This window comes from Aptenodytes patagonicus, chromosome 2, assembly GCF_965638725.1.
Source record: "Aptenodytes patagonicus chromosome 2, bAptPat1.pri.cur, whole genome shotgun sequence".
In the NCBI taxonomy this organism is placed as follows: domain Eukaryota; kingdom Metazoa; phylum Chordata; class Aves; order Sphenisciformes; family Spheniscidae; genus Aptenodytes; species Aptenodytes patagonicus.
The window spans coordinates 106,629,424-106,698,226 of record NC_134950.1 but is presented as its reverse complement, the minus strand read 5'-3'; the positions used below and the strand labels follow the sequence as shown (position 1 = coordinate 106,698,226).

The window sequence follows — 68,803 nt, the reverse complement described above, 5'->3', positions numbered from 1 at the left end:
TGAAATTGTGGGGCCCAGAACTGCACACAGTACTCAAGGTGAGACCACACCAACTCTGAATGCAGTGGGATAATCACCTCTTTTGACCAGCTGGTTATAGTGTCTTTAATGCACCCCAGGATGCAGTTTGCCCTCTTGGCTGCCAGAGCACACTGCTGACTCCTACTGAGCCTGCTGCCAACCAGCACCCCCAGATCCCTTTCTGCAGGGCTGCTCTCCAGCCACTCCTCTCCCAATTTATACTTGTGTCCAGCGTTGCTCCGTCCCAGGTGCAGAATCCAGCATTTGTTCTTGTTAAATTTCATGCCATTGATGATTGCCCAATGCTCCAGTCTATCTAGATCCCTCTGCAAGGCATCTTGTCCATCGAGAGAGTCAACAGCACCTCCCAGTTTGGTATCATCAGCAAATTTGCTAATGGTGCATTAAACCCCTGCATCCAGATCATTGATAAAAATATTGAACAGAACTGGCCCTTGGATTGAGCCCTGAGGAACACTGCTGGTGTCTGGTCGCCAGCCACATGTAGCCCCATTCACTGCAACACTTTGAGCTCTGCCATTCAGCCAGTTCTTCAGCCAGCGCACCGTCTACCTGCTCATCCCACAGTTGGACAACTTGTCCAGAAGGATTCTGTGAGGGACAGTATCAAAAGCCTTACCAAAATCCAGAAAAAATACATCCACCACCTTCCTTTCATCCACTAGGTGAGCGACCTTATCATAGAAAGATATCAAATTAGTTAAACAGGTCTTTCCCTTTGTGAACCCATGTTGACACTGCCTGATGATTGCACTGTTCTTTAAATGTAGTGATAGGACAAGGCATAATGGTTTTAAATGGAAAGAGGGTAGATTTAGATTAGATATAAGGAAGAAATTCTTTACAATGAGGGTGGTGACATACTGTAACAGGTTGCCCATAGAAGTTGCAGATGCCCCATCACTGGAAGTGTTCAAGTTCAGGTTGGACAGAGCTTTGAGCAACCTGATCTAGTGAAAGATGTCCCTGCCCATGGCAGGGGGGCTGGACTAGATGATCTTTAAAGGTCCCTTCCAACCCAAATCATTCTATGGTTCTGTGTAATAAAAGCCGTATTCTTACCTGACAAGTAATCCTGTAAAGGTCCTGACTGATAGCTTAAAGAAGACACTCCTAAAAAATTTTGTCTCGTGCCACATGACTACGTAGTTCTCTAAACTTCAAGGGAAGCCAGACATTATGGAAGATATGGTATAATAGAGACAGAGGTATTAGAAAAACCTTAAAAAGGTCTACCTTTAAAAAGTTTGATTTAATGTGTTGGTTGACAGGTGTATGCCCCTGTAAAAATTAAACAACTATCTAATGAAGAAATGGCACTTCTTTTCTCACTCTCTCCCCAGTCCTTTCATATGTTTTCAGAATCATATTTGTAAAATTTCATGGTATGTTTACTATATCTAACTCCAGTCTGCAAAGCAGTCACAGCTAAGCCTAACTCCAGTCTGCAAAGCAGTCACAGCTAAGTCAAGCACATCCCACACTGCTTCATTGACCTTGCAGTAGCAGCAGGTCCCACAGGTGCCACAGGGGCCTGAGCACAACCTCGAGGAATAGGGAAGCCTCTCCCTGTGCCAGAGATCTGAAACAGAGCCTCTGTAGATTAAACAGATCTTGAACTTTTTATCAATACCACAGCAATAAGCGTGGACAAGACAACCCATACTAACCCAATGTGAACTCTCTTTGAGCTGCAGTTGCTCAGAGATCTTTTTCAGTTTTTTAAACAGGCTGCATGGCAGGTGAATGAAAGCAGTGGTTTGAAGTGCATTCTTCTTTTTCTCTTCTAGTATACAGCCATATATCATCAACTCTTCCATAATGTCTGGCTTCCCTTGAAGTTTCTGACCTGTCTGAGGAGAGAAAAGAAAAATAAATACTGCCAAAGCCAGTCATCCGTAAATATAAGGTAAGGCGGGAATGTAGCCTCAAAAGGAAAAAAGGGGAAAAAACAGTTATGTGAAATAAGTGTGAAACAACGCTATTTGGGCACTATCAAACAAAACTTTGTTACAGCTAAGAATCATCCAGGAGATGACACATATTCAGATATCAAAAACTCTAGGACCTGGAGATCAGAAATGAACACAACAGCACCAGACACAGTGTTATTTTACAGGCCAGTTCTGTTCTGCCTCTGCTCATCTTGTCTCACTTCACTGGGATTGCAGCATCCCATCCCACTCTTAAACCTACTAGAAATTTTCCCAGAAAGATCAAAAAGCCGAAGTGATGGCATAGTTCATAAAACTGAAAGGCAAAACCTATGGGGAAAAGTAGAAGCAAGTCTGACCGCTTGTGCTTGCAAATTGCGATGTGTATTTACCATGACAAGTGTCTTATGAATCTGCCAGCAGACAGCCTATCAATATAAATAAAAAGTAAGAATTCGATAAGGGATGCATTCAGAATAATGATTTTTAAAGACTTCCATCCCACAGATCTTAACACAAGAGGGAAACAATTACCAGGAGTCATACACCAAAGGGTAAATGGCAGCCTGAGTGTCTGGGACTGACCAAGTGATAGGCATTCATTTCTATTCTAACAGAAGTGTTGACTCCCAATAACTGCTGCTGCTGTGACAGAAATAGAAATGCACAAAATGTCAAGCTCTTAAACAAAGCAGTCAGAGGTACCAATGAGGAAGTTAAAGTTCAGGCATTCAAATCGGAATGACGCACAGAGAGCGTCTTCTGTTAGCCTTTGAACGCTGGTGAGTGCATAGAGCTTGTCCCAGCCTGCTCCCTCACAGGTTTTTCTGCCATTCTTTGTCACAAACTGCCCAAAATACAATTTTTTTTTTTAAAGTCTAATTTCCAGTGGAAACTTTGCAAACAAAGGAGAGTTTGGGAGAGGAAAGACTGAAAGACATTTCCCCTTTTCTTGCAATACATTTCAGCGATAACAAGAAGAAAAGTACTTGAACTGACTTTCCATTGACCAAATATGCACAATTTTGCTGCTTATCAGCTGTTGGAATCACGTTCTTCAACAAAGACTCTTCAAACTAACTAAACTGACAAATTTAGATTTCAGTTTTGCAGCGAGGCCTATGTTAGCAGGATGCAGTAGCTCTGCAGCAGCTCCGCAGCCCGCCCCCCCTTGCCTCCCTTCCCCCAGCAGAGGTGGGGGTCTCCCGCAAGCTGGGAGCTGGACCCCCTTCCCACCTGGGAAAGGGGAGCTTCAGTGTAGTCATAGTTCTCAGGCAGGGGTGAAATCTAAGTACAGATAAGGTGAATAATTGCATCCAGCCTGGAGAACACTCTTGTGCATTTTCTGCAGGACACAGTACTTTCTTGCTTCTACCCCAAAACCTTCCGTAATGAAACTGTGTCCTAGGCAGTGTTTCCTCTCTTCTGTAGCAAACCTCATTACTTTTTGATGTTAGATGAAAAGGGCTCTCATTTGTGCTGTAAGCCTTCATAACATACTACAGGGGCATACAGTGGTGTTGCTCTCAGTTTCAGATGTTTTGGGCCCATACCTGCTTGCTGGGAAGCTGTTGAGTCCTGCTCGACAGCTGCAGTGACTGCTGCCAGGAGGGGAGCAGGGCTGCAGTGGTAAGAAAGCCCACATGGATCTCCTGTTCAGGGCTTGCCCATGTGTGTGGTGGCACGCAGGTGCTTGGTGCAGCACCTTGCAGTCCGGCATAACTGTGTTTGTGCGTCTGCTCTGAGCTCCACCATCCACTTTCACACCCTGGGCTCTTACCAAGTTTCTTTCACCGTGTTTGAGGTCCTGCCCAGTGGCAGAGACCATGTGACATGAGTCGACGGCGGTGATGAACAATTTGACCTTCATGCCTCTTAATGAGGAGATGGTATCTGACCGTATCACTGCTTACTGTTTTGCTTTTGAATATTCATTTAAGTTATTCAATATTTCTTTAAGAAGGCACACACTCTGTAGGTGGTAATAACCATGTGGAGTCTACCAAGCAAAACTGGCACTGCTAGCAACATGAACTGACATGCTACCAGTCTGCATGTCAGTTCTTCAAATCTGTTGTGCTGCCTAGGGAAAGAAAATATGTGAAGTAAGCATTTTGGTGGCTCTTTCATTACATATGAACTGTGAAAAGTTAGATGAAGAAACATAGTGTTTATTTTGAGAGAGTTCAGCTTCCTCCCCAGAAAAATTGGCCATCCATGCAGCTATTTGGAGTCCATTAACTGACAACCTCCATCTTCGTGTTTTGGGGGTAATCATTAAAGCCTGGCTTGATCGTTGCTCAGGAAAAATGACATCGTCTCCAGCCAAGCACTTGAGCAAGGCACATTTACTGTGTGAGCAGCACTTGTTCTGTGAATGAAGCTGCCTCATCTTCAACATACTTTTCTCATTGATTTTTGCCTGTTTAAAAACCTCAGGCTAGGACAAAAATGTCAGGCACTGCCTTTGGTGCTCAGTCCAGCATTTAAGAAAGTACAAGATTTCTCTAGCACAGCTGATCCTTTCTTTCCATTGGCCTGTCAAATGAGAGACACGATTTTCTTTCCATACCATGGGATTTATGCTGGATAGGTATTTTATTGCTTTAGTTCCAGATATTTTCTAGCCATAAGTTTGTAGTGGATGGGGATTTTTGTTACCTGTCCAGGTGTTCCCTGGAGTTCAGGAGTTTGTCAAGGACTGGGTTAGGTGCTTTTGCATTGTAGCATTTTTGTTTTGGATTGTCTGCTTCCTCTTTGGGAACACCACAGGCTAGAAAAGCTGCATGGATTTAGCAAGTCTTGGCTCCTCATTTAGCAAGTACTTAAGCATAGGCTCAATATTAAGATGATCATTTATTTCAGTGTTATTAGTTGTTCACAGTATAGGGCACGGAGCATCGCATACAAGGGGAGACTGAGAGAGCTGGGATTGCTCAGCCTCGAGAAGAGGGGGCTCAGGGGCACCTTAGCAATGTTTATTAATATCTGATAGGAGATGCAGAGCAGAGCCTGGCTCTTCTCAGTGCTGCCAAGTGACAGAAGAGGCAATTTTCTGCAACAGGCAGAAAATTAAATACACAGGAAATTTTGTCTGAACAAAACAAAACACTTTTCTACTGTGGGGGTGGTTGAACACTGCAGCAAGTTGCTGAGAGAGGTTTTGGAGTCTTCATCTTTGGAGATACCTGAAGCCCGACTGGACACAGCCCTGGGCAACCTGCTGTAGCTGACCTTGCTTTGAGCAGGAGGGTTGGACTAGACAGTCCACAGAGGTCCCTTCCCACTTCAACTGTTCTGATTTTGTGGTTGCTATTGTGGCTTGTCATCAGGCCAACAGGAGAAGAACCCAAGCTCCATTCTACTGGGTTTTCTTTTGTCAGGAGCCACCCTGTGTTCCTAGGAGACTTGGTCCGATTGCAGCCAAAGATGTATTAAGTTGGCTAGAGTCCAGCAGCTCCTCTTTCCTCGCTGTTTGTTTGAAGCCTCTCCTCAGAATCAGGTGATGAATTTCAATTACAAGTTAGCAATGTCAATAAAGTTAGTAAGGTCTTGTGAACCACTGTGGACTCCTGCAAAATCCTGAACCAAAGGTTTCCACTGAAGAATTAAACAGTAGAAATAGAGAAGCCTCCTTCTCCCGGGACACACACCAGCGGCGACACTCACAGGCTTCTTGATCTAGCACTGAAGCAAGCACCTAGCACCCTTGAAACCCTCATGTCAAAGACAGTAAATACTGACTTCTGGCTTTAGTGTGGGAGTCAGGAACAGACACATGCATTGCTTTATTTGGAAAGCCACTAACATACCACCAATAACAAGAAGTTTATAAATCTTGCAACTGCAGATGGTTCAGCAAAAGGCTACAAATGTTGCTTGAACCTGCAGAATAAAATAATCAACACTTGAAATGATGCGAGGTTGTCCCAGGTAACTTGCTGAAAACCGTGACAGCCCATGGATCCCAGCCGCAGAACTTGTCTCCTTTACAAGACACCACAGATCTCAACACATCTGCTGTAGCTGCTGTAGCACTGCCATTTTACTATGCCCATTCCCACAGCTTTGTTTTCTCTCTTTTGCTTTCCTTACCTATTCCTTGGAGGCAGACAGAGAGTAATTAACTGAAATTAACTACAAGTGTTCTCCATCAGAATTTGTTTTCCAGTAGGTTTGAGCAAAGCCCACCAGGTAAGATGGACTACCTGAAGAACATACTACCAAAAAAAGTCAGAAGTAATTACCACAATAGACAAACATTTCTGCATTTTTATTCTTACAGTTTGAAGTGTGATGCTTTGTTCGTTGGGTGTTCATGAGAATGACTGGTCTTTCACCATAGCAGGTTTTAAAGTACACATGAGTGCAGTGCAAGCAACATGCTATAAGCAGTGACTAAATGCAAGAAAAACACGCATGCAACTCATTATCCCTAGTTAATGAAGATTTTCTTCTGGTTTGATAGGGCATATTCTATAGAGCTCTGAAATCTTTAAAACTAAACCTTTTTGTCTTCACTTATCCTCTTGCAGAGTTAGATACAGGACGAAATGGCAAAGCATTGCGCAATATACTAATTTCTTTCTCTTTGCTGAGCTTTTATTCTACATTTCTTGGCTTTACATATGCAAGCAAGGCTTAAGGGTAGATTGGCTTTCATGACAAGTAAGTAATTCCTTGGACAGAAGATTTCAGTGAGATGTGCATCTTGATTTTCTAATTTCCCCGGCATGATGCCATTTTTCTCAGTGGCTTTTCTGACTCACATGAGTAAGGAGACTGTTGCCCTCCTCCAGTTACATGTTTTGGAGAGGGTTAGTAAATTTCTCGCCGTCAGCCTGTCTGCAGCACAGCAGCGTTACCCAGCAATTCTGCTGGAGAGACACTTCTGTTTTGGAAAGACACAAAATGCATAAACACTTTCACGGCAAGGTCTTAGAGGGGTCAGAGAAATCAAACTGATTGGCTAAAAGGAAGTAGAGGAACTATGGCCCTCATTTCCCCTTCAGAATCAGCACCTTATAGGACCAGGTCTTCAGGAAAATAACCAGATTGGAGGGATAACTGAGGTATTTCTTTACTTTCAGTCTGAAACTTAGATCTGAACAACACACTTGTAGGGTCCCAGAGTGTTTGGGAAGGCTTGGATTGACAGTCATAGGAAGCAATGAAAGCTCTTGTTTTTTGAAACTGTCATTGACTAATCACATTGATTCAAACATGAGTGGTGTAGCACAAGCTCACATGGGCACCAATTGCTTAAATTCAGCTGCACGTCTGATTCTGCCAATGTTAAATGACAATTACTGCCAGCTGCGTATTTCTAACCAGGATTAACAGCTGAATACAGGACTGCAGCAAGCGGCTGCCATTAAAGGTAGGGGACCAGGTCTGAAGGCCCCAGAAGTTGCTTCCCCATCTGTGGTTTTGTAATACATAAAAACTAAATCAAGGGATTCTGCAAGTGATTATAGTTCATATTGCTCAGATAGAGCGCACCATTCATTTATTGTCTTTTACAGCTATAACAGTCTTGAGGTTACTATTACACTAGTAGCATAGCAGAGAAAACTTCCCACCCTGCTTCCCCAGGAAGCCAGCAGATGCTGAGGCAGAGCACTAGCGAGGGGGAGGCTGGAGACAGGGCCACAGCTGCATCCCACAGTGGCTCTTGTGCCATTCTCCAGATATCCCCCGGGCCGATTCCTCCTTCCAGTCCATCCCACCTGGTCATTTTTAAGATTTCCATCTCTTCTAAATCTGGTTGCTTTTGCTTCGTTTTCCTCATCACCAGGTTCAGAATGGCTGTCCCATCCCTGGACACCCTGAGTAAGTACTAGGCCATCTCTCTTCTTGAACGAAGCCTGGTTTCTGTGACATTAGCTGTGGCAAGCAGAAGAGGTCAACTGCCCTCACTTGCTTAACAAGGAGTAAAGGTATTAGGGCTGACAGTGAGAATGGTTTTGGTTGTTATTTTGAAGCTTCAGCCCTTCTGACTTTATACACCCATGCTATTATTTTTTACTTGCTTTGAGCCAGAAAGCTTTATTCTCACTTTTTATATGATTCCCCATCCATTTCCATATCTCAAACAGTTACTGAGGCATTCTTCCCTGCTGCTTTTTCTCCGCCTTTGAGTTTTTAATACATTTTTTCAGTTATGGTCAATGCTTTGCCCAATTTTACCCAACAGATGAACAGTTCTCCATTCTTTTCTGGTTGCAGTTCCCCTTGCACAACTGTAATTTTCTGAATATTAAAATAAATAAATTTATTTTCTTCCAGGGTTGTAACTTTATTGGCCATAATTTCAATGAGTTTCACCTTCTTGTGGAAAGAGTTCCCCCATTAGACTAGGTCCTCTAGAGAATATCCTGTCTTTGTGCGCTGAAGGCTGCTCTCTGAACACCACTGCCATTAATTTGCTTCCCCCTTCCTTCCTGACCTTAGAATAACAGACACCATCACTCTGTGATTATTTTTATCCAGATCACTCAAAAAAAAAAGACGACATTTTATTTCAACACAGAAACCATAATTATTGGAAATAACCAACAGAACTGCAAGAAGTTTTAACTCGGTGCTGCACTATGTATATTCTGTTATTACAAAACTGCTCTCTGGTTGAAAGTCCTACAACTGCAGCAGCTTGAAAGCCGCTTAACAGAATGTCACAAATAGCATTTTTGTTTTTCTTACATACCTTGTGCTAGCAAACCTCCACACGTGTGGCAAACCTATTAGTTTGAAAGAGGAAGTGGTAAACAGGCTGTACAAAACTAATCTTTCAGTATCTATGGCAGCCTTTTTTTTGCTATTGGTAGCCTTCATTTTAAAGGGAGTGGCCTTTTTCACTTCATTTCAGTTTATCAGTAGGCTGACTTAGAGTTTTGCCATCATCCGCCTCCAATTTGTTTACCTCTTCCAGTAATTCATCCTCCAGCTCATAGTCTGAGACTGATTCAGTGTTACCATCCCAGTAATCAGCTTCGTATCTGTCCAGTAAGTACTTCTGTGGTGTAATGTCATCATCAGGAAGATTCCTTGTTTTTTTCTTTCTCATTTTCTTTTGAACCTTAGAAAGCTGCTGCTCCTGCTCTTCTGTCCAGGCAATGCTTTCTATATCTCTTGACACTTTCAGTCTTTTGTAGTCCATTATCTGCTTATTCAGCAGTTCATGATCAATACCAAAAAGATTAGACCGCATGGGTGAATCTGAAGATTGAGTTGCTGAAGAGAACAATTTACTGTGGAAAGGAAGACAAATGTGTTTTTTTTCCCCTGTGTATATTTTAAGGGGCAATGCTAATTGTGACAACTTGAGTAACATGGAAATAAACTGGAGTTTTCAGTTTGACTTTATTAATGCACTGTGTTCAGCATTGCGCTCCCTATGTTAAGAAGGAAGGGATACCACCGTACTATGTGTCCAAGGACAGGCTGTGCATAGGCGTGTCAACAGATTTAATGGGAGGAAGCCAATAAAGCAACTATATTCCAGATGAAAATGCTTGCTTCTGGGAAAAGGTGTGCATAGGTAACAGAGTGAGCACTGGACCTGGGAGCCCCAAGGAAGTTAGACTTCTCCCAGCTTTTTCAAGAAGCGAGAAGCAGCAGCCTCTGCCCAGAACACATCAGACAGGTGTATGAATGACAGCATATGGCACCTTAATCTGCACTTAGGTATTTCCACAAGACACAAACAGAGGAAGATGTTAGGTGCCCTGTGGGAGAGTCTGTCACAACAGTGATTTCCCCCCAAGAAGCCATTTCTGATTTGCACCTGACGAACCGTCCTGTGAGATGTTAAGGCACAAAAGGCATTTCCACCAACACACTGCAGCACACAAGTGCACGGCTGTTGGCTTTGAGAGCATCCAGTCCCGCAGAATCATTACTCCAATACATTGTTCAGCCCTATCCCTCAATAGCCGAAAATCCCTGACAGAAGAATGCTAAATTAACTTACTTTTTGTTAACTTAGGGAGATTTATCAGTAAACTTGTACTCATGTATAACAATCCAAACTTATACCAGAAAAAAAGTGGCCAAGTAGAGGAGTACTGGTAAATGTAGAGCTTTTATCCTCATGAGAAAGTTTCCAGCAAGAAACAAGTATTACTGTTGCAAAGCATTTTTTTAAATTTAATTATCACAAACACATTGAGTCTTGAATTCTTAGAAATTCTAAAAATATTTCCCTCATAAAAGTAAAAATAATAATACCAGAACAAATATTGGGTCTGCAAGTAACAAGCCTGATGACTATGTCACTCAGAGTATAGACATCAAACACAGCTGATTTCTAAGGCTGTGTTCTGATATCACCTTATGGGTTGGTTGCCTCTGAAAGCATATACACTATGCTGTTACAAGTGACAACTTAGTCATTCTCCACAGCTTAACAGAGGTCCACTTACATATAAAAAATACTTTCCCTTTCCATATTTGCAAACCTGTGGTCTGCAGCAAGGTACCTGTGCACAAGAACCAACAACAAAATAGCCTATGAAAATGTGTCTGCACTAAAATATGAAAGTAAACCAGAGCATATATAGTAAGAAATATTTTCCCTTAATTTTAATAAATGGGTGTAACATTGGTAAAGAAAGCTTAAGCCACAAAATAAAATGCCATCCTCTACATTTAATTTCTGGGATGAATACGTGTAAGTTTTGTCTGAGGCTACTCTGTAGCCTCTTCTGTTAATAAAAGGGCCCAACTGATCTCTTTAAAAGCTGAGATGCCTTTTCGGTAAGGTCTTCCAAAAAGTCTCTCTCCTATTTTCTCATAACACCATTTGCTGAACTCTGAGATAACAACTATGTACACATCTAATTAAAATATACTTTCTGTCAGGTCAAGTAATACCCAATTTAAGTTGGCCAACAGAGATGAAAACAGACACTTGAACAATTGATTCAAAAAACCCACCTAGAATCATTCTGAGATAATGTTTCTACTTCTTCTGGAGGTCCAAAATCAGCAATTGACAATAACTCCTCAATCTGTAAACGCATGAAGACAATACATATTAAAGGCCCTGTATTAAATTTACTTTGTTCACACCTACACAAGAAACAGACAAGTATCAAACAGCAAATATTTTATTTTCTACATGTTTGGAATATTTAGCAAAACCATTTCAAAATAGCCTTTTCCTCCATTTATATGGAAGTGCTTGTACTTCTTGCCTGGGTAGTTTGTGTCAAATAGCTTAACTGATCCAGGGACTCCTACAAAGTTTTTTGCCTTACGTACATTCTGAACAGTTGGCTAGGGACTGTGTGACATATATAATTTTTGTTTTATTTGGTCTTACTTCAGTCTTGCAAATCCTTTTTCGTAACACCCTTACACTGGGATATTTTTCCACTTCTTCTCCCTTTCTGCAAGTTTGTACTTCTATTGCATGTAAACGCCGAGTTCCCAACTCCCTTTTAACATGGCACTTAACCAGTAAATGCTACAAATCTAGTATATCCAGTGCTTAAAGACAGTACCTAATTGTGAAAATTTTATCTCATTTGAAATTTTTATTCCTACTTTTCTTTACATTACTTCCCTTCTAATTCAACGTATTATTCTAGGAGTTGAATTGGATGGTCCTTCCCCGTCTTCCAACACTTAAAAATCAGGTTCAGCTACGTTATTTCAAGCCCTGTTATTCGAATCTGTGGATTACATAAACCTGATGATCTGCAAAGTGTGAAAAGATGATCCATATAAGTGCTTCCCAGTGCCATTCACTGACAGAAGATCATAGGATAGTTTGGGTTGGAAGGGACCTCTAAAGGTTATCTAGTCCAACCCCCAAGATACGTAAGGAGGGTTTTTACTTGTGTGGTTAACTTTCTTGGTGCCTATGCACTGAACTTGAAGATAAGGTAGTCTAGGGGTTTTCTTCTTCAAAAAGAGTAAGTGGTCATTTAACAAAGTTTGAGAAACAGTGATTAATGGAACAGGTTCCACAATAACAGACCTGAAAGGCAGGACCTGCAGGAGTAGGTATTTGTAGCTCCATCTAGGTACGCTAATAACAGAGTAATAGTAATGACAAAGTGCTTCCATAATCACTTGTTACTTGTTGTGTAGAATTTCTTGTGTTGATTAGGGGGAGCATAATAACGAATATAAACAGCTTTCAGAAGTGTTTAGTTCATTTCTATTCTTGTGCTTTTTGCAGATGCTAACACAGGTGAAAAACATTTGCGCTGTGGATCAGTATATTGGCATGAAACACAAGAGTTTTTCTGACCACAGAAAGTTCAAGCAATTGACTGCATTTCTAGAGAGTCTGAAGTTCTTGTTATCCCTTCCAGCTCTGCTAATACACACCGCATGAGCCCGTAAGTCACTAACGGTAATTGGTTGTAACACGTCTAAGAATAAGGCACTTCAGGGCACAGAAATGCGAACGTGCTCTTTTCAACTAATGTTCTTTCCATTCACATCAACAGCTTGAGGAGACGTTTTTCATGAAATTCCACTCATTGATGTCATCTTTTTCTTCTGGAAATCTCACTGTTTGAGAGATCTCACTTCACAGTCCTAATGACAGCAAATTCCTAGAAAACATAATTACTCTAGCAATAATTCAACGAGTTAAAACTATCCACACCTTGACAGAAAATGTGAAATGGTAAAGAAAATTTTAAAAGTGAAAAAAAAGTAGTATCAGTGAGCTTACATCCTCTATGCAAAGATCTGCACCCTCCTAGAAACATTTTAACAATTCACAGGTGGAAAAAGGTTGGGGTAAAAAAAAAATTGAAAAATCACTGATTAGATTCAATGGCATTTTAAAAACACGTAACATTTAAAATATGGAAGACACCTCCGCAGACTTCATTTCTATAATCATGTATACCAGACAACAGACAACTGCCTACCCTACATTATTCCTAAACAATGAAATTACAATTTTAAGGATTTCTTTATTGGCCTAATGATCTGGCCTACAAGCTTCTCTGAAAACTTCACTTCAGAAATGTTAATAGTAGCATCAAAAAAGTTCACGAGGTGATAGCTACAAGGATTCTTTTACATTGTATATAAGCATCAGTCTTACTCAAGATTCTTTGCTGAAACGCTTTGGAACATGAAGAGGAAAGGGTATAGACAAAGACTGATTTTTAATGTAGATTGGTAAAGCAACTGAATAACCAGCTCTCTCCTGAGGTATTCCTAAGCATTATGGTATGCTAAGTCACCATGTTTGCATATCATTATATTCGTACATTGAGTCAAAGATTACAATTACCTCTTTTACGGCTGCAACTTCTTTGTCTTTTACAAATACTATTGGGGGTACATTTCCTACAATCTGCTGACTCATCAGAAGATACCTGGCAAAAATACAGCATTCACCAGTATGAGTAACAGTATAGCACCTCCAGGACAGATAAAATATGTTAAATTAATTCCAGCAGAACTGCAAATTTAAGGATATGGTTTGCAAAACTCACAGTCTGACAGGTATCCATTCAGGTTAGTGCTAAGCAATACATCACCGCAGAACCCCAGCTCTGAATATATAACATACAAAAACTACTAGCTGCAGATCCCACTGAGTATTATGATACCAGATTTGTCTCCTATATATATGCACAGGCTGGCGCAGGTCTTTCCCTACTTCATTTGGCTTCCTTATCCCCACTGTAGGGGTGAGAGCAGTGGGGGATAGAGCCCTCACAAGCAGGGCAAGTCAACTAGTCCTACATGTTAGCTGCAGGAAGGACTGACAGGGCTCCCCTCATCTTCCTCCCAGCCAGCAACATTTCTTCTCAAAGAGTGGAAGCTGTTGGGAGTAGAAGAGCGCACTGTGCTGGAGCAGGAATTACACAGCCTAGGGAGACAGGGGAAAGGAAATGGCTCTACAAGTATGCTTCAATGCCACCTTCCCCATGGGGTGAAGTCCTGATCCTCCAACAGACTGGCTGGATAGCAGAGGGTAAGCCCAGGAAAGAGGGAGAGACAAAAATCTCTATGATATCCTGAAAACTCACTGGACCCTCTGCCAAAAATGTGTAAAAGCATCACAATATACGGTAGCATCCCGACATTTATTTTTGGTATCAGTATTGTGAAGAATTTCTGTAATATCAGTCATCCCTTCTGGAGGTCCAAATTGTCCCTAGCGATCAGAATTGCCCAAATCTGTATGTATCTGTAAAGAGATACTTGTAATAGCCAGTCCTCTTGTGCAGCATCATATTCTGGCCTACTGTTGTGCACAGCATGTCCAGCCCACCATCACTAGTACAATGAAGTGAAACTTCATCCAAACTCCTCTTTCTTTCTGCTCAGCCCAGTCCAATCCTAGGAAAACACAGAAGCCAAATAAGCCAGCTGTGCTCCAGCAGGAGAATACACAGCTCGTCTGACACAGTCATCCTTCCCCGTGAGGCTCATCACAGGAGATGCTCCGACTCCAAATATCTAAAAACCTAAAGCATCCTAACAGGTCAGATAGAGATTGTTAGAAATACTTAAGGAATGGTACTAGTACATGGCTATGAATTTATGAAGTGGTCTGTTTATCCCATAGCAGTACCTTATACGTGGAGCACTCTTCCGCAGTACGCTTTCAACATAACTTTCTTTCTCCATAGTAGCAGCAGGATTCCAGTACACACGACACGCTGAAAAGTTTGATGCCAGGGACACCTGCAAAAAGACAAAACGTTTCTTTAAAATTATATATACACACGCTTCATATACAACAAGTCTCTAATTCATTAATAAGCATACAGTGACCCAAACTGGATATGTAAATTCTTAGGAGAATCTCTTAAGAACCAAAATTACATGGTGCCTTTATAGAGGTAGAGTTTAACACCAAATAAGATTTACACTCAGTACCTGAAAGGACTTTTTTTTATTTAGGCAAGTCACTGCCTAATCTCCCCTTCAACTGAAATTAAATGGACGAGAAGCCTGTATGTTACTGACAGTGCTACATTTAGCCAATGCAATGGTGCTACCATCACAAATAGTCCAGAATGACAATTTATGGCATGTTGTTTTGGAATACAGTTGAAAGTGTAAGTTTCCGCGAAAGAAGGACCTGTGATACTGCCTGGTTTGTTGTCACCCAGAGTTTGGTTTTGATATTGACAGAAGAGAGGACACCCTCCTTGCCACTGTAATGTAAGAGTCTCTCCAGCTCTAAAGCCTGCTGGGAACCTCCAGTGCTCTAGCTCACTAACAGATAATATTCATAACTGTCGTGCATGCAATTGAAAAGGCATGGTGTGCAGGGGCCAAAGCACACATGAGATAGACTGACAATCTTCCTGAAGAATAAATTTCTGAAACACAAATTGGATTCTGAAAGATTTCTATAACCGTCGTTCATCACATCTAGCAGCGTCTTACAGAACAGGTTCTCACTATGAGAGTACACTCAGCAAACTTCTAATAACCTATCTGGCTCAACCAAAGAAAGGAGCTGAGGAAGAGGGAGGAGAAGGCATAAACTACCCATTAGAAGACACAGTTCAGAGGTCATCTAGTCCAGAAACCAACTCTGCAAACAGACAGGTGTCTACAGACGTTAGCAGAAAAAGACAACTCCATCGGAGTATTCCCAGGAGTGAAAACTGCATCACAGTCTGCTGTTGACAGTGCTACTCTTTCCTAGGGCAGAATGGACTGTCTCCAAAAACCAAAGTAGATACTAATTTTTTCCACCACCAGATACCTCTTGCCTCAGGAAACCCATCACTCATTAAAAAAAAAACAAACCCTACAGTGATCATTAACTGGCTGCATCTACTGCAGGATTAACCCTCCCTATCTCCCACACTGAGTCTAATGTAAGCACATAAACAACCTAATCTGACACAAGCCATTTCTTCATCATCACATGAGTAATGTTATCTAGTGGATAAAAGTTTGATGTATCAAGCCGGAAGCATAATTCTTATCTGTATTACTATTATGTAATTTTAACTTTTGATACCGAAAAAGATTCTGATGGATTGCAGAAAGCCTACTAGAAGATTTCTTTTGATAACGGAAGTAACGATATTGGACCAGAATCAGCTCAAGAGTAAAGCAGGACTGAATCTCAGCCACATCCCAGTGCAGCACGAACACTAAGCACTACGCAGTTATAATAAAATCTGCACTATATTTGGAAGAAGGCTGTTTCTTTCCCTCTCTCACGTTATAAGTTGTTTCATTTACAGCCATGCCTCCTGGAAGTGCTGTGGCTTGCCTACACCAGCCAGTATTTTTATGTGCAGACATGCCATTCGAGTTAGACAAGCAATCCTCAAAGCCCCAGAGAGAAAAAAATACTATTTGAAGGATACTGCACATATAGAGCCAAGAGATTCATCTTACCCATGTAATTTTAATCACTTGCCTGAAGACAGAATGAATTCAGCTGGCAAAAACATCTGTTTCAATCATAAATGACAAACCCCTTGTCCTACATGCAGCTATGGGGTGCAATTTTTTTTTCCATGCTTCTAACAAAGCTAAGTCCATCAAGCTTTTAAGCCAAACACTGGTATCATTTAATCTTAACAAAACAGCAAATGTAGAAGAAAAAACTACAAACAAGAATGTGGAGACTGACTTAGTTTCTGAATCAGAGCTTTAACATCCCTTTCAAACCCATCAATTATGACAACACTAGCTACAATTAGGTACAAATTCCAATTCTTTCTGGAACCTTGCTTGCCAAAGCCGTTTTCTTAGGCTTGCCTTTTTTTTTGAACCAAGCTCATGCCCCACTTAGGTCTTCTGCCTGTGTAATGATGCTGGTGAGGGACACAAGGAGGTATCAACTCCCACACAGCTGCACAAAGAAAAGACTCTTGGAAAGATACACTTACATTGGTAAAACCAGGCTCCTCCTTCTGAAAGGACAAGGCAAATAGTACATGTCTGAGTAACAGGAAAAAAAAAAGTCGTACCAGGAGAATCACCACTTAATTGGCCTCAGTTGCATTTGCATGATAGTGGCAAAGGTCTACTAAGCCAGGTACAACAGTGGCAAAGTTCTCCTAGTGTGCAAAGTGAATCCAGAGCCTCATCTTGCTGTGCTGTGCCACATCAAAAGCAATGCAGTAAAACTCTTCCTGCACACATCACAACACCCAGAGAAGCTCCTTTGGTGCGCCATGCCGACCTCAAGGTGTAGTCAGAGCGGCTCAACGCAAGCTGTAGCTTTGGCACTTGCCTTGCAGATTTCCAGCTTGAGATCATAAAGTTCTTGATTAATTTCACAGGTAGTCATCATCTCTGCAACAGCTTTATGAATAAGACTATTCAAGACTCTGCAGCGTATGTTATCTTCTTTCCTAGTTTTTGTCTGGTCATCTTTCATTACAGAGGCCAACTTGGTTGGTTTATACATCTTCAAAAAAAAAAAAAAAAACAACCAAACCCAACACATTAATCAATAGTTACAAACTTGTATTAGGCAATTATATAGAGTTTTGTGCACTCCACTAAGTATGCTCTCAGAATGCCATTACTGAAGCTGTGATGGCTTTATATAGCTCTTATGTATCAGGTGTTTCAATAAAGAATATTTCTGTTCACAAAATCTTTGACCTTCATGTATTACAGTCAAGGTTTCTTAGTTTCATTATTTTGTAGCAAGTTATACAGCTCAATAAATCAGTTTTCTAAAATACAGTGTGTATTAACTGAAAAGCATTGCTTGTTTGAAAAACAAACATGAAAACTTGTTTTCCGTAAAACTAAGCTGGTAAACGAAAGTTTTAATCTGGATCAGTTCTCCGCTATGGGCTCAAGAGCATGCACGAGAGCGTTGGTGCCTGTGCGGATGAAAGATCAGCACAGAAGAGGAAACAGCCATGGGGAACCCAACGGCTTCTCTTGACAGGAATCCTGGCATGTCATAGTGAAACTGGAGCTCTAGTGCTCGTTCACAAAATCCTGCTATTCCTCCACCAGAAAATGCTTTTCCCAAAGTTAGACACAATGGCAGAAGCACAAGCTTGTTCCTCCTGGCACAGATAAACACGGCACCTTAAAAAGCTTGCACTTACCATTTTAGATCCCAGGGTAGGGCTGTCATACCAAAACTTCTTTCTTTTGGAAAAAGGAAAGGGAATCAGCTTTACCTTTCAGCAGCTCAGAGAAACCCGTTGGTTCCCTGTGTAACTAAAACGTCACCTGCCTGAAGGCACACGACACAACACCCAGGTTTTCACATCTGCAAGTACTTTTCCCCACGGCGGTTACAGGCCCGGGTGCGGTGTGGCTGAGGCTGCGCACGGGGGCGGGGGGGGAACACAGAACAACCCCAGGGTTTCTTTACAGATCGGTGTAACTTGGCACTGCACCGAAGCAGCGTTACCAGAGGCCCACGGGCACCGGAGGTGCTGCTCGTAGGGCGACTCGGGCTCTCCCCCATGCTACCGGGAAGACGGGAGCGACCCGAGCCCCACAACCCCTCTCACACAGCTTCGCCCAGTGCTCACAAACCACCCCGCCAGGGCCCGGCGGTGCGGGCGCAGGGGGGCTACGGCCCGGCCGGGCCGGGAGCGTGGAGCGCGCTCACCAGGTCGCAGGCAGGCCCGGCGAGGCGGCCCGCGGCAGCACAGCCTGCCCACGCCGGCGGAGGCAGGGCAGGCCCGGCAGCCCGCCCGGCCGGCCCCGGCCGCCTCACCCCGCAGCGGGGCCCAGCCCGGCGGGACGGCCCGCTGCCCGCCAGCCCCCCGGCCCGGCTCGGCCCGGCCCGGCCGGCGCCTCCGCACCTACTTTTTTTTGCGGAGCATCTTCTTCAGCAGGTCCCTGGAGCCGCCCAGGGCGGCAGAGCTGCGCAGCGCCCGGCACCACCCCGGCGGCACCGCCGCCTCCCGCGCCCGCCGCGCCGCCGCAGCCGCGGCCGCCCGTGCGCCCCACATGCCGCCGCAGCGGCACGGCCCGGCACGGCGGCGTGGAGCTCCCCGCGGCGGCGGCTGCTCCCCCTCGCGGCGCGGCGGCCTGGGCCTGCGGCGCCCCGGCGGAGGCGGCGGTAAGGGCCGCCCCGGCGGGCGGCTGTGGGTGGCCCTGCCGGCCCCGGGAGGGAAGGAGGGAGGCTGAGCTGCCCTCGGGCACAGGCGAGCCTCAGGGCCCAGGCTGGGGGAAAACTCATACACACGCTATGTATAGCTATGCCAAGCTCCGTGCAGGCGTAGCTATGCGCAGGCTCTGTTATTTGGATAAGCGAGTTGTCTTGGAAGTGGAAATAAACCTGGTTGCTGCGTTTCCATTAAAGGGCTACCCCAGCAAAGGCCTTGCAGACTGTTCCCCACAGATAAGCCTTGCTGCTGGAGCGTCAGGAGCAGCCGGTCTAACCTACCGACAGCGTTTTGCTGTGCCACGTAGTTTGTCGGTGGCACTAGAATACAATTTAAACATCCTTACATTGATGGGCAATTTTAAGAGGATGCGAGCAAAATAAATTACACCGATGCAAGACTATGGACTCTTGAGTTTTTTATTGAAGTTCATGACAAAATACTGCAGTTTTCCACGCAGAATCACTTCTGGTTATTTCAATAAATTAAACCCATGCATTATACATTTTATCTGTATAACACACATGGGATAATTACATGAAGAGTGATCAAATTACTGTTTCCTTACACCAGAATACACACTAATGGCATTAACATTAAATGCAGGCCGCTTTAAAGAATACTTCATTAGGGATAGGAAGACCTGTAAGACCCGCTTGTATGCTTTCCGTCATGTTTTCCATCATAAGGCGGCGTGTCTTTTTGGTGGCACTTCCAATGTGAGGAGTTACTATAACATTCTTCAGCTTTAACAAAGGGTGATCCCTGGGAAAGGAAAAGAAATACTGAGCTAGTCACTCACAGAGCATTCATCTGTCATTTTGTCACCTGAAGGGAGACAGGGAAATATTTAAAATAATAATTAAAAATAAAAACTAATTGCATAACCCATACTCAGAAGAGTTCAAACTGCTGCCTAGCTTGTGTTTTTTTAATGCAACAAATCCTCCAAATGAGTCAGTGTGAATTTTGTTTGGCAAGGACGGAAGGATTGGGGACATCGTTTCAGTAGGACTAGTGCACATACATCATGTACTCCTACTAACAAAATTATGTTACTTCTCACATGCTCACAAACTTGTACTTAATTTGAACCACACACATACACTCATTTATATTTAACTTAAATAAATGTCCTACCTTGGCAAAGGTTCAGGATATGTCACGTCCAGAGCAGCTGCCTTAATAACTTTGTTCTGAAGGGCTTCCACCAAAGCATCCTGATCCACAACCAGACCTGGGTTACAGTAAGAAGGAATATTTTCATATTCCGTACTGTTCTCTCACCATCCTTTTGGGCATGGTGGTCAAGCAAACAGCAGGGCGAGCGATGTTCACAAAGCAGAAGCAGCAGCAGAGAGAGGGTGGTGAAGCAGGAGGAGGAAGCTTGGGTACGTGCATCAGAGTGGGACACTCAGGAATTTTAAAAGGCAGCACATAGCACCATAAAACGAAGTACAGTGCCAGATTTCAGAGTGGGCTGTGCCACCCTGATGTATGTTAGCAACAACACTTCACTAAATAAATAAAAAGCTTAAGTAGGAGATTATACAAATATACGTGGGCTTCTAACACTCCAAGCTCACTAACATTTGAGAGACCTACTTGCTCATAATTATGGAAATGCTTAAATGTTTTGCTGAGGTATGGCCGCGGACATCTACATAATCTAGTAATCACAGAATTTACTGAAAATTTCGGAGTGACAGACTCTATATTAGGGTTGGGTTTTCCCAGGACTTTTTATGCCAGCAAACCATAATGCAGTTTTGTTTATTCTGCACCCTACCTCTGCTGATATTAATGAGAGTAGCTGTGGGTTTCATCAGCTCCAGCTCCCTCTTCCCAATCAGTTTGTGTGTCTGTGGAGTCAGGTTCACAGAGAGCAACACAAAATCTGACTGCTGGAGCAAATCGTCTATCTTCTTACAGTAAATAGCTCCAACGGCACTTTCTTCTTCCTTGTTTCTGAAGGGAAAAACCCAAAATTAAACTCCAGAAAAAGTTCAAATCACCACTAGAGAAAAGGTTTCTTAATTGTTTTCTTCATTCTGTAGTGCAGAGCAGTTAGCCGGTTATCTGACTGAAACTCAGTAAAGAAAAATGTTAAGCTGTTTCCCACAATACCGAGTGCACGATACACAAATGTGCAGTACTATACCTGTGGGGATGGAAAGTAAGAAATGAGTATCATGTAAATGCACTGAATAAATAATAAAATAAATGCATTTGTGTCACAGCTTCTGGTTGTAACAGGGATTCTTTTCCAACCCAAAAGCGAGGCTGATGTTTGACATGAATTTCCTTCCCTGTGAAAAGTAACTCATCTGAAAATTCCTGAGGAAACCCACAAGACAGGGCAGGGGTTAAATCTTCAGAAATTTGTGTCAGCAGCAGTCTGCTTGCTCTGTGCATCAGTGCTGGTTCACTGAAACCACATGCTGCAGGACCTGCCAGTGCATTCGATACCCATCAGGACAAGGTTGGGGGATGTACTGCCCAGCTCCCATCAGATTCCTGCAAAAAGAAAAGGATGGGATGGGCCTGATGGGAGCCACGGCATATGTGAAAGGCACGTACACCTCATCTAGAAGACAGCAAACAGGCTGGCAAGTCTGGCTTTTCATTGTCAGCTGGCTCTGAAAGGGCAAGATGTCTCTGCCTGCATCCCTGCCTCACCTAAGTCACAGGAGTTATGTCCTCCCAGACTATTCCTTCTTTCCTCAGTCTACTGCAATGTCACCAACATGACAGGAAGACCCAGCGAGCCCTGACTCACGGGGAGACCAGTGAGATGTATCTCTCCCATTCCTTCCTGACTTTGTTTCTGTATAAATTGGGAAATTAATGACTGTCTTGAAGCAAGTGTATGTACTTTGCCACTTAACATAAAGAGTCAATAATAAGGCAGTGACTTATTGTCATGGCCCTGAGGGCACCACCAGCCCTGGCTGTCCCTGTCCGGCCCCCCGGGGCTTCCCCCCATCCCAGGACCCCATGGCAGCTCCCCCCAGGGCCGCCAGCCCCTGCCCCAGCGATGCTGCAGCAGGGCTGGTCTCCAGCTCCCCTCAGCCCTGGTCTGGCCTCCGCCCTGCCTTATCACCATGAGCTCACCTGATGATTTGGACTTTTGGGTGAACCTGGCCACGATCTGTGGCCCTCGCTGCTTCCTGGCACAATATTTAATAACAATAGTGCAGAGAGCACATCATCCTATCCTAACACGGAGAGAACGGGATATCAGTTTGACAGAGAAAGGTACAAATAATGTTTAAAAGCAGTGACAAAATAGACTTTCCATCAGCTTTACCTCCGATTCCTGTTGTGATACAAAATCTTCATTTCAAAGCCTTTGGCTCTCTCAGCCACTTTGTAGCCAATGGTGCCCATTCCCACGATCCCCAGGGTCGCTCCAGAAACCTCAGTCCCCAGCCAGTCAGCAGGGAAATACTCCGTGTCACGGGAGACTGCCATCTGATAGCCTTTGAGAGCGGGGAAAGAAGGAAAAATGTCATGTAAATGATGTCCTGGCATCTGGTTACTTTTTTCCCCCTTACTTTTTATCATAAGACAAGGCAGAAGCAGAGGAGCAGTAACATAATGTTGTTGTGTTGCTGGACAAGAAGTGAATAATGCAGCACTGTCAGCATGACATCTGACACATGACATCTGACACATTTCTTGCTTAGGGTAGAAACATATCCAGCCCCTCTTTGGCAGACAAGGAAGGCAAGGCCAAAGCAGCAACCTCCCTTTGATGTACATCACACACCTGCCCATCATCTCTCTCTGCCTGCAGTACAGATTACTGCGCCATTGAAATGCACCTCGGCAACGCAGCTTCTTACTCATGGTGGTTCATCAGCAGGGCTTATGAAACTGGCAGTGCCACGGATGTCACCTATATTGTAAATAATGAATGGCGCAACTGATGAGTCAGTTGTAGTGTCATCAAGACTTTCAGTAAGCCAAAATACGATTCCCAGCTGTGTCCTGCAGACACACTAAAACTGGTGGGGAAAAGAAACACAGAGCATGGTGGACAGATTTCTGGACAGCTTGTTCCTAGTGACTCAGATACATGTCAGCTTGGCAAAGACACGTTGCAAGCGTCCTTGAAAATATCTCCTTTTAATAAAACTTGAAAAGCAAGACTGCAGTGAACAAGTAGAATGAGTAAGTGGCTACGGGCTGAGGGAGAAGAGGCCGGAATTTAGGGCTGTCTGAAGAAGGAACACATCTACCTTGCTGACAGGCCTGTTTGGAAATGGTATGCGCTGCGTGCAAGATATTGTCGACATGACAAATTTGTCTTAACTTTTTCCTCATCCCTGGATTTTCCTGTATTTCTACTTTTAAGCTTACCTTTGCATCAGCACACACTTTCTAACTGCATGTTTTGAAGAGTCACCTTTCCTATAAAAAGACTAAAACCGTATCAGTTATTACCTTCCACAAGTCTCCTGGAAGATGCCAGCATCAAAGCCATCCCCAAGTCTGCCGTGTCAGTGGAGACAACAAATGGAGTGTTGGACGCTTTCACACCATGGCTGGAGAGGAGGTTCAGGTCCAAGTGATCTATTCCCACTCCAGAGCTTGCGACTATCTTCAAGTTAGGCAAGCTCTGGAGCAGCTCTTCATTAATAACTGGTTTGTGATACCACATATAAACAGCTCTGATCTTTTTGCTGAGAAATTTCTTGTTTTCAAGATACTCTTTCATGGTGATGAGATGAAAATGTTTCTCCAGAAATTCAACATGGTCTTCATATACTCCGTGCTTCCCTCCTATACAGTCAATTAGCACATAAGGCAGTTCCTGACCCTCCATGCCCTACAAAAGCAATCAGAAACCAAAAGGACATGTCCTTAGATGACCCAAAACAGGAATTGATTGGCTCCGTTATGTGCTGTTTTCCCACTTGATGACAGAGTTGGCTAAAGGTGTTCATTCCCACATGCAGAACTTTTCTTGTGTTCTTCCCGTGTTATTCAGAAGGATGTTCAATTTTTATGTAATCTTGTTAATAAGACAAGAAAACACTGTTTCTGGCATACCAGCTATGCTAACACTTAAACAAAAGAGCTACCAGATGTTACTCCTGTTCAATATTCAACATTTAAAGGCCGAAGCCTTGATAATTTAAGAACGTGGCCACGTGAGTGGAAGGGTATCTTTTAGCCTGAGTTCTGCCTTCGATTGCCACCTATGCAACCATATTAATTAGCATGAATGATATTATCTCAGGAAAAATCCTGTTTAATATAACGGAGCTATAATTTGTCAGCTACGAACTTTGGAGTTATCCATTTACTTACCCTTTTTGTCCTCGGTCGCCTTCAGTGTCCTGACAACTCTTCACTCTGCCGACTCTGGAAAGAATCAAGTCTGTTCTCTCAGGGTAACCACAAGAAACCCGCACGCTGCCCCTCAGCCGCTTAGGGAACACAGCCGTCGCGTCAGAGGTACAGAAAAGACAAATGTCCACTGGGCCCGACACCGGCTGGCAGCGCTTTTTTCCTGGCTGAGCGCAGACCAGACCCCCCAGCTCCGGGGCTGCTGAAACAAGGCGCCACTGCTCTCCCGCCGCCCGCTTGGCAGGAAGAGCCCCCCCCCCCCCCCCGAAATCTCCAGCCGCCGGAGCGCGGTGTAATGACGAGTTTCCCAGGCTTAGGGCGGGTTGAGCCCCTTCCGAAGGAGTTTGCAGCCGTCCCGGCGAGCCTGCAGGTGGGACTAGAGACAGGAATGCGCTGGACCGGCGGCCGCAGGGCTCGGTCCGGCCCTGAAGGACGGCAGGGAACGGGCGACACCCCCTGCTGGTCCCGCTCCCAGCCAGGGCGGGCCGTCGGGCGGGGCGCGGAGACCCCCGGGAGACCCCCCTGCCCCGCACGCCCGCTCCTACCGGCGGTACCGCGGACCTCCTGTTGAGCCGCGGCCACGCGCAGCCGGGGCTGCGGCGGGGGCCGAGGCGCGGAGGACCCGCGGAGGAACGGCGGGTGGCCGCGGCCGGTGGCCGCCGCCCGGCAGAGGCGCTCCCGGTGCCCCGGGCCGGGGGGTCCCGCGGCGCCCCACGCAGCACTCACCCGCGCCGGCCCCGCTCGCCGCCGCCGCCGCCGCCCCCAGCCGCGCCGCCGGGCCGTGGGAGGGCGAGGGCGGAGCGGGGCCGCCCCGCGCCGGCCGCCCAAACCGGGGCTACCCGGCCGTCCGCGCCCCCGCCGCGGGGCCGGCCAGGTGCCTGCGACCGCCCGCAAAGGTGCTTCCGCGGGCCGGGGTGAATGGGGAGGACAGGAGGTGCCAGGGCGGCGGGAGGTGTACCCCAAACCCCTCGGGGGAGCCGAGAGAGAGCCACAGGTGTTCACAAATAATCGTATGTTTTTAAAAATGTACCGTGTTCCTGCCCTGTTAGTGATTTCAGAGCAATCAGGATTTTGCATTAACGGCAAGCACGCCGTCTTTTCCGTACTGTCTTTGAATACCAGCTATGGTCTGGCCTCTCTGTTGGTCACTACAGTATTTGCACGTGAGTTAATGTGGTACGAAGAGTTGTCTCTGACCGGCAGACACAGTGGCAGATCTCATTGGACACATGAAGGTCTTTCCCAACCTAAATGATTCTAAGAATACCCTCAAAACCTCTCTTCAAGAGCTAAGTGACTGGGGCAGGCTCAGGTGCTCAGTCACTGCAGCTGTAATCCTGGCTACAGGCAGTCCCATGCCTATCCCAGCTGAGAAATGTGTGGAAGTTTTCCTGGCAAGGTTACTTGGACTGTAAATCCCAGGTGACGGAGGCTGCCAAGTACAGCTTCCGTACTCTGTTCACTAAACCTGTGCTGGAGCGATCCCCCTTGCTGTGCAGGTGGTCAGCAGACGCTCGAGAGGGTGCCTGGCTTCTGTGGTGAGAAGAGCTCCGGAGCTGGGAAATACCGCTGCTGTGGGCACCGGGGACCTCTCTCCTTCCACGCTACGAAATACCCAGCCATTGCACGCTGCTGTGTCTCTCCTGACCACTGCAGTGCTTTGCAAAAGAATGGATTACAAAATCATGTCTTCTTGAATTCTACCAAACACATTTTGATATGCTGAACATTAAGGCAGTCAAGTTTAACACCAAATCCTCTACAAAATGACTGATGAAAATATAAAGTATAATAAAATGTTGTGATAATTATACAAAAACATAAATTGTTCTTGTTATCCTGATGATGATTTTCGAGTATCATTTGCTTACATGGATTTCAAGTTCAGACAGTTAACCTTTAAAGCAAAAATTCATTAACTAGCAAGATGGAGTTACAGCATATTAACTGGATTCTTAGTTAAGCCTACTTGAATTTTCTTCTTTAAAAAGAAGCAACAAACCCTAAAATGCTTACACATTCCCTGTTTCACATCAACTGCTTCCAAGTTTGCTGACAAGACATAATAGGTGATCTTTTAACTTACTGCTCACGTTACAATACCTGAGATCAAAGGACCGTTGTAAAGCCCCTCTCAAAGACACAAGTCGTTCTAGCTATGAATCGAGGAAGGAGGTCTGCTGCTTTTGAGTACTGAAGGTAAAAAAAAGCTTTGGAAGGACAACACGGTAGTTTTTCCCTTTGTATATCAAATCAACAAATTCGAATGAACAAAATGAAGAAGCAATTAGTCAGAGGAGCCAAAAAAATAATAGTCAAAGGAATGTTACTCTTTTTTAAGCAAAAATCCAGGACATACACATCAAATGTCAAGAAAATGGGTGTGTTATCTGGTTAGATGCGGAGAGAATCAGATGGCTTCAAAGTTTTTTTGTGTAACTTGAACATCTAATTTTCAAGTTACGGTTTGGGAGCTGATATATCTCTATAGGAGATATATCTGTATAGCAACACACGTGACAGAAGAGGTCAGGAAGCAATTTATATTTTGAATGATTGAAGAGCTGTTCGAATTACTAGGACACAGACTGTCACAGAAAGTAGAACGTGGACAGCAACGAAAGAACAGTTACCATAAGCTAAGTCTGACTAAGGAAAAACAAGATGAGAGTGTTGCACCAGTGCACTATCATGTTCTAAGTAGATTTAATTAGTAGAGTACCTCAAAGACTTCCAGGTAGTGTGTTAAGCTGAATTACATAGTGTTGCAGTGTGCTGTTAGTTTTCTGTTATAGAAAGGGATCTATTCTACTGGCATTGTGACAAAGTTCTCTGGAATTAACAATGTCTATGAGTATGGGGACAGAAGTATTGCACAACTTGTGAACTTCATTCCCATTATTAAATGTTGCCATTAGTGTGCATGTAATACTGCAGGGCAAACTGATGCCTGCAGTGTTAATAAGGTGCTTACATAATAATTGTTTCTTAGGATTAGGCTTTTGAAGTATTGCGAAAAGCCTAAAAGACTTTTGTATAATGTAATGTAATACATTTCCCAGTTGGGACGCATAGAGTAGCTTAAGCACGAAACTGGATGAGGACATACATTTCCCACGTCTATGTTATGTGTTACAAAACAGTATTATATGTGGCCAGGATTCATAGGACAAAAAAAGCAGAGGCAAGAAGTCCATATTCACAAGATTGTTGTTTCAGGCAAGGCCAACTCAAGCGATGCATTTGTTGTCATTGACTCTAAACCGTCATAAAGTGCTATCACTAACCTGTCTGCTTGCCATAGGTAAGGCCAGATTTCCCAGTAGACTACTGTAGCAGCACTTTATGCCAGATCATGTACTGTTTGCCCCATCGAAATGCTTCAGACAAATCTGAATCGACAGAGTGAACTGTAATGGATCATCTCTTTGCTCATGTGGCCACTGCATTTTTTGATCCATTTTTAGTAATTGTGAGATTGGATGTATTGTGTTTTCCAAGCACAATCTAAGTAGAATAGCAGAGATAGGAAACAGCATCTAGTAAGCACAGGAAGGTTTCTTTAACTGTATGTCAGTTAATCTGATACTATTCAATAAATATTTATAGATTAAGGAAAGGCAGGAAACAAAGGGCCATTTTTTGCAATGTAATTTGAAAAGAGAGGCAGTTGCTTCCTGAAGACATTTTGGGAAGCTGTCCTTCAAGTGATGATTTCCAGCCTGTGGAATGCCGAGTCGTTAGGCATTGTGTGTGAGTCAACCCATCACTCCAATGACTGACAGGTATCCTGTTGTCTAGCGCTGTGTCTTCCTGTCTAAAGCACCCCACCTGCAGGGACCAATTCTGTAACTAATCAGCCCCGATTCTTGAAATATCTGCAAAAGTAGAAGTAAAACTCCAAGCAAATGCCAAGTGTGTTCTATTGTTTTATGTAGAAGTGAAATGAAGTACTGTATCTGATTTTATGTTTGCTGCTTCATGTCTGGAGAAAAGTTTGCCTGTGCAAAACCTTGTGTGTTTTTTCCAGTTTTAGGACATTGATCTAATAAGAGGTATTTTTTTCTCTCTTCTATTTTAGCTTCTGGTAGCTTTTGTTTTCACCTCTGTAATTTGTTGCTTAGCCTTTTATTTTGAAAGACTAAACTTATTTTTGTCAAGGTCACACAGGTGACAATGAAAGGCATACGGGGCGTCTGTACCTCGGATAACAGGGAGGTACCTGGGGCAGTCTTGAAATTCTTGCCAGCCAACTTGCTGCTCCTGAAAAGCTGCAATGTTTTGTTTCCCTGAGCTGCAAGAGTTGGTAACATCGTCGTATGTTAAACTGGTGGAAGAAAGTGTCTTTTGGCAAGCACCAGTGGCAACCTTCTGCAAGGAAAAGGAAGTGGAAATGGCTCTGTAGAGATGCATGAGACTACAGGCAAAATCCTAGCTGCACTAAATGGCAACTTTCCTATAATTTTTACTGATAGATTAAATAATCATACTATTCATAAAGTCATATTACATAATAAAATGCATAGCACTGCCACTTTGAATTGTGTATTGGTTTATTTGTCTTTTGGACTTGTATTAAGACAACAGGGAGTACATAAAGACAACAGAGAGGACAGCTAACTGTTTTCTACAAAGCTTTAGGAGATGGAAAGCAGTGATACAAAGGAAAACGTATAGATGTGGATTTTAATGCTGCGTGTGTTCTTACAGACTTTTGTGTTCCCACTAATTTACAGAATGGTGCTGGAGGCTTAGAGGGCTCTGAGTGTTCTTCCAAATATTTGCACAGAGTTCAAAATCGGGAGGTAGACTGCACGTAAATTTGGTATTACAAACATAGTAGCATGTTCATCTTGAAGACTGATTTTCTTTAGTGCTAGTACTTTAAATTGTCTTCTAAAATCCAGTCTGCTTTGAACAAGTGATTCTGAGTACATTTCTGAAAACTGACTTTTGCCTCAGCGTTTTGTGTCTCAGGAGCTAGTTTAAATGGAGACTTCCATATGGAAAATCAATAATATTTCTAGCCAGGTAGCTTATTTTGTTGTTTTTGATAGCTAATAGAATGGGAACAAAGTGAATTATGTAATCTAAAAATGTCATTTTCTTCAGGACTAGGGAGCCTAGCAAGAACTGTAAGTGCATTGGCAATGAGAAGTTGTTTTTCCCAGAGCCACTTAAAGCCTGCATGCATCTATCTATGGTTGGAAGTGAAAAGTAATGTATTCCTCCACTTTGCAAGGAAATTAAAATGTAAAAGCTGTTTTTTAATGACATGTGAGACTCAGCCAGAGCTTTCTGTGCCCACTTGGAACAGGTTTCTCTTAACAAGGAAAACATAAGAATAAAAAACTTTAGAGCTGATGGGGGGGAAGAGAAGAATAAAAAGAGAGCTGTGATATCCTTTTGCACATCAGCTAGGGAGCACTTCACTGGGTATGGGGAGACCATTAAGAGCTGCTAGTATGTTTTCAGCTGCTTCCTCGGTTATCATGTAGGTGGACTTGTCTGTTTTAATGCTGAGGTGAGGCGTTATAATGATGTTCTTTAATTTTAACAACATATGATCTCTGGAAGAAAGGAAAAAAGAGGTAGTTGTTACCTACTGTTGTTGCCCAAATAAAGAGGAGTCCTACTTTGGCTTTTGCTCTGTATTTAAATATAAAGTTAATTTAATATAACTTCACAAGTCCCACTTACATCCACAGAACCTGATCACCTGTGTCCAAGTAATTTTGGACATTAAAAGGACATGTTAAGAGTTTATACTGTGCTCTTTTGTCCAGAAACGGACTTTTGCCATTAGGCAGCAATTTGAACCATGTCAGAAGGGAGGATTAAGTCCTCCTGACACATTAACCCTACAAAATGGTCTGAGTTGTAGTTACTCGACTCAGATAGTGGACGGCGATGTCCTGGCACACAGACATAACAAGACCAAACTCCCCCAACCCAAAATGCAACGAGCACAGTTAACTCCATGAGGCACCATTCTGGTACAGGTGTCTTTTCACAGAAGCTAAGTAGCCTCTGGGCCCAAGAGACCTGCAGTACTTCAGCCTTGTACTGGGGAAACAAGCCTGCAGGGAGGGAAACCTCGGGGCAATGCAGCAGGTCTAAGAAGGGATGGCTCAAGCAGCTTCCACCCATTCACGGCAAGTTGCACCTTCAGATAAAGCAATTTGTAAGTGAAGCACTGCTGCAGCTTCATATGGTGATTCTACGGAGGGGGTTTAATGCTCCCCTTGGCACACAAGCCCCCTCCTGCTGTCTCCTGGCGCCCAGGCTTCCCTTTGGCCTGTTATCAGACCCAACATCTGGGCTGCATCCCATTCGTATTCATGGCACTTTTACAGAAACCTCCACCCCAGGGGCGGGTGGGGCTGCCTCTGCCAGATCCCCGCCTGCTGCAGGGATGCCTCCTGCCTCCGGCAGGCCTCACGCATCCTTTCTGAGAAACAAGCAGAGATGGCAGCCTGGGCAGTGGTTCCGGGTAGGTGACATCCAAAGCTGCGGCCCTGATAACACCAGTCTGCAGAGCTGTCGCCGGGCCTCTTGGTCAACTACTGCACCTGGTTTGGAATAAGAGTGTCTCTGAGTGCCATTTGCAGGTAATGATCTGAGAGTGAAAAGAGACTAGAAGGGGAGAGAGAGGAATTTTCACCATGCCTGATCTGTCCTCGGTGTATGCACCAGCGGTGCAGTGGATGCAGCATGGTGCTGCATGTAACACAACAGGAGCTGGCTCATACTTTCTCGTCAGGCCAGTCAACAGTTCTGGATGGTACCTCGGCTGATGTTAATGAGAGTAGCTGCAGGTTTCATCAGCTCCATCTCTCTTTTCCCAATCAGCTCGTGTGTCAGAGGCGTCAGGCTCACCACCACCATCACAAAATCTGCCTTCTGGAGCAAGCTGTCTATCTTTTTGCAGTAAGTGGTGCCGACAGCTTGCTCCTCTTGCTCTTTCCTTGTGGGGAAAAAAGGGATCACACTGTATTTCAGGGCATCAGTCATGAAAATATTTTCTTCAGTGATGTCACTGGTATACAAACTGAAGGATCTGATTATCACATTCATGTAGCAAACAGGTGGCAAACAAAGGTGAATTCAGTCTCAGCTGGCTGTTTAGGCCCTTCTGGAAGGCTTCAAGCCCTACAGCAGGGGATGGATTGCACGCCTGCCTCTCAGCCACTGCAGCGCAGGGTCCAGGGGCTTCTTGTAAAGTCTGCAAGTGGACTAAGGCTAAGCACTGGAACAGATGGCAGCACATGGTCCACTCTCCAGGGTTCCCTTTGGGGATGGTGCACGTCACAGGGTGCAGTTGTTACCGTAAGTCGGCAGATGAAAAACTCTCTAAGACTCAATTTGGAGTTTTAGAAAGCAGGCATTCTTTATTGCGGCACCGGGCGCACAGGGGATCGCTCCACCTAGTGTGCGCGCCGGGCTGCTCAACTATGGGAGTTATGTACAATCAGAATATACATATTCATTAGATTTCCGATAAATGATTAGCATATTCATGTTATTTCTTGGAACTCATTAACATATGTAAAAGTCTTTAACGCATGTGCTCTTATGTTCATTGGTGGACTTCCAGGGTCCTCTGGTGGTCGTCGATAGTCTTCCTCACTGTGTCCGCTAATTGAACTCAGTCTTTTCACCTAGCTGCAGTAGCTGATTTCAGCATAACTTCCTTATCCATTCCACCCCTGTACACACAGCTTCAAGGATTCCTTTTATCTACGGAATGTCCAGTCTACAGAACATTTAGCTACTTTGTTTTGACAAAGAGAACCATATGTCTCCTTAGTATTTCTTTATATTCGGTATCACAGTAACGGCTCAAACCAGAGTAGTGGTACTCACCAGAACTCATCCGTGTGGGCTCTGAGCATGCCAGTGGTCCTCATCCTGTTGGCATCCTCCAGAGAGCCTGGCATTTTCTGATGAGTGGAATCAGCAAGGCAGCTCTTTGGCAGGCTCCTGGCTGCCCCAGGACTTGTGTTCAACCCAAAAAGTTACCAAAGTAGAGAGAGATTTTTAGTGTGAACTTTTCACAATAGAAAAGGATACTTGCCATTTCTCCTGTTCTATGTATAATTTAGCTGCCTGAACTTTGGGAACTAAAGAAGCAATGAAAGGAGATTGTGTGTACAATCTTCTGCTCCCGATTGCAAGAGAATGGCTTTGAATTATCTCCTCCCTAATCTAGAAATAAAGAAAAAAGTCACACTAAGAAAATAACTTCAGTGTAACTTTGGACCATGTGTCTCCTAACACATGCATTTCATTGTTTTATTTCAGTGTCCAGGTCAACAACCAGAGATTAAGTGGGTAAAGAACGACTGGAACTACAGCCAGTTTTGCAGCATGCAGAGTGCATCTCGCTTCAGCATATAAGCTTGAAGTGTAAATGTACTTTAAAATAAGCAGGTTTTTCATTTCTGTTGCACTGCACATTGATTATTCATCACAGCACTCTTACATAAATATTACTTTAAAGACTGAAAAATATTAAACAGAGGGAGTTAGTGATGATCCACGGAAAAAAAGGATTTGTGCCTTATTTTCTCTTATTTTGTGGTTTATGACAAAATTCTGAAAGATCTTAAGGAGGGTGTTCACTAGTACTTTTGTTAATGTGAGTTTGCTCAGCTGTTTTTATAATTTCTGAAGTAACAGGAATGCCAAGCAAGGCTAGAAATTTCTGGCCTCATACACCCTTGTTATTTGATTAGGGCTAGCTAGAGCGGTAACCCTCCTGCTGCAGTCTGCATATGGAGAAAATCACTGAAAGCCACATGTACTAGCACTGCAGCTTCTCCCTTCAGTCAGGGAGGAGTAAAGGTGTCTCAGGGTAGATCATGGTTTATAGCAGTAAACATTTGTTCTGCTTGTTGCCTGCACCTTGCCTGATTGCAATGGCCTCGAGTTGTACATGGGGATCTTGCTCATCTTTATGCTGAAGAGCCCCTGTGCTGAATCTCTAACAAAGATCAGACGCCCACATACGCAAGTTAGGAGGGGCTAGAAATAAAGGGTGAAATCCAGTTAAATACTTGGCAAAATTCCTTCTGGTTTGAAGAGAAACAAGGTTTTCTCAAGAACAGCTCTCAAGTTAATCAGTTTTCATATTGTGCCAAGTATACGTTTCCTAGTTCTCCAGTCATTCAGAGTTTTGACAAGATCACTCCTGAGCTTCAAAATATGGAGAAAAAATAAACAAAAGGTAAAAAGTTATGTGTCACTATAGTAAGATATGATAAGAATAAAAAAGGTACAAGATTGATTTTCCTTTTTCTGTTCACATCTCCAGGAAACCTTAGAATTTCTAATATAAAACCTAGATTAAGTTTCCAAGTGTTTAATCACCAAGTAACTCCTTACAAGACTGATTTGAGGCAACCGTTTTTTTTTCTTTCGTTTTAATCTTGGCCCTATTCCCTCATTTCTTGCTATATTCCTGACATAATTCCTTGAAAAGGAAATACTGACTATCTAAAAGGGAGTTTCTTCTGTAATTAGAGTCAAGACATCTCTTTACCTCCGTGTCCTGTTGTGGTACAAAATGTTCATTTCAAACGCTTTGGCTCTCAGAGCAATCTTCTACCCAATGCTGCCCATGCCAATGATCCCCAGAGTAGCTCTAGTAACTTCAACTCCCAGAAAATCAGCTTCACAATACTCCATACCCGAAGAAATTGCAACGTGATAGCCTGCAAGAAAAACACTCCAATATGAGAAATGAATGGCGTCCAACACAAAGGAACAAGGCAAAAGAGTCTGGGCTTGTTGTGCTACTATAGCACACTTTTAACAGTTACAGACAATTTTAAACAGCAATGGTTTTTGTAATGTCCTAGGTGACTCCCTAATATACCATCTTTCCCTGCCACATGTATGTGACATTCCCATTTATTCTCACCATACTACAAAAAGCCTTTTGATGTAATCACCCCTAAAAATCCTTCTGCTGCTTTAGACTCATAAAAATATTGCCCAGTTCTGCATCAACAATCAAAATAATTATTGCCAGTAACACTGCAGAGTTTGGAAACGTCACGTGGAGAATAACACCAGATGTTGGTTTTGCTATTTAGAGTAAGAACAGGTTTCCTGTTCACCTCTGCTACTCTCCTTGGAAAGAAAAGTGTGACTTCTTTAAAAATCACTACTTGGTAATTTCCATAATTATCTGTTAAACCTGCAAAATTTTGGATGGTTCTACAACACAGAAAATAAACTTATATGCACAGAGACAGCACTTACTAGTCTGCTAGCAAGGTGACAGGATTCTGATATTTCAGTCTTCCGATATTGCCAGCTTTTCTAAAACATAAGCAGAATACTGTGAAAGTATCAAAAAATGCCTCAGGATAAAACTCAGTCATGCCAGGGCAGAGCTATCAGAATTGCCACCAGGGATAGTTTATGTAGATGGGAACAAGAAATTAATCTCCCTTTTAATCTGTCTCCTCCTTGTGAGGTAGAAACAGATTTAGGGGGAGACAAATCTCCTTTGAGTTTCTATGAATCCTGTGGTACAGCTGGCAAATCAAAGGCAGGTAAATTTGATAGGATAAATCTGGAGGATCTTTTCCTGAAGCAGCAGGCATTCTAACCAAGCCAAGGGTAGCTCTATTTGGGGAATGGCAAGAAAAAATTGTGGAAGAAACTAGAAAGGATGCTACCATCAGAAACTGGAGCAGCCTGCCTTGTTGCTCTCTAACGCTCCTTAAATTCCCCAATTCTGCACCAATCCATTTCAGTCCCTGAGAATATGCCCATGCCTCTGTCAGCCCCAGCTTTCAGCACATACCCTTATTCTGCTCCATTGCTGCCTCCCACACTCTAATTTCTTCTGCCAGACTGTGATTGCAGCGATCGTCTGATCTTTGGCATCCCCCGCTTTTGGTCAATAGCACTGTAACACCATCACATCAAGAAGCACATCTTACGTCAGCCAAATGTCAGTCACTGAAAATGTGCTGCTGAAGAAGGTAATGAAATTCAAAGTTTTCATATGTAGGAAGCACATTTCAGTGTGTTGTTCATCTGAAACTGTTAAATTAAGTCTACAGCCATATTTATTCTAAAAACTAAACTCCAGCTTCTAAGACCAAGCCCTGTCCATAAAGCAAAAAGTTGTGTTTGAATCAAATGTGATTAGATTCTGCTCAAGTATTTTCAACCCAGGCTGGTGACCTGTGAAAAACAAACTCATATGATTTTATTTATACCTGGTTGAAATATATGCTATGTATGTTTGTGTATGCTGTAATAATTTAGATATATTTATGCTATATAAAATATATGAAAATACCGATTATTCTATTTGCCAACTCAACATATTTAGATTTCCACATTTTATGTGTAACTATGTGAACTACAGGTAACTCTAGGAAAAGTCAAGTTAATGGTAGGTAAATCTTGTATGATTTTTGGAAGCCACAAAAGAATTGAGATGTTACCTTCCACTAGTCTTCTAGCAGATGCCAGCAGCAAAGCCATCCCAGTATCTGCTGTGCTGCCAGAAACATCACATGGAGCATTAGCCACCTTCACACCAAAGCTAGCCACAAGTTTCAGATCCAGGTGATCCATCCCTACTCCTGAATTTGCAATCACTTTCAAGTTTGGCAGGCTCTGGAGGAGCTCTTGGTCAATGACTGATTTGTGCCACCACAAATAGATTGCTTGGACCTTTTTGCTCATATGCTTTCTGTTTTCAAGAAATTCCTTCATGGTGATGAGGTAGAAATGTTTCTTCAGGAACGCTATGTGGCCATGCAGTATCCCACGTATGCCACCGATTTCATTTACCAAAAGCCCAGGTAGCTCTCCTCCTCCCATGATCTGCACAAAGAAGACACAAAGTGTCAGAAGAAAGACATATAATTATTTCTAGACATTTCAAAGAATAATCACTTTCATGTCCTGTTTCATGACATCTATGACAAGAGATCTTATAAACCACATATTTAGATAGGGAGGCCGTCGAGGTTTAACCTCAGTTGGCAACTGAGCACCACACAGCCACTCGCTCACTCCCCCCCCCCCCCCCCCCCCCCCCCCGTGGGATGGGGAAGAGAATTGGAAGAGTAGAAGTGAGAAAACTTGTGGGTTGATATAAAAACACTTTAATAATTGAAATAAAATACAATAAAATAATAATAATAATATACAAAGCAAGTGATGCACAATGCAATTGCTCACCACCCGCCAACCAATGCCCAGCCAGTCCCTGAGCAGCGCCCCCCCCCCCCCCCAGCTTTACCCCAGTTTATATACTGAGCATGACGTCACATGGTATGGAATATCCCTTTGGCCAGTTTGGGTCAGCTGTCCTGGCTGTGCCCCCTCCCAGCTTCTTGTGCACCTCCAGCCTTCTCAGTTGGTAGAGCATGGGAAGCTGAAAAGTCCTTGACTAGTGTGAGCACCACTTAGCAACAACTAAGTTGTTAATAATAACAACATTATTCTCATCCTAAATCCAAAACACAGCACTGTACCAGCTACTAGGAAGGAAATTAACTCTATCCCTGCCAAAACCAGGACAGAGGTAAACAAACCAAGACAAGAAAGCAGCTCTTTTAAGTATATTACCAATTATACACACACACACAGGTATTCACATAATCAAGTCTGAACAAGTTCTGTCCCTCATGCTATGTAAGGTTTCATATCACTGTCACCAGTCTCATAACACACAATTATTTCTCATTGATTACTTAGTTTCAGACCATCAATAAATCTCCCTCCCTACCCTGAAATCACAAATTACCGCGTGTAATTAGTTGTAGAAGTAGTAAGTAGAAAAATGGACCAAATCTAGTTCGTGAAAATAAATTGCACGGCTTCATCATGAACTTCGAGTTACCAGGTTAATTTTTAAATGCTTCTTTGCAGAGATTTTTGCAGCCTCCTGTCTTGAAGAGACACCAGTGACTTCTTAACTGCAGTGCCTTCTCCTGACAAAATAAACAAAGTTAACAAAGTAATAGATACTTAGGCAAGTGTTTTCCAAGAAGGACTTATGCACTCAAATTAAAGCATGGGGGTTTTTTGTGGGAATCACTGACTGTTTGTGGTTCCCAGAGGGTCTGTGAATTGACACCTTTTTTTTTTTTTTTTAAATAGACTATTTACAGCTACCATTGATTTTCCATAGGAATTTTGGGAATAGCTGCGGGGAGAGCTGTTCAAGGGCTACAGATCTTGGAATCCCCTATGGCAATATTGGCTGTTGTCTTGTTAGTAGTATTTCACTATTTGCATCTGAATGTCTAACTCTTGGCCTGTCTACACTTCCTGTGCTAGAACTTCATTTTACCATCCCTTCAAGAAGCCTGACCATATTGCAAAATAATGGAAAGGCTTTCAGATTTTATGGAGGTGACAAACATTTTACTAAATTTTCTGACTTTGTTGCTTGCTCATAGGAAAGAGAATGTAAGAAAAATCTTGGCCCTGGGCTGGAAGTTAGGACTGATCACTAATTTTGCTTTAGGCTGTGCCCTCACCCACGTGATTTCAGTGGTAGATCTACCATTGTTTCATGGCCAGTCGAGATAAAAGCATCATTTTTGTCTGCATGGAGGAACTAAATCTCTTGGGATTTACTTTGGTTTTCAAAGGATACCCTCAGGAAAATCAAAGATACTTTTTCAATGATTGGCTTTGCTATGATTTAACATGTAGATGAAGCAGAGCTTTTCTTACATTAGAAAACCTTAGGCCTACGATCATTTCAAAGGAGTCTGCTTTCTTCAGTGTTTTGATATAAAAATAGAATATTGCAATATTGGCTGAAAAGTGTTTCAGGATACAGTCAAATTTCTGCAGGGAATTAATGCTCAATTCACCTTTAATATATTTGAGAGTGTTACACAAACTGCTTGGTGTACTTGCTTATCATTATGTAGCAGCAAGTACTGGGAACAGAACACAGGTATTCATTGAAATAATGGACTGAAGATATCAAAGTGCGTAACTGCTCAGTTTAAAATCTTCAAACAAATCCCTTTTATTAGTTCCACTTAATTTTTCAGAATTATAAATAACAGTACAGATCAAGTCTAGTGAGATGACAGCTTTGCAGTATCATGACAACAAGAGCAGTGCAGAACAGGTTGCTTTTTTTTAAAGTGGTATTGTAAGAAATAGTGCCTTCCCATGCATATGAGATTTAGTGATATCATCTGGCACACATCATTTGGGAAACACTTCACTTGGAATGGGTTGGCCATTGAGAACAGCCAGCATATTTGCTATTGCTTCTTCTGCCATCATACGGGTAGCTTGGATGGTTGCGGTTCCAATGTGAGGGGTTATGATGATGTTACTTAATTTTAATAAAGGATGATCTCTGTAAGAAACAGAAAGAACAGAATGTATTACACAGGGAATTTACTCTGCAGCTATCCCATGCTAGTTGTTAAGAACTGAACCTCAGGAAACAGCAATAGCATGTTGAGATAAAAGGGCCACAAGCACAGAACCAGCAGAAAGCTGTGGGAAGCTTGCTTACCCATTTCTTCTTCCTCTCTATTGGTCTTGTTGCCTTGCCTGTCAGTTAGGCTGGCAAAGAACTGACAGATGTGGGAAAGGCGAATAGTTTGTCATTTATTAATGACTGTGTGAGACAGGCTGAGGTTTTGCCCTTAAACAGTGAGAGAGACTCCCCGTGGAGATCAAGATTATGAGCATACTTTTGCACACAGTTTAAAACATTTCAGATTAATAGAATGGAAAACAGGTTTCTCTACCTTGGCAGAGGCTCAGGGTATGTCACGTCCAGAGCAGCAGCCCTAATAACCTTATTCTGGAGAGCTTCTACCAATGCATCTTGATCAATAACTGCACCTGCATCGAAATGAAATCTTGCTATTGTGACGAGTTAATGAACATATTTTTACCTGGGAGTGGGGAAAGGTCTCAAGGGTCTAGTGAGAAAAATTACAGGATCTTCATCTTGTTAGAAAGTAGAATGTCTTTCTAATAACCATTAATCAAACAAAACAGAGATTTTATTTATTAATCTTTAATTAGAGGAGGATTATGGTCCACTGCATAAAGCTTTTTCCGAGATGTGACTGGTTTCAGTCTTTTCCACATTTTGACACTGACTTCCTGTATTATTATAGACAAATCATTTAATCTCTTCAAGCTTTCCACTCTTTTATCTCTGCTTTGTTTACTGAAACTATAATCTCTCTCTTATATGCTTCTTCAGTGCCAACAGATCTGTAATCCCATGTGAGGTTTCTTTTCTACATAGCTGTTCCAAATGAAACTTATGTTTTTCTTGTACCCCATTCATCATCAGTGATGATAAAACTTTCAGTTATTTCCACTAAAAAAAGCTGTCTTTAAGATAAGGCTAAAGAGAACAGAACATCTGCCGAACATCCCTAAATTCCAGAGGACCTTTGAACACATAGCATCTGATCTATGATAAGTCATTCATTTGTAGACCGCCAGCTACTTCATGACTCAAACAATACAGGGGTACCACAGACTGAGGTTGGGGGGGAGAATGTCAACATAATCAGACAAAACACAACCTTAACTGTGGAGACACAAACAGTGCTTTTAGACCGTCCTACCTCGGCTGATGTTTACAAGAGTAGCTGTGGGTTTCATCAGCCCCAGCTCCTTTTTCCCAATCAGTTTGTGAGTTTCAGGAGTCAGGTTCACAACCAACATAACAAAGTCAGACTGCTGCAGCAAGTCTTCCATCTTCTCACAGTAGTGGGCACCAACTGCCTCTTCCTCCTCCTTTCTTCTAAAGGAAAAATGCACACACACCCAAATTGATACAACTATTTCTAACTGGTTTTACCAATCATCAGTCAACCCTAGGAGAGATCTGGAACAGCATAGAGATTGAGAGGTTTGAGGCCAAGGTAAAGGAAAAGACATTGATAGGTACAGATGGTGGAAGGGAGGAGGGAAGGATGTGGGCTAGAGGGAGCAAGAGGCTAGAGGAGTGGCGGGACACTGAAGGAGTGATGTATGTGTGAAAGCAAAGCACATAGGTGTTACCAGGTATGAGAGGTTGGGGATGCAGTCAGACCCCACTCTTTTCTCCTGCATCTGTGCCAATCCCTGTAGATTCTCTCCTTGCCTGACATGCGAGTTAGGACTTGGGGTGGAAAAGGAATAAAGAGGAAGTGAAGTCTGAGAGAAAGGGAACTATAAAACTAAGAGAAGTTAAGACACTTGTCATTGGTGCCAGTGTGATGAGTGATCTGGCTGGGCTGAGGGACTGGCTGGGTGGGCCAGGAATGCTGCCAGAAGCCTGAAGAAGAGTTTGGCAGGACAGGGGACACAACGAGGGCACAAGGCCTGGTTTGCTTGGACAACATCTTCAGGAAGGTTACATGGCTCTTGTTCCAAACTGCTGGTAGCTAACCAGGGCAGAGCAAGTGCAGGAGGCGAGGGGGAGCTGCTTCTCGAGGGGAGCAGTAGGGAGCCAAAGGGAGGAAGCGCTGGCACGCTGGTGCTCCTCATGCTGCTTATAACTGTCACAAGTGCCTGGTGTTGTGCGATCTGGTATACTACTTATATAGAACTTGTTTAGCACAACTTGCTTAGCATTAGTAACTAAATTTGCTGAAGCCTTAGGCAGCAAGCTATGAACTCTCACCTAGGTATGTTGAACTTTTACCTAGTCCAGTAAAAGAAGGCGCCAGAGCCAGTTCAAGACAGAAGGTAAGGAAGCTACATTCATCAACAGAAGCTGCAACCTTAGAGGTAAGAAAAGAAACGGCCCGCCTAGAGACAATGAAAGGACCTAATGAAGAACGGGAAGACCCCAGACCCTAACATTACTACTGGTCTGAACTGTTGCATGAGGGGGGAGGAATTTAGATCGCAAGGGTATAATTGCCTAGGGATTTCTGTGTTCGAGGTCCCTTTTTGGAGGCACACAGCTAGAGCTGTAGCACTATTAATAAAAAGGACTTTATAGACGAATCTCTTTTTGGCTTATTGATTCAGCGGAAACCTGGAGTCGAACCCTGTTATGGTGGCCGGCATGTGTAATTTCCGTAACACTAGGAAGATCGGGGACACAGCAGAGCTGTGGTTTCTGTCACTGCCCCCTGACCAATTACATGCAGAAACCAGACGTTTTTACCTCCGGTTCCTGTTATGGTACAGGATCCTCATGTCGAAGGCTCTGGCTCTCTGAGCCACTCTGTACCCAATGCTGCCCATCCCGATGATCCCAAGCGTCGCTCTGGTTACTTCCACTCCCAGCCAGTCAACAGGAAAATACTTCGTGTCTGGAGAAACCGCAGTCTGGCAGCCTGAACATAAATACATGCTAAACGGGTACAAACCAACCATAAACACAGGTTTTGGGGAAAGAAAAAGTTTCTCACCGTCACAGCAATGGGGGTCTGGAGCACCCCTTACAAAACATCCTTGCTAATTTTGACCCGTTTATAGAAGGGCCTGGATGATGCCATTCCCTGCAACAGCCAGGGCTGGAGTCAGCAACACAGGGGGGCTCCCGGATGGGTACTGTGCTGGGAGGAATGGCTCCTCAGAGAAGTAACTCTTCTGTGGCTGGAGTATTTTCTTGGAAGTTCAGAAATAGCTTCTTTGACACTTACCACCCTGCAAGCGTCGACTTCACTTTTTTTTAGCTGGGGTAAGTCTCACCATTTCTCTCCTGGATCACAACCCAAAGCAGCCCCACTGCTTGAGTGGGGTGAAGGTAGCAAATTCCAGCTCAGCCAGGGATCTCTATGAGCCTTTATACAAAGAACTTGAGGTCCAGCAAGACGCGATAGTAAGAAAACATCACGGCGAAAGAGGTGTTATTTCATGCTTAGGGGTGGAGCAGCGGTGACAGAAACAGTATGAGTCCCTGAAGACAGAGGCAAGTTCTTGTGATAGTCTCTACTGACACCTTCCTTCCCCTGAAAGGCATTGCGTAGCAAGGGCATGCAGGGAAAGGACCTACCTTTAAGGACACAAGCTAATGTTGGTGGTACAGTTTGGAATAACTTTGTCAAAAGGATTATCAGCTACTTCAATAACAATGCTGATGCTCTTCTGGAAATACAACCCTTGGTTTAGACAAACTCTTTGCAGAAGCAGGAAAAAAATGAAGAGTTATACTAATTACTGCTCTAGAGATGTGGACATGGCCATTAATGCTTTGTACTTTCCTGTAGCTCCTAACACTTGTTCCAAGGGGAAATGGCGAAGTGGTGACATTTGATTTGGATGCATTTTGTATTCAGTTTTTACAGCTATAAACAACCCACCCAGTGAACAGCCAGAGGAGAATTAAGCCCCAGACATTATTCCAAACAGGCTATCAAAAGTGACTTTAAAATGCATAATTTAGACAAAGGCCTTACTCTTGTCACCATTGCCTTAAAAAAAAGCAGGATGTAGGAAAAGCACAGGCTTCTGAAAATTGAGTCCTCAGAAATTTTTTTCCCTGTAAATGCATCCCAAATATTGATTTGGACAGATCATCTGTATCATAGTAAAAGTGAGATATGCCAAAGAAGTAGCTAAGATCCAGGAAAATTTAAAACATTACCTTCCACTAGTCTTCTGGCAGAGGCCAGCATCAAGGCCATTCCTATGTCTGCTGTTGGGTCTGCCACGGCCTGTGGGGTGTTGGTCACTTTTACGCCAAAGTTAGAAATCATTTTCAAGTCTAAGTGATCAACTCCAACCCCAGAGTTTCCAATTACTTTTAAATTAGGCAGGCTTTCTAGAAGCTCCTGGTCAATAGTTGGCCTGCACTCAAACACGAAAACAGATTGGATTTTTTTGCTCATTTCTTTTTTGTTTTCAAGAAATTCCTTCATGGTGATAAGGCGAAAGTGTTTCTTCAAAAGTGCTGCAAGGTTTTCTAGCACACCATGAGTTCCTCCTATATCCAGAATCAAAACACCTGGCAACTCTTCTGCCATGACCTGCAACAGGGGAATAGAAGAAATACTCCTTTGTTTAGGAGAACACCCTTAAAGGAGTGTAGTGTAGTGTAAATGATGCTGTAGTGATCATTTAAATTCACATCTGTAAAACAGGAAACTGATGGAACTCAATACAGAATAAACCCACAGTCACTTAGTACTAGTGTGGTACATTAGACAACTTCCCAGTATTTTCACCAAGTGCTGATTTAGACTATAACACCAAGGAATATCTGCCCCCTTAGATCTAAATCCAGTCCTACAAGGTGGTGTTCTCAAATAGTTTCATTTTAGTCCTGAATCAATATTGATTTCACACAAATCTGGTAGCTTCTCAATCTCATTCACAAATTCATTTCTATAAGCAGTGGTGTGAAGCAGAGGCTGCTAGAAAGTTACTCAAAGTTCCTTGCCTATTGATTACGGTTGGTGAAGCCGCAGGTAGTGTAGGGAGACGCGAGGCTCACATGGGTCTGACAAACATCTGTCAGGAATGGTATAGGTCTAACAAATTTGCACGAGGAAGGGCCATCCTTGGACAGCTGCTACACTGCTTGCCTTCAGTGTTTTAACCATCCAGATCTGTACCTGAACTTACCTCCTGCAAAATGTAGCACACCCACGCCTATACGCTGAACCAGTGGGGAAAAGCACTAGAGGTGATACTGTAAGTCCCACTGACAACACAGTCCTACATACTAGAGCTTTTCCCCTGCCCAGACAGTTTTGAGTCCAGTCCTCTCTGCAACACCCATGCAAATGTATTGTATCCTTCAATAAGATAGGGGCTCCACAGATAGCCACACACCTAATTAGAGGCAGCCCTTATTGACAAAAATGGTAGCTGAAGATTTGCTGCATGTCTTAACAACATTCGTGTCTAATCTCCTACAATTCTGTTTGCCGTGCTCCACTCGCTTTAGGTCTCTATCCCATACTGTGTCCTAGACTTGGGTCCAGGAAACTTGACGTTGTGCTAACTGGATCAGAACAATTTTCCACAGCAGTGTGCCGCTTTATTCTGGGCACACAGTGCTGGGCAGAGATTTCCTGCTGCTTCAGTCCTCTTACACAAGCCTTCAGCGAGTAACCAGAATTCAAACCTGTGACAAAAAGGCATCAATGTAGATGGGAAGTTTCCGTCAAACCGTATTTACCCTTGTCCTGAGCAAACTCAGGCTTATCCCAACTGCATCTATTAAATGCTTACAATCTCGACACCAGTAATACTGCTTTATCCTGGCCTTGACCTGCATTTCTGCCTCAGTTCCAGTCTGCTGCTGTACATGGGCTAGAAGGGGCCTCCATGTTACGACAGGTCTGCAGTTCACCACGAACAGTGTCTCCGATAACACTAACTGGTTCTGAACAGCAGCAAACAAAGCAATGAGGTGAACAGTGCAACCATATTGCAAAGGAATACCACTTTCTTAAATATATGTAATCTATTTCTTGCCAACTGAAGTATTTTGAACCCTGTCAGCCCCATAAGGTTGTGAAAATGGTGCAAATTTCCCCAGCTGAAGTCTGTATGTTTCTTAGAGTATCACACAACATGACCTTAGAAGGATAAACTAGATTTGTCCTCCAGAATGAATGACGCATAGAATAAAAGACAAGATTTGATGTCAAATTGTGACAGCGTTGTCCAGCTTCTTGATGATCAGAACCTGATGCTCCTGCAGCAACTTACTCAGACAGGACGGCAACTAAACCTTATGCTGTTAAGTGATGGAAAACTGGGTGCCAGATATGATCAACTGACTGGCAGATGCCAGTAAGGCAGCACTGTATTACACCATTCGATTTCATCACCAATTCCTCCTCCATTACAATACATCACTCATGAAGGTCAGAGTCAGATCCGCAATCATTTTAGAAGCACTTTCTAAACTTCACAAGCAGAAAGATAATTCATGAGGAAGACACAGTGCAGTGCAGCGAGAGCTGGTTTAGCTTTAAACAAACCAGATGATGCACTAGAACCAGGCTAGTTGCATGTAATTAATCTTTTCATTAGTGTGGACATGCTGAGGCCACCACAATCTCAGACATGTTTGATGCATGCGTGAACCATTCATAGACTGCAGCTTTGTTTCAAGACCTGGGGTTCTGCTAGTACCAGGTACAATCTTAAAAAATTATATTGACAGCAGTAAACTAAAACCACTTAAAGGAACTTTGCAGAGGGAAGTGGGCTCTCCAGATACCAACCTTGGTCTGAGGAGCACTTACTGTTCGTCCTCCAGCACTACCTGGGCATGTCTTGTACCTCTGTCTGTAATCCACACTTCTCCTGTGACAGTGATATCCATGAGAAGCAATAGCTGGATGAATAAATTTATAAGCCAAATTTGGCTGGCCAGACATTGAGGGAATCGGTTTTAACAGACCGAATGCTTTGCTCCTGAACATAATTATTCAGGTATCAGATGTCTTGTCCAGTGTGCAAAATGGAACACCTGTTAAGGATATGACAATTTTGGTTTTGGACTAGTATCATCTGCAGTATCGCTAACTCTCTTTTTATTTTTTCTAAAGCTGTCTCTCCTCGCATTTTCTATTTACATAAGATTATCTGATTCCATGTGTATCATGCATCTATGATCAAATATAACACTGATAATAATGCATGTCTACTGATAGTAAGTTCTGGTCCTCGCATTGCAGAGACAACTTTTAAAATATGAATCAGATTGAGACAAGTGGGCAAATAAAAAGAACGACGTGTAAGTATTAACTTTGGTGTTACTGTGTTTCTAAGCTGGCCTTCTTTCTTTTGTGGAGCTTGACTCACTACTTACGTGCAGATTTGTTGACTGGCACTGCTGTATCACTCTGGACTTAGCCAAATCATAGCAAAATAAACCTACGTAACTTTTCCTAGCTCTGTTTTAAATTAAACTTAATAGCATGCGCTATCCGGAATAAACTCCCCCCACTAACTCCTCTATAGAAGAAAACTAATTACCTGGACACCAACCAAAGAATTGACCAGGGCGGGTTTCTTTCTGACGGTGTTCCTTTCACAGCTCGATCTTACCGCAGCTGGAGGAGCCGACGGCTCACAGGTCCTGCTCCCTGCAGGGCACACCCGCTCCTGCCCTCTGCAACTCCCGTCCCAGGCCCGGCAGCTGCCCCAGCGCTGCCTGAGCCCGGCTCCGGCGGCTGGGACTCCCCCACGCTGCTGCGGGCGCTCGCCCAACGCCTGTCCTGCCAGCCGCCTGCGGGCGGCGGTCTCCGGTCAAGTCGCTGGAGGCTTTCAGGGAAGCTCCGGCGCGGCCTGGCTGCGGTCCGCCGGGCAGGGGATCACCGCCTGCCTCTGCGGGGACAGCTGAAGCCAGGGGCTTTTGTCCGAAATGGGACTCGACTACCTTCCTCTCCTCCCACGCTCCCGGTGCAGAATTTTCTGGAAAGGAGATTCCGCAAAATGAGGACTTTGATAGTTTTGGAGAGCTCTGCAACTCTGGGGCAAAGTAATTCGGCGCAAGTTCACACTACTGGTCCACAACTGTTCCCCACGGCCCTAGCTCAAGCTTGTGTGGATTTTTTGTAGTGGAAAATATGTGTGCTTTTCCCCCTGTCTGCTGCAAGCGAACCTTTTAAATGAGCATACAGTGTAGAATAACATATATGCTTTTCAGGAAGCAAAAAGATTGGCCCGGGATGCCCTATCTCAATGGCCAGCTCGGTTCTGAAACCTAATGCTGAAATGTCCTGGTTTCACTGCTGATCACTGCAACAGAAACATTTACCCAGTGTGTTCCAGTACCAGCATTTTGGCTACGAGAGATGAGAGAGCATAATGGTACCAAAGTGTGACTACTGCCAAGGGCTGGGCAGCGCAGCTCCCATGGGCAGGGTTAGTTCTGGGTGTAGGGTGTACCAGAAAGAAACACAGAAGATGGACATACAGTTGTGACCCAGCTGGTTCAAACATACCTGTATTTTCACACAGCACTCAAGCCCCAACTAGCACTAGCTCAAGCATGAAGGTGTTTATTGCTGCAGGTTAATATATTGACAAAATCTTCCATAACCAGGAGATGCATGCAGCTGCTCTCTCTGTTGCAGTATCTCCTTGATCAAATCCAGTGGAGGCACAGGGAGTTTTTTAACATCCGCAGAGTGGTCAGTAGCAGAGATTTGGAGGTTTGGGCTGTGGTGACCTCCATTTCATCCTCCCGGTGCCACCCAGCAGCACCGCTCAGGCCTGCTGCACCAGCTGCCATGGCACGGCTCCACGTCCCACTTGCCAGGGGAGATGCCCATGGCCCCGGCCAGCGGACAGGCAGCACAACCTGCCCACCCATTTGGGTGCGCCTGTCTCCTTGGGCAGCAGGGACACCCACACAAGGCCACCTGTCATTTTGCTTGCCCTCCAGGCCTCAGCCCAGGAGCCAGGCCCCAGACCTGGCCCCCTCGCTTGGGATTGCCTCCGCAGCGGGTGGGATGGGGGCAGAGAGACCCCTGAGAGGACAACACCTCCGCCTGGCCCTGGTCACAGCTGCCTGGCCCCAGCCCTGACGCGGGGGGCTCTCGCAGGCCCCGCCATCTCACTTCTGCGGCGACGAGCAGTGACACCCCAGCCCGGCCTCTGGTACCTCGGTCCCCCTCCCCCGCTTAGTACGGCCCAAGCTGTTCTTCCGCCCCTCCCCGCCCGCCTTCACACTTGGTATGATCCAAGCGGCCGCTCTCGACCTTTCGGCGCGGCGCGCCCTGCCCCGCCCACTGAGGGAAACCCCGCCCCCTCCGCAGGGCGGAAGCGCGTTTCCCGGCGGCGTGCCCGGCCGTGCGGACGTATTGCCTCGCTTCCGCTTCCTCTCACGCCGTCGCTCCGTCGCCCCGTTTCGCCGAGAGAAGGACGCCCACGGGGTGCGGCGGGGGCGGGGCGGGGCGGGCTCGGGCAGGGGGGCCCGGGCAGGGGGGCCCGGCGGCCCGGCCTTGGCGCCCGGTGGCCGCTGGCGCCCCGCGAGGGCCCGATGAGGTGACGGCATCGCTGCGCCATGGCAGGCCGCGGCTGCTAAACGCTGGCCTGGGCCCGCGCGGGGCGGGGGGGGGGGGGTGTCTCCGCTGGGGGCTGGCGGCGCCGTGCGAGGGCAGGCCGGGCTGTCAGCTCTCGGGTGGTCGGTGTCGTCCCGCAGGCCCGCCACCCGCCCTTCAGGATGTCGTACATGCTGCCGCACTTGCACAACGGCTGGCAGGTGGACCAGGCCATCCTCTCGGAAGAGGACCGAGTTGTGGTCATCCGCTTTGGGCACGACTGGGACCCGACCTGCATGAAAATGGATGAAGTCTTATACAGCATTGCTGAGAAGGTACACTGGAGCTGTAACGTGAGACGGTCGCTTTCTGCGCTCAGTGTTTCAAATGGCGTATACGAAGCCTGAGGCAGGTTATAGCTCGGTTTCTGGAGAAGTATTCCTGGTCTAGGAGGCAGCGCGAAAGCTGGCTGGTTTGCTTTCGTGAGTGCCTCCTAAAGTCATCGACTGTCCTGATGTTTGTGGTGTTTAATGGGGTGGAAAGAGTGTTGCGAGTTCTGAAATCAGAATCGTTGCCTGTTAATAATCCATCGTTTAATGAACATCAGCGTTCAAGCAGAAACAAGTGCTTGGTGGTAGGACTGCTGTGGCTCTAGGTAATGCAGCGCTGTCACAGAATGTCACATCAGAATGTAGAGTAGCTTCCGATTTCCATTTGAATAACTTGTAAAGTTACTTTCATTTTGACTCTTAAAAATGGTAAGATCCTAAAATGTACAGGACGGTGTTGATTAATATATCAGTAATATTCCTCGTGGAGACAGATGACATTCCATTGAATTGCATGGCCTGAATTAAATTTTAGGAGCCAAGCTCTGAAGCTGTTTTCAGATGGAAACTCAATGCCTGCTGACAGCTGGTCACTCACTTAATAAAGATAGATTCTGGAGAAAAAATAGACTGTTAACATATGCAATCACCTATAATTTATCTTTTCATGTATTTGGTAAAGGTTTTGCGTAGTGATAGATGTAGAAAATTGACAGCTCTTCTTTAAATGAGTCACATAGAAAATGAAGCAAAAAAATCTGATCCAGAAATGGTAACTTGGGTAGGAACAGGAGTCGGTTATCTTCATGTAAAACTGCGTGCATACTGCATAACTTAATACAGAGTTCTTTTCTTGGTGTACTCCTTTCTCTTTTAATGTTATCTTAAACCAAATGAACTTCTGTCTCTAAAATCCCTACAATGAAAGATCTATACCTATAGCCAAATATTGAGACGTAATGGAATACAGTAAGGAATTGTGACATGGTTTAACTTAGTAATTTTGTGTTTAAGGTGGTGGGACTGTTATGCTCAGATACTGTTAGTATCAACTTTTGGCAGGATGCTTGGCAATTTGGCAGACGTATTGGCAGTTAATGGTGACTGGGGAAAGAAAGAACAATGTAACTTCTTACTTAAAAATCTCCCTCTGCAGAAATGGCAGATTAAAGGGGGAGATCCTTCCTCATCCTCTTGCTTACAAGCCATGTTTGGATCTCTGCTGTTTTAAAGAGTGAGTAAAAGTTCAAATTGTACAGGTGTTTATACTAGAGAGTAATACAGAATGTTAACATGCTGTAATTGCATGCTACATTTGAAGAAAATGTAGCCATATTTTACATTTGATACCATGGTGCAATATTATTTTAGTCTGCAGCGTATTTTTGGGTAGCAGTAGTATTCATCTGTACTTTATAATAGGAAAACAGGATTTTTTCGGTTTGAATCTTTTGGGGGAAAAAGAAACTAGAACACTATATGAAAATACAAAGCAGATTATTTTCACTGAAATGTACTCCACTTACAGTTGACTGTTTTTTCTCCCTAGTGTTACATGACAAAGCAGCTGTTTCAAAACAAATGATGATTGTAAGATGTTAGATTTTTGCTTTGTCAGGGTTTCAACCAAACATCTAAGAATTGAGTTTCATAAAATTCCTCTGGAACACCTTTTTTAAAACTAGACTTGTTTTGGTTTTTTTTTAAAAGGAGGTTCACAATTATAAAAACCCATCCCCTGAAATGCAGGGCTTTGGCTGCTAAATTACTTTAATACCCCTTTTTTAAGAAATATTTTAAAACCGTTATTTGTCTAGGACTGAATACTGTAAATCAGATAACCTCTTGTGAAACCAGGTCACTTTAACCAATAGGTTTTATTGGGTCAATGTGGGTTTAGGGACGATTGTTCAAATGTTTTGCATTTATTTAACCGTAATCAGAAGTGTGAATAGCTGTGGCTTTTGCTCAAAGGTTAGCTGTACCTCTGCCTTTCTGTTAAGGTTACATGAAAAGTGAGAGAAGAAAAGAAAGGGGGGGAGGGGGGGCGGGGTAAGAAGGAGCTATAAAAAAACCATACTGGTATTGTAGTTACTGGTGTTTGTAATTAAAGTTGAGCAAAGCTAATCCATTTACTCATGTCTATAGTTTTCAGAATTGTTGGCTGTAAGTATTGCTCTCAGCAGTATAATGTCTTTCTCTTTTCTCCTATAAATTTATCACCTAAGCTTACAGCACAATTAGCAAGAAAAAAAATTCAAATAAGTATTGACAGTACAGACTCTGAAGTTTGTACTTACTGTGTTTGCAGCCTCTTTCAGTTCAGTAATGCAAGTCTGCTAGCTGCCTTCAACTTGAATGATTTGTTGCAAAAGCTCCTCTCAGTTCCTGTATTTTTTTTTTTTCTCCTGTGATTTCCTTGTCCATAAAGACATCTAAACATAAAAAACATTGTCTAGAAACTGGTTAGGAAGATGAGAAGATGGAATCTGAGATCTTGTCTCAGATTTCCTTAGGTATTTGCTGTATGGACTTTGGGCCATAAGGTAATGTGTGGCTGTGAGATTTGCTTCTTAAAGGGAGCTGAAATCTTAACAAAAAAAAAGAAGAGTATTACTTACCCCTAACAGAAATTTAAAGAAACTTCACGATTATTGCCGTTCTTCTTAGTCATTGATCATATTGTTGTGGCAATCTCATCTTGTAGGAATGCATGAATTTTTTTTGGAATGACATTGTTAATGAAGAAAGATAGGAGGGAGAACTTTGGAGGACAAATGAGATTTATTTCATCTGGCATATGATTTTTCCTACATCTGTGTTTCCTATTTACCAGCTAAGTGTGTGGTCTTGATCAAGATAGGATACAGAATCTGTATCTGATGTTAAAGGTCCTGTAGATTCCTCTGCTTTATAGTCTTGAGCCATTCCGTTTAAAGATTTAATAGTAGTCCACCCAAGCAGATACAGTTCTGTGAAGTATTAAAATAGCCTGTAACTGTGGCTAGGCAATAATGTGCTTTTGGTTTTTGTATATGCACGTTGAGTAACATAGACTAATCTGTGAAGCTACAGTAATTAAGGCGGGGGGGGACCCCAACCAAAATGGATGCCCAACCCATGAAAGTAAGTCTGATAAAATTTTGAATCCATGCTGCTGTTTGACTTTTAGTTTCCTACTCCATTCTGTCCCCATGGACAGCAGCTACAATGGCCTGGTAAAACAGAGAAAGCTTTGAATTGGAAGATGGATAAAGGAAGTCAGAGTGTCAGAAATAAATACTTTCAAAAGTTAATATCTGTCTTGTTTTTCTGCTGAAAATGTTTTTATCTTCAGGTGTTGAACAAGTGTGGAGCTATCCAAAAGGAGGTCTATCACTAGAGGGTTTCCACCCCCCCCACCCCCCCCCCCAGAAAGCAGCTGACTTACTGCAACAAATTTACTATATTTTAGTGTATGTTATGAAGTTAAGTACTTTCAGAATAAATTTGTGTTATGTATTCAACTTCTAAAATACCACAAGGTTTTTTGCCTATTGTCTGGACAGTAAAATTTTGGTTTACATTAACAATCTCAATGTAGTCTCAATTGTTTCAACTGCAACTGCTTTTATTTAGTGTGGTTTGTTTGCTCAGAGTTGTATTTAATTCTTGTTCTGAAGTATCCATACTGTATCCCCAGTTATAAGTCAAAAGCCAGAAAAAAAACCTTCTTGGCAACCACTGCCTTGAAATGATAGCAAAGCTTGTTCTATATCGGAATGTAGTTTTTGAACTGACAACTCTGTCTGGGGGATGGATTCACGTCCCAATGGATAGGGATTGGTTTGTCTCCATAGACTTACTAGCTCAAGTATAGATCAACTCCTGCATCCGTACCAGCCTGAATCCAGAAATACTTCAATTGCTTTTGCTTAAAATGAAGCCTGAGCTAAAGCCTTGTGAATTAGAGCTGGCTGTGTGTGAAGCCAGCTCAGATGCTGCTCTGTACTGCTGTGAAACTGGCTCTGTACTGCTGTATTCCAATACTGTGTTTGAGACGGTAAGTGCTTCTTCAGGCTGTAAAACTGGGCAATACTGTGCGGAGAGAGACACATTTGATTAGTTCTGCAGGGCTCATCTTGTGTTGAAATAAAATGCCTCTCAGTGACAAGCCTGCCCAGTCTGGCATGGCCACTAAACGGTAGATATTATGGCCACTGCAGTGCTTCTGCATCACCCTTTCCATATTTAGCCTCTTACCCATGTTTTTATCTAGTTCATTCTTAGGCCTGAATCCCAACCTCCTGCTGCTATGTAGATTGGAGTGTTGCATGGCAAGGCCCATGTCATGGGCAACCTTGGCAGCCAGTGTCCAAATTCAACAAAACACATCCTTATTCAATGCGCTTGCAAGCTAAGTGGTTTTGGAGTGGTAATCTTGTCAGATTTGAAATTAAGAAAGCAAGGGGGAAAGAACAGAGCCACTTTTAAAGTTCTGAAGTCAAATTTGAGAGTCCGTATCTAGCTCTGAGGTCTGCTTTAGGCTTCATAGAAGCTTTTGAGCAGGTGACTGTCATCAGTTTCACTTCTATAAAGTAGGTAGCTGTGCTTTCATTCCCATGTAGGAGAAGGAAGATTCAGTTAATGTCTGAGATACCTGGATTGCGGTGATAACTTGCATATATGCTGTGCAAAGGTGATTTGAGTGATCCAGTCCTTTTGAGTAAGATATATGCAATAACTTATTTAAGACTTGAATAGTATCTGACCTTCAGAAGATAAGCTAATGCATTCGTTAACTCTGGTTCCGTTTTCTAAAATCTCAGGCTGTTGATGTTCATTGCTAGTGACAAGCATTTCTGGTTCTCCAACAGCTCAACTAAATTAAATGTATATAATGTCAAACTAACTTTAAAAGTTTTGTTGTTCCAGTACTGTGTGGAGTACATAGTTCTTGGAAGTAAAATTTTGTTTTAGCAGTGTTTTTGTAGTGGTCTGCTGGTGTGACATACAATCTCCTTGCACTAATCTTTCAGTGAACAAAGCAGGTCCTAAGAATGTTGTATTAATGCTTGGTTTAACTTAAAAACATTTTCTAATCTCCAAATTAAACACTTGTTCAAAGATTATGTTTAGTTTGTCGGAATTGCAGAATGTGGTGTAGAAATTTCCCCACATGGCGAAGCTGTGCTGCTGATGCTAAAAATGTCAGCAGGATGGAAGAAGAAATGATAGGAGAAAACGAAAATGGCTCTTCAGGTTTTGTTTTGTTGTTTTTTTTTAAAAACAAACAAACAATTGTCTCATGCCTCCTAAGGCTAACCAGGGAGTAACTTCAGTCACTTCTCAGCTAAATTGTTGACTCTGAACATCCCATTAAGTTCCTTAGAAACCTTTCATATAAAATTGAAATGGGCATGAATGGTCACTTCAGAGGGCATTACAGTTTGATATTATGACTAACTTGGGTTTTCAAGGCTTTACCTCTTGCCTGTTTTGAAACATGGCTTAAATGGGATGTTTTCATTAGATTGTTGACAGAGTCTAGGATTGTAACTGGCTCCATAAAAGCACAGTAAAAACTACTTAAATGCTGTTTCACTCCAGAAGAAATTTTACTTTCTTTGCTACCAATACTTATTTACATTTCTGAAGTGTGATTATTTTTTATAATTTAGAAACTGTCTTGAAGCAGAAGTCCATCGAAATTTACTGTGTGCGTCTGCTTTTTTGTAAACAAACATTTCCTCACTTTCTCAATTAAAGTGCCCACTAGGATATTTAAGTACAGGGTACACTATATATAATATTTTTCTGGTACGGTCTAATCCTGTTTTGTGGACTAAAATAAAACATCTTTATATCAAGCAGAAATTATACTCATTGTAGCGTTTCTAGATGTTTGGTAGCAAAATTAACAAGTGGGAAGTACTGCGACAAACAGTGAGTTTGTCGTAAATCTTAGACCACATGTGTTACCTTAGACTGGTAATCTTGCGTAGTCAAATGGGAAGGAACAAAATTGTATTTGTATGTAAGTAAGGATGGGGGTCAAGGTTGTGTGTTCATGGTATAATGCATGAGTATTTGATAATATACCTTACAGTTAAAGGTTTGTGTAATTTAGATGCCTACTGACTTATATTTTAATGCGTGTGTGTGTAACTGCTACTGTACATGTATGAGCTAAGTTTGGAAACTAAAACATCCCCTAATTCTACTTAAGGTGAAATATGCTACGTCTAGGAAACAAAAATGTGACATGGTTTTCTTTCAGGAATGAAGACATTAACTATGACATTAAAGGTGAGGGATTCTTTTGCATTTAATTCAGTAACTCTGTGAAGTGAAAGCCTATTGTACCGGAATTGCCCAGAGAATAGCTTCTCATCAAGGTCTTTTTTTCATTATCAATTAAATTTTTAAGCTCCTGTTTTAGCTCTATACCTCTCAAAAAAGCTATCAGTTTTTCTTATTATCAGTTTTATTTTCATTTAATGAGCCTTGTTAAACAAATTAGATGGTTCAGAGGGGAAGAACACTTGGAGGCACGCACCAGGGCATTTTTAGATCGTTAGTTTTCTGAAGTCTATAAGCAGCTGATGACAGAGGCAAAATGTGTCAGCTTGGCTTGCACAAAGCAGTTACTCATTTAGAGCTGTGCACATCACTGTGAGGTCTCAGTTGCATATAAAGGGCATTTGGTTCTCTGGATGTTGATTTAGCATAGTATCTTTCCAGTTGATACTGGATGTGAAATGAGCATCTTGGCTATTTTTAAAAATATTTTCCATGATAATTCGTCGTTGTGGTTAAAAATAATGGCAAGACTGTTTACTGTGATTTTATGACTTAATATTTTGGAAAATAAATGTTGCAATAATGAAAGCTTATGCCTTTTAATTGGTAATACAAATAATCAAGGGCTTGGTAATATATATTGCTTTTATAATTCCTGTTTTCTTCTGTTCAGGTAAAAAACTTTGCTGTTATTTATCTTGTGGATATCACTGAAGTACCAGACTTCAACAAGATGTACGAGTTGTACGATCCCTGTACCGTCATGTTTTTCTTCAGGTACATGATGGTTCTAGAATGTAACTCAGCTAAATTTTTTGTGTGTCAAATACAGTGTCTCAGTAGATCATTTCTAAATGCATGTCAGCATACTGATGCTTGTCTTTTCATTGCTCTACAAAAGAATAAACTGATTAAATAGGAAAATGGCTTGTTTTCCAATTAGCTGTTTTGATAATAGAGTAAAAATTAGTGATAGTGAAAACTGTTTTTATTATCCATTGTCTTTAGTTTTAAATCTGAAACTCCCTATATAGAATATTGCAGTAATACAGCAGCCAAGCTTGTCAAACTTGCTTTAAAGATATACTCAAAGTATTAAGTTTTTTTGGAGCTAAGGTGTCTACATTGATGAGCTAAAATGTGCTACTGGCAAGCGTGGAACTCCCTCTGGTGTTAGACAGTAGTGGGAAAGAAATACAAACAATGAGGAATATGCTGAAGGATAATTGTACTGAGTAGCAATCTTGGGGGCATGTTTGCAGTGTTTGTTCTAGCTTTAGAAATAGGCAGTAAAATGTCAACTTTAGTGGCAGGAGTGGGTACTCTTTCTTTGAGGCGTATTTTGCAAGCCTGTTTATGTTATAAGGGCTTCTTTTGAATCCTACAAAGCATTCTTGTGGGGGATATAAAGTTTCTTTCTGAGTTATAATACCATATTAACTTGTCTGGTTTTTTTTCTCTCCCTTTAAAGAAACAAACACATCATGATTGATTTAGGTACAGGTAATAACAACAAGATCAACTGGGCAATGGAAGATAAGCAAGAGATGATTGACATTATAGAAACTGTTTATAGAGGAGCCCGCAAAGGTCGAGGTTTGGTGGTATCGCCAAAAGATTATTCCACTAAATACAGATACTGACATTTCTTTGGGGCTGCCTTTTTTTTAACCCGATGTCCACTTAAATTTATTGTTGTGTACATATATATATAAAAAACGAAAAAAACCTACAAATCCTTCAACTTCGAGCATATTTTGAATTATTTAAAAGGTTTGAATTCCGTTTGGAAAAGTAAAAGACACAAAGCCTGGAACTGTCTGACTGCAGTAATACTGTAGATTAATTTTGGATTGTTTTTTTATTTTTATTTTTTAAAGACTTTGTGTTGTCCTTTGGGCATGATGTATTTTTGTACACAAAAAGCCTGTTTGCAGAAAAACTTTTCAACTGTTTCTGTTTGCTTTTGTTACACAAATATGTGGGAAAACTATACGATAGCTTTTTTAAAAGAATAAAATGAGTTTCACTTATTTACCTCAATTTTCTTTAGATAATTAAATTTGAGAATGAAAACAAATGTAATTGGATGCAAAGTCGTCATGTTGAAGATGAAGGCTTATCACTTCTGTCAGGATTTCCTTGCATAGTATCTTGGTGTTCTGTATCCACTAAAAATAGGAAGAAAACACTAAAGTGCATTTATTAATATTTAGCAGAACTTGGAGAAAATACCTTCCATGACTTCCCTCCCCCACAAGTTAATTGACTTGTGGCGATGGACTTCTTTTTCATGGTGATTATGCACACAGTACTCAGTCTGAAGTACTTAGTAGATTCTGCAGTGCCAAAGGGTAATTGGAGTTCTGGAGCTGGCTGCACAGTCAACAGTTGAAGAAAGGATGAGCTGCGCTTTCTCTCATTTGACCTCCAGTTTGCCTAAAGGTATACTAAAATGCACATATACTCATGAGACTTGGATTGGATTCCACTGTGGCATGGCTTTTGAAGTTTCCATTTGCGTTTCTGACAACTTTTGTTCTGCAGTAATGGAGCCAGTGTTGTGTGGGTTTTTGGTTTTGTTTTTTTTTTTTAAACTGACACATGCATATTTACAGGATTAAGAAAAAACAAGCCAGACTACGCAGAAAGGAGATACCTGTACTTTTGGTCCAGTTTGTCACAAGACAAAGTGGAATATGCTTTTTTACCATCTGGGTGTTTTAGAGGATTTAGAATGAGTAAAGAAAGTAAAATTAAATTGACCTGGTTTACAGTGGTTATTAATTATGGAATAATTTATGTTGGAAGGGACCATTGGAGGTCTAGTCCAGCCTCCCAAAGTAGGTCCCACTTGATCAGGTTGCTCAGGACTGTCCAGTGTTGAGTATTGGCCCTTTTGGCAGGAAAGATTTTGTTTAAAACTTAACAGGAACCTCTTACAACAAATGCAGAAATTGAAGCATTACCAGGTAAATAGAATACCTCAGCTAATGAAGGATAAATATGCTTTTTAAAACTTTGGCAGGTGTTAATACTTGTCATCTCTTACAGATTCTTCAGCAATTAATATCAATTAATTATAATTTAATTACCAATTGTCAATTAATATCATTGATTAATATAAAGAAAACATGCTAATCAATGCTTTAATCAGTGTAGATTTGCAAGCAATGTCAAACTGGGGGGAGAGGGTGCTATGCTAGAGGACAGGCTGGAGAAATGGGCCAACAGGAACCTCATGAAGTTCAAAGGCAAATGCCAAGCCTCGCCCCTAGGAGAGGGTAAGCTTATGCTGCGGTGCAGTTGTGAGGGGCTGGCTGGCATGCAGCTTCGCAGGAAAGGAGTGGGGTCTGGTGGAGGAGCTGAAAGTCAGCAGGGTGCCCTGGCAACAAAGGCTGCAGCCACACACTGCTCAGTATTAGCACCAGCAGAGCCAGCAGGTCATTCCCTTCTACTCAACTCCTGTCAGACCACACCCAGAATACTGTGTCTTTTTTGGGGCTCCCCAGTTCAAGAAATACATTGTTATGCGGCAGTTAGACAGAGAGCCACCAAGATACGGTGGAGCACAAAGCATACGAGGCTTTGAGAGAATTCTATTGGTTCAGCCTTAAGAAAAGGCTAAGGCTTGCTTTCTGGCTTACAACTACCCCATGGTTGAGCATGGGGAACAGTTAGACTCTTGTTGGAGGTGTTTTACACAAGAGAGCTAATAGACACAAGCCAGAAGACAGGAAATTCCAGCCAGATGCAAGGAACTCTTTTTTTCAACTATGAGGGTGCTCAAGCAGCAGAACAGGCTTTCCAGAAAGGCTGAGGAATCTCCATCCTTAGGGGTGAGGCTTGGCATTTGCCTTTGAACTTCATGAGGTTCCTGTTGGCCCATTTCTCCAGCCTGTCCTCTAGCATAGCACCCTCTCCCCCCAGTTTGACATTGCTTGCAAATCTACACTGATTAAAGCATTGATTAGCATGTTTTCTTTATATTAATGAAGAATCTATAAGTGATGACAAGTATTAACACTTGCCAAAGTTTTAAAAAGCATATTTATCCTTCATTAGCTGAGGTATTCTATTTACCTGGTAATGCTTCAATTTCTGCATTTGTTGTAAGAGGTTCCGGTTAAGTTTCAAACAAAATCTTTCCTGCCAGAAGGGCCAATGTTTTGGTGTACAAGAACCTTAAAGTTAGTGCAGATGTCCTGTTTTCTTTGACTCTGGCACGTCTTGTTCGGGACATGTTTGGTAACTAGAATTCCTATCTATCTCAAAGTCTTTAGGCTCTTTCATCAAAATGGCTAATGTTAAAGAACTGAAATTGGCACAGTATGCATGCCTGGACGATGTCACCTGTGCAGGTGTGCACAGCTTTGGGTGGGCTTGTGGAAAGAGTAACAGCTGAACAGCTGTAATCTCTGCAAATACTGCCGTTGCTTTCAGTGCAGAACAGTTTATGTTCATTGGACCTATGAAGTTTTGCAAAGGCACCTTTGTAATAACGTCAAATAAGATGTTATTTTGTAATGTAAAAGATTTAAAGCAGCATCAAAATGGCACAAGCAAATGGAAAAGTTTTGTCATAGAAGGATCTTGCTATTCTGAGAACATTTAAGTTAAAAAGGCAACAAAGAAATACGATGAAAATTTTAATATTATTAAAATAAATGACATACATTTTCATACATTGAAAAAGGTTGCGACTGGGTAAGTTCACTACATAGGATATAGTTTTCTGTCCAAAATAGTGGTTTTGCCTCCCCTGAAACTAGTAGTTCTTTCCCAATTACAGGAAATAGTGTCCCATTTAGACAAGTAAACCCAGCTTTCTACTTTTTTTCCTGGGGCAATAGTTTAAAAAAAAAAAAAAATAAATTTGAGATTCTGTTGTGACATGATGCAAGTGTGTTTGTTTTCACTGACGCTTTTTGTGACTAGTGACACTGATTGTAAACTCCCAGATTCAATGCGGTGCTGTTCTCCCTTTATCTTTCTTGGTCACGTCCTCATTTCAGTGCTGCAAAGAAACAGTGAATAAGTAGGTTAATGGTTTAATTATTCATGAATGTGATTCAGCATAAAAATAGGAAGATCTCTGTACAGTTAAATACATCTTCATGGATTGTCTTTCTGTATTTCTGAAAATTACTACGTGGCTTATCACAAAAAAGGCATCAGAACGAATAGTTGCCTAAATTACTTCAATATGTTTACAGGTGTTCCTATCTTTCACTGGGTAGGCAGTCTCTAAATGACAAAAATAATTGATGTGTCTCAGTTTGAATCAGGAAAGCGTGTAACACCAGGAAGATGACATCACCCGCACCCACAGAACACGGAAGCAATGCTGTCTTGTAAATACTAAGAACACTGACTAAGGTATCCATCGGGACAGGGGGGTGGCATTTGCAACAGATAGCGATATAAAATCTCGCACGCAACCCTGAACCGTAGCATGATTTTATATTACAGAGTGTTTGACAATACTACTAAAAGTTATCCTTGCTCTTTCCATCCCCCATCTTACTGCTGCAAGAACAAAACAACTGAGTGTATCAAAGAGGCGTACTCTGAGCCATGTTGGGAAGCTGAAGCAGGTTTAAAAGCAGATGTACATAAATTTTATACCAGTGAGAATTCTCAGTCAGCTAGGTTAGCACACCTGAGGGATGGAATGGTGGGCGGGAGTGCTTTAAGCCACACGCATTTTATTACAAATGTACAGCCTCAGTTTACATATTCAGAATTGGTTTGTGCTACCCCTTGTATGTGGCACTCGGTGGAACAGATGCATCAAGCTCCAGTTTTTCTTTCGAAAAACCGGTAGCATTCTTTGGCTCCTGGCAAAAAGAAATCCAAGGTCATTTTAAATATTTAAAAAAGAAATAATCTCAGTATACTCTATAAATCTGAGGAAATGCAGGTATGATAACTATATAAACAATATTTTCATGCTAGGTGCTGTCCATAGTGCAAAACTAAGTGGAAATACATACAGTGAAAATTAAGTTTCTTTACTCTCAACTCTTCATCGGTGTTTTCTATCCCAGCCTCTGTCATCAGGTCAGCAACATGCTTCTCAAGGTCATCAATGCGCTCGCCCATTTCTTCCAGTAAAAAGTTAAAGATAACTTAAGAATAATGTAACTTAATAGTTTTTTTCCTTCTGTGAGAATAACAAGAAGCTTTCTTCCAGGTGTCTCAGCCCCTTACTTAGTCTATGTTTAACGCAAGGTGAAGCATGCACAAAGTTGTATAGTTACAAGACAATCCCACTTTCTCTTGCAACAGAGAAGCATTCAAGTTGTAAATATTTTCAAATGCCTTCCTGCACGCCCATGAGTTAACTGGAGTATTTTCTGCGTAAGAGATTGTTTTCTTGCTGAGGAACTATTTTAGGTGATACCTACACAATCAGGTTGCTAAAACATTCTTCTTCTCTTACACTAAAGCCGCCGCTTCCTGAAAGGTCAAGTTTCAGAAGAAAATGGAAAATTTAATAAATTCACAGTTTCAGAAAGCAGAGGTAGTTTCCGTAAATATATCTAATGAGAAAGCTCGGAGCCCCTTCAGGTCTTAATTTCTCTTTTTGAGGGCTCACCTTCCTACGCTCGGGAGGCTAACGGTTGCTTTTAAAGCAACGACATGCAGTGCTACACTGATTTCAGTGGCATTTTTGAAGATGGTTGCTTTTTTAATGTGCCTTCAGAATCTTTACGCATAATTTGTTGCGTATTTTACTTGAAAGCAAGAATTGCCGCACAGAGACTAGCTCACTGGGAGTTGATACTACTTTTAGTAACACCTTTTTTTAGGATTTCCTTCTTAGTAAAGGGAAAAATAAGCGGGCTTGGGGGGCAATTCACCTGTCTTTGCATCACAGGCGTTTAAGAACGTCAACCATTATAGCTTAATTTGATGTTTAGGAGAAAAGCGCATCCCGATGTTAAAAAGCAAAGCCCCTCGCTACATCAGCGCGCGGGGGGGACACCGAGCCCGGTCCAGCGGAGGAAGCGGGGCCGTAGAGCACGACGCCTCTCCCGCGGAGCTAGTGGCCCGGCTTCGGAAGAGGATATTTCTCAGCGTTATCTTTTCAGTCAGAGCTTGAAAATTCTCTTGCAGCTGATGCAGCAGATTTTCCGCCTGGGAGGAAAAAAAAAAGAGAGAGAAAGCAGGAGCCGCGGGCGGCGGCGCACGGAGGGCAGCTACGGCCCGGAGAGCCGCGGGAGCCGGCGGCCGGGCCGGGGCGCGGGGACCGGCCCCCAGGCACGCGTCCTCCCGCGCCTCTCCGCCGGCTTTCGGCCCTTCTCCGCTCGGCCGTACGGCGGGACGCGCCGGCCAGGCGGGCCCGCTGCGGCCGCCCCGGTGCCGGGTGCCGGGCAGGCGCCCGCCCAGGCGGAGCCCCGCAGCAAGGGTGCCCCCAAACCCGCTCCCCGTCACCCGTCTCCCCGCCGGAGCCAGCCCCGCGCTCACCAGCTGCGAGAGGTCCCCGGCGCCCGGCGGGTCGGCGGCCGCCATCGCCTCCGGCTCCGAGCCGCGGCCCGTCGCCCTCCCCCCGGCCGCGGCGGGGCGGGCAGGTGAGCGCCCCGCCCGCTGGCCCGGAGCCGCCGGTAGGCGAGGCAGCGGGGCGGGCCGGGGAGGCTCCGCGGCGCTCCGAAGGGAGTGGGCGAACCATTAAATACCATCTAGCAGTGGTGTTCCTTTATTTTCTAAAGAAATCGTAATCTGCAGGGCAAAACCTGAATAAGGACGTTGAGGTTTGCTCTTCAGAGGTCTTACAATTTTGTAGGACAGAAGTGACAAACGATGAAAAATGCTTGTCTACCAACAAGGCCCAAGTTCTGGGTTTGTTCTTTTTTTAAGGTTTGTTTCCTTTTCCCCATGTAATTAGTTTTGTAATACAGAGCGGTAAAAATACCGCACTTGTTGAAGGTCCTTGCACCAGAATGTCTAAACGGACAAGACCGAAGGGATAAGCAAGAATTGGGTGGTGCCTCTTGCAGTCATGCTAGCATGTAGGTCAGCCCCGCGGCTTTCAGCTTTGTAGCATAAAAAGCTCCTGGTGCATCTATTGCAGAGGTGTCTTCTTGTGTACGCGGATGTCCTGGGTGCTGTAGCTGTTGCCTGATGTAAATGAAGAGGTTTTCAATTTACCGTGTCTATATGGTTAGCAGAGTATCAACGTTGGGCAATAGCTTTCCTTAGTCTATTACTTTATAGATATGCCAGACACTAGCAGTGCCTTCATCCGTAACAAGTTTCTCTCCTGAGTTAGTAGTGACCTCAAATGCTGGAAAGATTATCTCTTTCAAGCCTACCACTTAGAATCTTTCTTAATAAGTTTTCCTTCTTGACCTTCCCCGCCTTGTATAGGAAGGTGCGTTAATCTCTGTGGTGAGATTCTGGCAATCAAAGATCAAAGCAAACCTCCACATTGCTGCCTGCTTCCCGTAATGGTGGCTTCTCCTCTGTACATCCTTATCTTCCCACTCTTGCAGATTATCCTCTTTGCCTTTCTTGTTGTAGAAAGAAAAATCAAGAAAGATTTGCAGAGCTTGAATGCTCTCGCAGTGTTACTGCTCTAGAAAGCTTCTAGATAAAACAATCTGAACAATAATATGCATATGCTTTGCATTTGTACACAGCCACTAGCTGCAACCACATAGCTTTTTCATGCTGTTGCATAAATAATAAGAAACAATTGTTGCTTCTTACCTGTTTATTCATTGCTAATAAATCTCCTTTCCCTTAGGGCTAGATAGTAGAACTGTACTATTTTGCATTTTTACTCCTGATAACAGCCATAGCCTTCCTGGTTTTCCCTCCTGCCAGAACAGCTACATAAGCTTCCCTCTTAGGCAGCAGTATTTTCCCCTGGAGGCCGTTGAAGTGGCTCTGTCTGCTTGCATCCAGACATCTTGAATAAAGTCAGAGAGTCCTATTTGCAGGGGTAAAGAAACAGCTGGAAATGTGGAGGAGCAAGCATTATACAGCTAACGAGTTTGCAAGAATCGCACTAAATCTTTGTAGTACCGCATTTTAGCAATGGCTAGGTTAGAGTTCAACTGAAAACAGGCATGACTTGGTAAAGGCTTTTTGTAAATAGCTCCTCTTGTTTGCGAGGCAGGTCAGTGGGGTCAGAACAAAAAACCATGGTATCCAGCCAGCAGAGCAATGGAGGAAGGGCAATTAAAGTGTGAAGGAGACTGAAGGAAGTATTTCACCATGCATTTCCCCCTCCAAAGGTCTGGTTCTTTTACTTTGTGACTAATTTGAATGGCCCTCCTAGTTCAAATCTTGAGCTGAATTAGGCCAACAGTCCACAGCTGGGTTTATGGAGTAAAAAATGGAAGTGTCTGTAAAGCCAAAACTGGTCGTGGAAAAGTCCCAAAGTTCAGAAAACCTAAGAATAGAAGCGACAAACAGCAAGACCAAAAAGACTATGCTTAACAATGAGTTTATTTAAAATATAACTGGCGCTCTCGGCTTTGCCCTGTTGTCCTCTATTCTCTTCCTCCTCAGAGGGCTCAGTTTTTCAGAGTTGAGCTGTTACATACATTCCCAGGGTCTGAAATCTGGGAATGTAAGATGAACCATATTTTAAAAGCAGTAATCCATGTTAGGCGTGCATTCGTGGGCTAAGGGAAGCTGAGCAAAAATCTTTTTGTTGTTGTTGTTGGTTTCAAAAGCAGAGGTTTGGCTGAGAACCAGTAAACAACCAGTGCTACCAGTGCTCATAAGAGTATTTACTGCAATAAGTAAAGACTATTTCATTTACTAAAAGGGTACCAAGTTCATGTTGGCAATGAATACAAAAACAGGTCTTGAGGGGGTTAGAGAGAGGAACAAAAGAGAAGATTTGACAACATAGATTCATTTTCCATGCCAAACTATGCTCTATGCTACTTTCTTTCAGTAAAAAGCTTAGACTTTAGTCACTTTCAATTTAAATATGTCTTCCCGGTATGAAGCACATGAAGTAAAAATGAAAAACAGGGTAACCTAGAGGCTGGGGAGCCATCTGCTTCCATCCTGGTTCAGAATTACAGGCCTGTGCTGTGAAGTCTTCATATTGTGCTTTTATGCTGAAATGGTATCCAAAGCGTGTTTCTCTTGCTCTTTCCTAGGGAAATTCCAGTCTCTCCAATGCTGGAATGAGAAGTCAGGGTAGCACGATAGGAAATAAAAGTATGTTTAAACATTTATAGTCCTAAGCTCCAAGTTCAACACCACTACTATATGATGCCATGCTGTAAAAGCCTGTGGTGTGGAGTGATAAAGGAATTGTTTTGTAGAGGTGCATTACTCTTGTTGTTTGGATGTTACATGAAGTCCCTTCCCTCTCCTCTTTGGTGACGAATGACATTCTATACACCAGGTGTCAGGAATCCTCTGGTCACGTACTCCAAGCATGTCTGGCTCAGGGCTGCTTTGGAATGGACGTGAGGACAGAAAGAGGGTGTCTCGAAAAACAGCTTGATATTACGTGCGTGGTAAGAAAGAAAACAGGAAATTTAGTCCTGGAAGGAGACAAGAAGGCAAATATTCCTGGGCCACCATGGCAGCTTGTCTGGCTGTGGATCAGAAGGCAGGATGCAAATCACACTGCAAATTTTTGAGTTTTGTTTTTTTTTTTCCTTCCTGGAAGAGGCATGGTCAATTGTAAAAGTTTTCTCTGAAGAGAAAAGGGCTAGGTACAAGCTAGCTCTTGCACCACAGTCATGGTATTTCTGCTACCAAATTGTAGGGTTGGGTCTTTGAGTCGTGCTGTGCTTAGTCTTTCCCTCTCTCTTAGGAAGCTTCTCTTGTGTCACTTTGCAGTCGTTGTTTAGAGGGACACAATGTGCAGAAAAAGCGTCTGGCTTTGCTAGGTCATCAGCTTTTATATGCTGAAATCCTAAATGGTGCTGATGTTTATTGCAAGCAAATTATTAACATTTACCTGTTTCTCTTGACTCAGCGTAGTGTAGTTCACTGAAAGCTTGTTCCACTGGAATACTTACTGGCAAAGACATCACTTTTCTTTCATCTGGTAACATCAGTAGAAGTAACAAGTGGCTGTTATTTAAAGGCATGGAAAGATGTGGTGAGTAAAATGCAAATGCTTCAGGCATGGGGAAAAGGCATTTGGGTCAGTGGTGTCTGACAACTGTAGTGCTTCTTCAAGAGACAAGTCATTTGACTTGTGAGTATTAAAAGCTTGGGTGTTTGTGCATGGTTCAAATTTCAGGCTCTGTATCTTTGAAGACAAAAGGGTAATTCCAGCGGTCAGGGAAACCTGATCCCTGATGGAGGTGCTCTGCCTTCAGTTAAAGTGTTGCGTTTTGGGACTGCTGCTCACAAATCCCCTTATTGTGAAACTTGTTCAGTCAGCCCCTTTCTGCAAGTTTCTCCAGAAAGAAAACTGACAGGGTTAAGGATATTCTTTATCAGAAGTTCCTTGTGTGTACTATGGGCATCATGTATCGCTACAGAAAACAGGGTATAGTTTTCCCTGTAAGTGTCCTGCATTGGTGATAAATGTAGCAGCAGCAGAAAGCCCGTTGCAGATGCTTCGACTACAGAGGCTGGTGTGGTGGCATCCTTTGGCTCTGTGAAGAGTTGTGTGTAATTCGTGGCTGTGTGAAATTGCCCGTCTACCTGCTGTTGACTGAATTATTATGTGGCAATCCAGAAATCTCTATCTGTGTTTCCCAGGCATGGCTGGTAAGAGATGCTACTTCCCATGCTGCTTTCTGCTCCAGCCTTGTTCCTACTGTCTTTGGACAATGAGGGTGGAGAAGCATTCATCGAGCAGTTCCCCTCCTGAAAGGCTGCAGGAGGGAGCTGGAGGTGTTTGTCCCGAGTGGCAAAGGGCGTGGGGTCTGTTTTTCTGGCCTTGTGGCCCACCGGTGGCACGCCTGACATTGGATCTGAAGGCTGCGTGCAAATCACCCCGCAGTCTTGCTCCTTATGCTGGGTGTCATATGTGCATGGTGGAGCTTTCTTGAAGAAAATGCAGTGTGTAACAGTCAAGGCTCTGCCAGCCTCCGCTGTGAGGGCGAGACAAGGCAGCCTCTGCAGCACAAGGACAGTGATCTGACCCCATGTGTTCAGATCCCACAGCCTCGTGTGGCTCTCTTCCAGGTACCTCATGGTCCAGAGCAGAAGGTGTGTTTTGTACACAGAGATTAAACGTGGCATGTGCGGGGGTGTGTGATGGAAAGAGTATTTTTCTACAAAATTTGATAGAAGAGCCTGTGCTGAAGAGGCTGGAAGCTGGGCGAAGGAGCGAATGGTTCATTTGAAGACGCACGTTTTCCTTTTCCAGAAGCTGTAAAGAACCGTGGCTAAAGTTTCCTGTGAGCAAACTGCAGCTATGTTCATGCTTCCTTGCAGCTTCAGAGATAATTTATCCCAGAGAAGACAACTGGAGTGTTTTCCTGCTGCAGGCAGTTTAAATTCACCTTGAATTAGTGGAAAGCACTACAGTTGCAGAAAATGTGTGGATTTGGGCAAATATGGGGAGTAACACCAGGGAACATCACGTGTAGGATAAAATTTGTGCACTGGTTCAAACCTAACAGCAAGGTTTGAATCGGTGAGCAATGACAGTAATATAAACACCCAAGGGTGTGGAAATCTGATTCTTTGGCTGTTTTTGTTGGGAGAAAAAATCTTGCGCTTCCTTGTCTGAAACACAGATCCTTTGCAAATGTGCTTTTAAGACTGAAACCTTTACTGACAGTGGCCTGCTTGCTTCACTTGCTTTCTTCTGTGAGACATTTGCGGCAGAGAGGGGGGTGCTAAGAGTATGACAGGTATTTTATGCAGCTTGGCTGCTGTAGGAGGCCCTCCCACCCCTACTCTGTTTAGTGCTTCACGTGGCGTTTGCCAGCAGGAGTCTTGTGGGTGCGTGTTCCAAACATGCCTGGCAAAAGGCATCTGAAATGATAAGGATGTAGAGGGACCAGTGGGTGCCAAGGGATGCTGCCAGCACAGGCTGGCACAAGTGTCACCTGGGCAGAAAAGCGCTGGAGACTTGGCCCTCCATAGCCAGGGGAAGGGGTGCAGTGGCATGGCCTCATGGTGCAATGGCAGCACGTCTGACTTCAGATCAGAAGGTTGTGTATTCAAGTCACACTGGGGTCAGGGGGAGCTGACCCCCACAAGGCTGCTTCCACTTTTGGTGCTGGCTGGAGAGGCTCAGAGGACGCGTGAGGATGTTCAGCTTCTCTCTGGGATAAATGTTGTATTATTTGGAAAGGACCTATAACTGCAGCTCCTTGGGGTTTCAGAAAAATCAGACTGCAATGTTCACATCTGTCTCATCTAGATTATTGTCTTGGACTCAGTTGTTACTCACACAGTAAAGTTGTTTTTTGGTTTTTTTTCCCCCTGCTGCACTCTTTGCTCCTGGTAAGGGCAGCATAAATTTGTTTTGTTCTCTTCTTATGTGTAGAAGATGTTCTTACGTGTACCACAGATGCTGGGCTTATCTCAACAGAAGCAAACCAGGAGTGTGCTACAGTGAGTAAATGCTACCAGAAGCACTTTGTCCTTGTCCTGGAAGAGAGAAAGAAAAAATAGTTTGGTTGCTGTAATGCTACTGACTCCAGATCCCATGGTGGTATTTTGAATCATGCTGATGCTATAGTTTCTCTCATTTTTCTTTTCTCTCTCTGCTTCCAGGCCACTCCACAGCTTCATTAAGAGGGAGAGAAAACGAGTCAGAGAAGGCTAGGGATAGTTCTGGTGAGACTTAAGACACTGCAGTTGCACCCTCACTCGTTCTTCAGAGATAAAGCCAGTTTAAGGATTTCCCAAAGTGCATTTCACTCCCTGTGCTGGGTCTGGCTGGGATGGAATTAACTTTCTCCATGGCAGCCTGG

The 68,803-nt window shown here is 43.3% G+C and overlaps 5 protein-coding genes and 1 pseudogene across 12 annotated transcripts; 1 reads left to right on the top strand and 5 right to left on the bottom strand.

Annotated features, from left to right (window-relative positions):
- Positions 1-6,234: 6,234 nt before the first annotated feature.
- Positions 6,235-18,874, bottom strand: RBFA (ribosome binding factor A). The gene is made up of 7 exons (XM_076330674.1): positions 18,729-18,874; positions 18,014-18,056; positions 17,176-17,352; positions 14,536-14,648; positions 13,243-13,327; positions 10,914-10,987; positions 6,235-9,226 (listed from the first exon to the last, which is right to left on the bottom strand). Exons 1-7 carry the CDS (start codon positions 18,872-18,874, stop codon positions 8,836-8,838), a joined length of 1,029 nt encoding a protein of 342 aa, XP_076186789.1. The 3' UTR covers positions 6,235-8,835.
- A 557-nt stretch (positions 18,875-19,431) lies between these two features.
- Positions 19,432-25,154, bottom strand: LOC143156750 (putative 2-ketogluconate reductase). Of its 3 annotated transcripts, none has more exons than XM_076330671.1 (7): positions 25,115-25,154; positions 24,350-24,403; positions 23,480-23,864; positions 22,341-22,512; positions 20,820-20,998; positions 20,171-20,267; positions 19,432-19,795 (listed from the first exon to the last, which is right to left on the bottom strand). In XM_076330671.1, exons 3-7 carry the CDS (start codon positions 23,859-23,861, stop codon positions 19,627-19,629), a joined length of 999 nt encoding a protein of 332 aa, XP_076186786.1. In that variant the 5' UTR covers positions 23,862-23,864; positions 24,350-24,403; positions 25,115-25,154; the 3' UTR covers positions 19,432-19,626. The 3 variants fall into 3 exon arrangements, with proteins under 3 accessions (XP_076186786.1, XP_076186787.1, XP_076186788.1); XM_076330672.1 differs by lacking the exon at positions 25,115-25,154 and adding an exon at positions 24,934-25,001; XM_076330673.1 differs by lacking the exon at positions 25,115-25,154 and adding an exon at positions 24,950-24,968.
- Positions 25,155-29,801: 4,647 nt separating this feature from the next.
- LOC143157451 (putative 2-ketogluconate reductase) lies at positions 29,802-36,241 on the bottom strand (annotated as a pseudogene).
- Positions 36,242-38,389: 2,148 nt separating this feature from the next.
- Positions 38,390-46,364, bottom strand: LOC143157450 (putative 2-ketogluconate reductase). 4 transcript variants are annotated; one of them, XM_076332271.1, is made up of 7 exons: positions 46,310-46,336; positions 45,553-45,800; positions 42,957-43,338; positions 41,532-41,703; positions 39,997-40,175; positions 39,157-39,253; positions 38,390-38,756 (listed from the first exon to the last, which is right to left on the bottom strand). In XM_076332271.1, exons 2-7 carry the CDS (start codon positions 45,751-45,753, stop codon positions 38,600-38,602), a joined length of 1,188 nt encoding a protein of 395 aa, XP_076188386.1. In that variant the 5' UTR covers positions 45,754-45,800; positions 46,310-46,336; the 3' UTR covers positions 38,390-38,599. The 4 variants fall into 4 exon arrangements, with proteins under 4 accessions (XP_076188386.1, XP_076188389.1, XP_076188387.1 ...); XM_076332274.1 differs by having other exon boundaries at positions 41,532-41,679; XM_076332272.1 differs by having other exon boundaries at positions 45,574-45,800.
- Positions 46,365-48,099: 1,735 nt separating this feature from the next.
- TXNL4A (thioredoxin like 4A) lies at positions 48,100-57,697 on the top strand. Of its 3 annotated transcripts, XM_076330667.1 has the most exons (4): positions 48,100-48,213; positions 48,483-48,656; positions 55,606-55,709; positions 56,404-56,969. In XM_076330667.1, exons 2-4 carry the CDS (start codon positions 48,504-48,506, stop codon positions 56,573-56,575), a joined length of 429 nt encoding a protein of 142 aa, XP_076186782.1. In that variant the 5' UTR covers positions 48,100-48,213; positions 48,483-48,503; the 3' UTR covers positions 56,576-56,969. The 3 variants fall into 3 exon arrangements, with proteins under 3 accessions (XP_076186782.1, XP_076186784.1, XP_076186783.1); XM_076330669.1 differs by lacking the exons at positions 48,100-48,213; positions 48,483-48,656 and adding an exon at positions 49,807-49,884 and having other exon boundaries at positions 56,404-57,697; XM_076330668.1 differs by lacking the exons at positions 48,100-48,213; positions 48,483-48,656 and adding an exon at positions 52,062-54,938 and having other exon boundaries at positions 56,404-57,697.
- Positions 57,698-59,568: 1,871 nt separating this feature from the next.
- HSBP1L1 (heat shock factor binding protein 1 like 1) lies at positions 59,569-62,475 on the bottom strand. The gene is made up of 4 exons (XM_076330670.1): positions 62,406-62,475; positions 62,009-62,075; positions 60,929-61,045; positions 59,569-59,949 (listed from the first exon to the last, which is right to left on the bottom strand). Exons 1-4 carry the CDS (start codon positions 62,448-62,450, stop codon positions 59,939-59,941), a joined length of 240 nt encoding a protein of 79 aa, XP_076186785.1. The 5' UTR covers positions 62,451-62,475; the 3' UTR covers positions 59,569-59,938.
- Between the last annotated feature and the right edge of the window lie 6,328 nt (positions 62,476-68,803).

Excerpts from the sequence above, each read along its gene's own strand:
- HSBP1L1 (XM_076330670.1), bottom strand. The coding sequence starts at position 62,450 with ATGGCGGCCGCCGACCCGCCGGGCGCCGGGGACCTCTCGCAGCTG. Across the intron at positions 62,076-62,405 it reads CCGGGGACCTCTCGCAGCTG|GCGGAAAATCTGCTGCATCA; the intron begins GTGAGCGCGGGG and ends TTTTCCTCCCAG. Across the intron at positions 61,046-62,008 it reads TGAAAAGATAACGCTGAGAA|TGGAAGAAATGGGCGAGCGC; the intron begins ATATCCTCTTCC and ends TTAACTTTTTAC.
- TXNL4A (XM_076330667.1), top strand. The coding sequence starts at position 48,504 with ATGTCGTACATGCTGCCGCACTTGCACAACGGCTGGCAGGTGGACCAG. Across the intron at positions 48,657-55,605 it reads TATACAGCATTGCTGAGAAG|GTAAAAAACTTTGCTGTTAT; the intron begins GTACACTGGAGC and ends TCTTCTGTTCAG. Across the intron at positions 55,710-56,403 it reads ACCGTCATGTTTTTCTTCAG|AAACAAACACATCATGATTG; the intron begins GTACATGATGGT and ends CTCCCTTTAAAG.
- LOC143156750 (XM_076330671.1), bottom strand. The coding sequence starts at position 23,861 with ATGGAGGGTCAGGAACTGCCTTATGTGCTAATTGACTGTATAGGAGGG. Across the intron at positions 20,268-20,819 it reads TCTCATTAATATCAGCAGAG|GTCTGGTTGTGGATCAGGAT; the intron begins GTAGGGTGCAGA and ends ACTGTAACCCAG. Across the intron at positions 19,796-20,170 it reads TATCCTGAACCTTTGCCAAG|GGATCACCCTTTGTTAAAGC; the intron begins GTAGGACATTTA and ends TTCCTTTCCCAG.
- LOC143157450 (XM_076332271.1), bottom strand. The coding sequence starts at position 45,753 with ATGTTCAGGAGCAAAGCATTCGGTCTGTTAAAACCGATTCCCTCAATG. Across the intron at positions 43,339-45,552 it reads TAAGTGCTCCTCAGACCAAG|GTCATGGCAGAAGAGTTGCC; the intron begins GTTGGTATCTGG and ends CCCCTGTTGCAG. Across the intron at positions 41,704-42,956 it reads TGCCAGAAGACTAGTGGAAG|GCTGCCAGACTGCGGTTTCT; the intron begins GTAATGTTTTAA and ends ATTTATGTTCAG.
- RBFA (XM_076330674.1), bottom strand. The coding sequence starts at position 18,874 with ATGTGGGGCGCACGGGCGGCCGCGGCTGCGGCGGCGCGGCGGGCGCGG. Across the intron at positions 17,353-18,013 it reads CTACCCTGGGATCTAAAATG|ATGTATAAACCAACCAAGTT; the intron begins GTAAGTGCAAGC and ends TTTTTTTTGAAG. Across the intron at positions 10,988-13,242 it reads AAGTTGCAGCCGTAAAAGAG|ATTGAGGAGTTATTGTCAAT; the intron begins GTAATTGTAATC and ends ATGCGTTTACAG.